This window comes from Garra rufa, chromosome 21 (genome assembly GCF_049309525.1).
Source record: "Garra rufa chromosome 21, GarRuf1.0, whole genome shotgun sequence".
Classification (NCBI taxonomy): domain Eukaryota; kingdom Metazoa; phylum Chordata; class Actinopteri; order Cypriniformes; family Cyprinidae; genus Garra; species Garra rufa.
The window spans coordinates 9,910,593-9,972,113 of record NC_133381.1 but is presented as its reverse complement, the minus strand read 5'-3'; the positions used below and the strand labels follow the sequence as shown (position 1 = coordinate 9,972,113).

At 35.4% G+C, this 61,521-nt stretch overlaps 5 protein-coding genes across 8 annotated transcripts; 2 read left to right on the top strand and 3 right to left on the bottom strand.

Annotated features, from left to right (window-relative positions):
• Nucleotides 1–805: 805 nt before the first annotated feature.
• Nucleotides 806–7,927, bottom strand: pnn (pinin, desmosome associated protein). Its single transcript, XM_073826919.1, has 9 exons — nt 7,785–7,927; nt 6,266–6,337; nt 5,228–5,296; nt 5,042–5,117; nt 4,860–4,954; nt 4,696–4,771; nt 4,296–4,451; nt 4,034–4,172; nt 806–2,438 (listed from the first exon to the last, which is right to left on the bottom strand). Exons 1-9 carry the CDS (start codon nt 7,895–7,897, stop codon nt 1,222–1,224), a joined length of 2,013 nt encoding a protein of 670 aa, XP_073683020.1. The 5' UTR covers nt 7,898–7,927; the 3' UTR covers nt 806–1,221.
• Nucleotides 7,928–10,134: 2,207 nt separating this feature from the next.
• On the bottom strand, nt 10,135–13,700 carry gemin2 (gem (nuclear organelle) associated protein 2). Its single transcript, XM_073827392.1, has 10 exons — nt 13,489–13,700; nt 12,656–12,740; nt 12,484–12,573; nt 12,318–12,377; nt 11,272–11,385; nt 11,089–11,133; nt 10,927–10,995; nt 10,645–10,755; nt 10,436–10,494; nt 10,135–10,355 (listed from the first exon to the last, which is right to left on the bottom strand). Exons 1-10 carry the CDS (start codon nt 13,605–13,607, stop codon nt 10,319–10,321), a joined length of 789 nt encoding a protein of 262 aa, XP_073683493.1. The 5' UTR covers nt 13,608–13,700; the 3' UTR covers nt 10,135–10,318.
• Nucleotides 13,701–16,157: 2,457 nt separating this feature from the next.
• On the top strand, nt 16,158–45,634 carry mia2 (MIA SH3 domain ER export factor 2). 4 transcript variants are annotated; one of them, XM_073827010.1, is made up of 29 exons: nt 16,158–16,365; nt 16,508–16,641; nt 17,642–17,734; nt 18,892–19,099; nt 24,234–24,509; nt 24,700–24,773; nt 26,932–27,063; nt 27,159–27,180; nt 27,263–27,351; nt 28,443–28,514; nt 28,601–28,711; nt 28,832–28,903; nt 29,000–29,104; nt 29,210–29,332; nt 29,661–29,766; nt 29,866–29,912; nt 30,098–30,188; nt 34,170–34,308; nt 34,390–34,491; nt 34,661–34,721; nt 36,187–36,222; nt 36,327–36,394; nt 36,491–36,561; nt 36,641–36,769; nt 39,151–39,276; nt 41,634–41,753; nt 42,109–42,161; nt 42,238–42,430; nt 44,883–45,634. In XM_073827010.1, exons 1-29 carry the CDS (start codon nt 16,257–16,259, stop codon nt 45,065–45,067), a joined length of 3,147 nt encoding a protein of 1,048 aa, XP_073683111.1. In that variant the 5' UTR covers nt 16,158–16,256; the 3' UTR covers nt 45,068–45,634. The 4 variants fall into 4 exon arrangements, with proteins under 4 accessions (XP_073683111.1, XP_073683110.1, XP_073683109.1 ...); XM_073827009.1 differs by lacking the exons at nt 16,158–16,365; nt 16,508–16,641; nt 17,642–17,734; nt 18,892–19,099 and adding an exon at nt 19,128–20,152; XM_073827008.1 differs by lacking the exons at nt 16,158–16,365; nt 16,508–16,641; nt 17,642–17,734; nt 18,892–19,099 and adding an exon at nt 21,396–24,046.
• On the top strand, nt 20,168–21,361 carry LOC141296188 (uncharacterized). The gene is made up of 2 exons (XM_073827467.1): nt 20,168–21,178; nt 21,348–21,361. The coding sequence occupies exons 1-2, from the start codon at nt 20,188–20,190 to the stop codon at nt 21,359–21,361; spliced, it is 1,005 nt and encodes a 334-aa protein (XP_073683568.1). The 5' UTR covers nt 20,168–20,187.
• A 1,197-nt stretch (nt 45,635–46,831) lies between the features above and the next one.
• On the bottom strand, nt 46,832–59,012 carry fbxo33 (F-box protein 33). The gene is made up of 4 exons (XM_073827141.1): nt 58,525–59,012; nt 55,858–55,968; nt 52,535–53,202; nt 46,832–51,246 (listed from the first exon to the last, which is right to left on the bottom strand). The coding sequence occupies exons 1-4, from the start codon at nt 58,932–58,934 to the stop codon at nt 50,981–50,983; spliced, it is 1,455 nt and encodes a 484-aa protein (XP_073683242.1). The 5' UTR covers nt 58,935–59,012; the 3' UTR covers nt 46,832–50,980.
• Between the last annotated feature and the right edge of the window lie 2,509 nt (nt 59,013–61,521).

The following is a 61,521-nucleotide window of genomic DNA, read 5'->3' as shown; positions in this document are numbered from 1 at the left end:
TGTTGTGCTTGCTAAAGCAGCTCTTGACACGACTGTTTGCTTCCTAAGATTTTTTTTTTACTGTGTGCACCAAGTAAACCGTGTACAACTGAGCTGCAGCTTCTACGCTTTATAAAAATAAAAATCACAACTCTGCTACCAGAAGTGGGAATTAAACCCACAAGGACATTTGTTCATCAGATCTTTAATACACCACCTTAACCACTAATTTATCAATGGGTTGATAATCATAGCAATGACAGTTGCATTGATGCAGTGGACAATTCTCATCACATTAAGTTATTAGTTGCTATTATCATCTTTAAAAAAAAAAATGCCAGTAATGTGCTTCAAGTAAATAGGGTTATAAGTCAAAATTTGCTTAGCAGCTCAATTAAACAGTTGCAAATAAAACAATTAGCACAAAAAATAAACATTTTGGAAAACTAAATCTGAAAACCTGAATCTTTTTTTTTTTTTTACATTTAATTTAGTTTCATTTAAATGCAGTAACACTTTGAAATCTGCAGTTTTAAAGAGATCTAATGACACAAAATTTGTTGAAATTCTAAATGTTCAATTAAACAATTTAACACTAAAAGTTTAGCATAAACGTATCACTTGTCGTCATTAAAGTGTTGTCTGCATACACAATTTTAAGTTATACGATTACATTAAATAAATTAAAAAATTAAAAAAAACAACAGACACATGAAGAAAATTTGTCTTTAATGTCTTTTTTCTTATGTTAATGAGTGATTTATACAAAAAAAAAAAAAGCAGACAATTTTGCTCCAACAAGAAAAAGAACTGCATCACTGCAAGATACTGTCAGAAAGGATGCTTTATATTTACTGCATGTTAAAAATCACATTAGTATGGCATCGCGTAACTGAAAACATCAGTGGCTAAGCTACTGTATGACAGGAACTGGCAACACCGTGGTGAAACAGATGAAGGATCAGCACGAGAATCACATTTTAAGCGTTATTTCCGTCAGATAACATGGAAGGTCTGAAGGTCATTTAGAGTGATGGCTCTTAAAAGCAGTTTATAAATCTTAAAAATTCCAAGATACACTGAAATAATCAGTTGCCAGATGAAACTAGAACAACAAAGAGATCAGGAAATGGAGAATTCAAAAGTAAAACCCACTCAAGAAGAATAGCAAGGCAGCCGCACCTCAAAATACTAGATTAACCACACAACGGCCTTGAAGAAACTAAGACTGGCAGCATCTTTTCAACGTCGATCCTTCCGATCAGACTTCCGATCCCTCTCGCTTCTGGACGACCTCCTCCCTGACCTGCTTCCCTCTGAACTTGTCCTCTTCCTGTCAGGTTTAGAGCTCTTGTCTTTAGAGCCCTTGCTTTCTCGTCCGCTGCCTTTTGAGGACTTGTGTCCCCTTTCGCTCCCGCTCTTTCTGCGCTCTCTATCTGAAGGTCTCCGGCGGCGTTTGTGGTCTCGGCCGTCTCTTTCCCTGCCGCGACTGCGAGAGCGTGAACTGGAAGATGACGACGAGGAGCCAGAGGAGCTGCTCCTGCTACTGGAGCCACTGGAAGAGGAGCTGGATCCACTGGATGAGGAACTTGAAGAGGAACTGGATGAGGAACTGCTGCTACTTCGGCTCTTGCTCTTCTTGGCATGGGCTTTGGCCCGTCCACGAGCGTCATCTGTCTCCTCGCTAGCTTCCTTAGTGTCCGTTTTGGCTTCTTCCAGTTGGACAGCCGGTTCTTGGCATTGCTCTTGAGAAGGGACTTCGGGGTCAGGTTCAAGCTGTGGCTGTTGGTTATCAGATGTCGTGTCATCTTGTTTGGTGTCATGTTCTGTCACGCTAGGGGTCGGGACGTCCAGTTGAGGCTGTTTACACTCCTCAGGCTGTGCTTCCATGTGGCTTTCGGGAGTTTGCTGAGAGTCCGTAACAACTTCCTGCTGAGCCTCAGTCTCCGTCTCCTGCTCTTCCTCCTTTTGCACATTACCTACCTCTTCAACTGTGGCTTCTGGACTCTCAACCTGCAACTTACCCTGTGTCTCATCCTCCCTGGCAACTTCTGCAACCTCCATCTGTTCTTCCTCCTCTACCTTAGCCTCACTTGTTCCTACATCCTCCTCATCCTCCTCCTCATCTTCCTCCTCTGCCTTCCTCTCACTCTCCTCATGTTTATCCTTCTCCTCAACCTGCTCTTGCTCCTGATCCCCCTCCCTCTCCCTAATCTCTGAGCTCTCCTCGATTTCCTCCTCGACTACATCTTCCTCCTCGTCCTCCATCTCCACATCATGCCTGTTACCTGTCCGCCCTACTCCAGCCTTACCCTCCTCTTGATCTTCTTTCTTCGTGTCTTCAGCCCGACGGCTATCCTCCATTTCTCTGTCACCTGTCCTCTGGGACTGACGCCTTGGCCGAGCCTCCATTTTGTTGAGTTGCTCTGCAAAGGCTTCACGTCTCTCATCAAGCACACCTAAGAAATTGAGAGAACAAAATAAATTATGAACTTTTAAAATCAATGATGGAAAAATGTTGAATGTTGCTGAGAAGAAAGTCCAAGGAAAAGTATGTTTCAAGCACTATGACACTGACAAGTTTAAAAAAAACAAAATAAATGAAATAACCGGTCTTTTTTTTTGCATGCATGCATTATTTTACAAGTATGAAGTAGTTTAAGATGCAATATAGCATTTAACAAGCCTGTAACCACCAAATCAATGATTTAAAAAAGCATTTTTGGCAAATCCAGGTAATTTACCATAGAAATATGTTTTTTAACATATGGCTGCTACAGTGCCAGCTGTTGTCCGATCTCCTTAGAACTTTGCATGCTTGTTTAGAATCACCTGTCCCATTCGCTCAGCAGGTTTAGTGAAGTTTTGAGTTTTCCTGTAGGCTTTATAGGATTTTGCGTAAATCAAGACAGGCCCCTTTTCTAAATTACCACGTTATCGCTTCCCAAAGGGTAAATTTTAACATTTTTTGGATAATTGACCAAAAGAGTCCAGAGAATTGTACCGTAATGTTTTGTCCAGATGGAGGGAAGAACCTAGGACTTTTTTTTTTTTTTTTGTTTACATATTTTCCATCATTTAACAAACAATCTGATTGACAGTAGTGTTTCTAGAGTTTTATCATAGGATATAAATATTGAATGTATATATGAAAAAAAAAATGAAAAAAAGATCGGCCTCCGTTAACATTTTCTAGTAACCTAAAAAAAAAAATTTGAGATAAGCAAATGTTCTCATAGACACTTGTGGCACTTTGGACCACGACCATGAACAGCAATTTTCAGGTTGATAAGACAAATGGTTACACAGTTATAGTTATTTTTAAGCCATCTTATAGCGCCACCAAGTGCCAAAGCAGTTTTTTTTCTGCAACCTCAGATTGAGCTCTTAAATGGGTGTTTTGAGTTTGGCGAGGATCTCATTCCATTCAGCAGTTATAGGCATTCGACAAAGTGGTCCTGCCCCTCTCAAACGTTTTGGCGTCCCTTTGCAAGTCAAAAGTTCAACTTTGTTTTATAATAATTGATATTCACTAGTTACGATTGGGTGAAAAACCTAGCATGCGTTTTGTCCAGCGTGAGCTAAGGATTCCAACGACATACGACAACTTCAGCCTGCAACTGACGGTTTAGAAGTTAGCGATTTCGTACTTTTGAGTGCCCCGGTCTGGCCGACTGGGGTGAGCCTTGGTGACACTTTAGGCGTTGAGTACTACCATCTCTCAGAGTTTTAAGTCTCTATGACTTGGTCTGCCCAACCAGTTTCACGTGGAGATTGCACCCCAACAAAACAATGTAACCGACATTATACTTACAAAATATTTCTATATCATAAAGTTAGTCACAAAAACAAAAGTTTCCTTAATTTAAACGTGCAGAACTACACCAATGCATTTACACTACAAATGTAATGCAGTCAAATGCCTGTTCTGTTCCACACAAAATGTAAATACCAGTTGTAAACCAAGACTAAAATATCTAAATCTGTACAAAGAGGAAGACAGCAGAAACCAATCAATAACCAGAAAACCTGAACTCATCAAAATTAAACTTACCATTTAATTTTTTCTGAGACTCCTCCAGGAGCTTTTGAGTAGCGGAGCACATTCGACCAGGCAGGTAGAAGATTGGGGGCTTGGTCTTTGTGCGAATAAACTTGATGAGCTTAGCATTATGTGCATTCCACTCTTCTTGCTGGAATACATGAGAACACAATGCATGGAAAAGTCAGACCAAGGACAGTCTATCCAAAAAAAAAAAACCTATTGCAGGTGTACAATAAAAGAGCTGCTGTCTCCCTGCAGCTTTGAGACATACCAGTTGAGCGAGCTCCACTTTGTGCTCCAGAAGACGTAGCTCTGTTTGATTGGCACGTCTTTCTTCAAAGAGCTCTTTCCTTTCACTCTCAACTTTTTTACGCTCCTGTTCTGCCTGCACTTCCAATTTCTGCTCAATTTCTTGCCGTCTTTTTAACTGGAGGGGAGGAAAAAACATGAAGCTTTAAAATTAAAACAGCACTTTGTTTCAGATGCTTAGTGTTGTGTGCAATTCGCTGACTTGATCTCAACTTGAACTGAATACAAATAAAGAGGGTTTGAAATAATCCAGCTTTAAAAGTATATTCTACACATATATTAAAAACATTGCCTCAAAAAAGAACCAGGAAACAGCACAGTGCATTAAAAGAAAAACAAGATAATTCAAAGCACAAGCCTACCCTCTCTGTGGACACAGTAGACTCCTGTTTGAACTTCTGCAATGTTCCCATCAACAGGCCAAACATGCGCCGGTTTCTGAATGAGGAGATAAAACAACAGTTTATGTTTAAGCAAATTTGCAGGTGAAAAACTAAAAAAAGCTTGCCTAAAACAATAGTAGTACCTCTGCTTTCCTCTCTCGTCCATAGTCTGATCTTGAATAAGATCTCGGCGCGTACGTTCTTTGGAGGTAGCAACCACAGATGACTGCAACGCTGGCTGTAGATAAAAATAAGGTTAAATGTTTTTTTTTTTTAAACCCAAGGGGACAAATGTACCTGGCGAACAAAAAATTAGTCAACATACTTTTTTGACATCGTCATCATCCTCAGCGTCGCTGTCATGGCGTGAATCTCTCCTGGCTCGCTGATCCCCTGCCAGCCTAGTTTGGTATAGGCAAGTTGTAAATACATTTGGAAACATGCAAAACACAGATCTGAACTTATTTGATAATATATCCAGAAGTAAGGTAATTGGCAAGAGATGCCTCACCTCAAGAGTGCCCCTTCGATGTCCCTCTGTTTGGCTGGGGGTCCTCCACCACTATCTGAGAGTCCACGCCTGATAGGGGTTGACAGACATTAAGACGTCAGAAGTCATCAGAAAGAGCTTTATTACCAAGCACACTACCAAGATCTTGAACAGCAAGATCTTTTTTTTTTTTTTACACAGAATTCATTTCTGCTCACCAAGCCTGCATTTATTTGATCCAAAATACAGCAAAAGCAGTACAATTGTAAAATATTTTTACCATTTAAAATAACTACTTTCTATTCTAATTTATTTTAAAATGCAATTTATTCCTATAATGAAAAGGTAATTATCAGCACCATTACTCCACTCTTCAATGTCACATGATCCTTCAGAAATCATTCTAATGTGTTGGTTTTCTGTTAAAACAGTTGAGGTTTTTTTTTTTCAGGATTCTTTGATTAATAGAAAGATACAAAGATCAGAATTTTCACTATAATATTCAAAAGCTTGGAGTCAGTATAATTTTTTTTATAAATTAGAAATGATTTTTTTTTTTTTTTTTGGATGATTAATGATGCTTTAAATTGATCAAAAGTGATTATAAAGAGAGACATTTATAATGTTACAAAATATTTCTATTTCAGATAAATGCTGTTCTTCTAAACTTTCTATTCAAAGAAATTTGGAGAAAAAAAATTCTACTCTGTTTATAGCAAATGTTTTTCTGCAAAGCAAATTTAGAATATTAGAATGATTTCTGAAGGATCTTGTCACTGGAGTAATTATGCTAATAATTTAGCTTTGAAATCACAGGAATAAATTAAAATTTTAAATATATTCAAATATAAAACTGTTATTTTAAATAGTAAAAATATTTCACAATATTACTGTTTTTGCTGTACTTTGGCTCAAATAAATGCAGGCAGGTGAGCAGAAGAGACTTTTTTTTTTTTTTTTTTTAATTGACCAGTAGTGTATGTTTTCACACACAAGAAATTTGACAAATCAAACATGAAATTATTACCAGCATTTGCTAACAAGAGTGCACATTCTTACCTCAACAAATTGATTCCACGCCCCCTACCTCCACCTGGGCCTGGGACGGTCAGTCTCCTATTTTGACCCGGTCTGAAAAAGGCAAAAGATAGAAGATGCACAGTTAATAATCATGCTTTATATATAAAAAAAAAACAACAGCATATTTAACCCCAATTATGATTGCACAACTTCTTGCTCAGCTGCATACTCAAGCTTCTCAATCATAGCCTAGGTCAGTGGATATTAATATTAAATATGTGACCCTGGAACACAAAACCAGTCATAAAAAGCATGTGTATATTTGAAGCAATAGCCAACAAATTGTATGGATCAAAATTATTGATTTTTCTTTTATGCCAAAAATCATTGATATTAAGTAAAGATCATGTTCAATGAAGAGATTTAGTAAATTTCCTACTGTAAATATATCAAAACCTAATATTTAATTAGTAATATAACTGCTAAGATCTTCATTTGGACAACTTCAAAGGCATTTTTTCCAATATCTACGTTTCTTTTTTTGCATCCACAGATTCCAGATTTTCAAATAGTTGTATCTCAGCCAAATATTGTCCTATCCTAACAAACCATACATCAATGGAAAGCTTATTTATTCAGTTTTGAGTACAAATCTAAATTTAATAATTTGGTTTTGTGGTACAGAGTCACATATAGTCACAGACGTGAACAACACTAAATATAAAATAATTCAGTACTTCCAGACCTAATTAATTAATAGTATATGCTTCTGTTGAATAACTTCTCTTTTAACAATCATGCTCAAAAGCGAAAATAGATTTTTGCCCAATCCATTTTTGCCCTGCCCCCTTAATACCACCTGACACATAGCAAATCACATCCATTGCTGTGACGTGCTTTAAGCCTATTGGCTAATAAAAAATAAAAAGGACAGGTCTTTCTTGTACTCTCCAAGCAAAATGTTGAGAAATAAACATGCACTTCTAAAGCTACCCAGAAGATCCATAAAATTATTACTTTCGTAAGACAAACAATTGTTGTGTTTGGTCGCTGCTATCCAAAGCAAAGTTTCTAAAGCAAATCCAGTAACGCACCCATTCAAACAAAGCAGGAAGTCCCTGCAGAACTCATGTGTAACCTTTACAATTTGCTAGTTAAACTCTAAAGATCAACCTCCTAAGGGAACCTTGTTTATAATCTGATTAACATGTTTCCGTGGCTAGATTTAAAATCAGCATTCATTATGAAGAATTAAGGTGCAGGATGTGTTTATGAGGCGTGTCATTGTGCTTTCAAACAAACTGAAGACTTGCTACCAGCTCTCCAGCATATTTAACGTTATTTATGACGGTCTGGTTGATTTTCAATAGCTGTGAGATATCGCTGCACAAATCTAAAGACTAGTTAGTGTAACACACCGTTGTTTTAATCGCCGAAATTAAACACATGTGATTCTTTAGCTTGCGAGCTAGCCGCAGTCCTAGCTTGCTAACAGGCCCTGGCTTATTTTCTTTCAAACAGATATTTTATTGATTAAAACGCTTTCGTTGAGCAATACCTCAGTTCGCTCGGATCTCTGCCGGTTAGTTTTCGAATATTTTCGTCCACGCTCTTTAAGCTCTCCTTGGCTTTTTCCAGCTGGTCTTGCAAACTTCGCACGACCACCGCCATCTTGCTCTTCGTCTTCCAGCAGCGCGTGGAGTGTCGTGCGCGCGCTCGGCTCAATGAAGGCGCGGGCAGTGATCACATGGGCGAAACCCCACACACAGGTGGCGCGCAAGAACCGCGGCAACCGCCCCTGTTTGACAGGATCACCGATGTTACAGATAATTATCATAAATTAATTTATTTTTAGTGTCAAACTGCCCGATGCCAATGTTTTTGTGTCCCAAAGTTAATTTTAGTTCACTTAAATTTTACAACACATTGCCACAACATGCAGAAAAAACAGTTTGCACTACAAACCAGTGTGTTCATAATTAAGATAATACATTAAAATAATATGTTAAGACACACCAAATAGCAATATCAAGCAGCAAAAGGAGCTGTTTTGTACAGCCAAATATAGCTGGATGCGGATGAGACCAGAAGCCAGACCCATAAAATTCACAAAACTCTTTCTTCTTCTTCTTCTTCTTCTTATAGAGTGTTTTCAGAAGGCATCATCAATTGGTCATATTAGCAGCACTGAACGTAAACAACCCTGCTGAAAAAACCAGCATATGCTGGTTAGGTATGTTTTGGTGCTGGGATGCTGGTTTTAGCTGGTATATGCTGGTCCTTTGCTGGTTTATGCTGGTCCCTTGCTGGTTTATGCTGGTCCTTAGCTGGTTAATGCTGGTCCTTTGCTGGTTTATGCTGGTCATGTTGCTGGTCAAGGACCAGCATAAACCAGCAAAGGACCAGCATTAACCAGCAACATGACCAGCATAAACCAGCAAAAACCAGCAAGGGACCAGCATAAACCAGCAAAGGACCAGCATATACCAGCTAAAACCAGCATCCCAGCACCAAAACATACCTAACCAGCATATGCTGGTTTTTTCAGCAGGGAATGCCACTGAACCAAACGAAACTTGCATATTTAGCTGATTATTGCTACTGAAAATGATCAATTATTGTCATGTTTTGGGCTGTAGCCTACTAAAACGGGCCTGGAAAAACATTTGGACTACTATAGACTACAAAAAGTTATAACAAATCAAGGAGAAGAGTGCAAAAACTGTCTGAGGAACAAAAGGCGTTTGTGGTTGGCCAAATTTAACCAGGATTTCCAGGGCAAGAATCTTGGCAACATTCGAGTTTGTTCTTATCATTTCCAGTCGGGTAGATGAAATATTAGGCTAATATCTTAAATAATATTGCTCGTACGTATCTTTACCACCTATTAACTTGGTGGTATGTCAAAATATTGTGCCCTTTCCTGTACACTAAGACATAATCTATATGATTTAGCAGCTTCCACGCATTTTTTTCCATGGTTTAGACAGCATAAATTAGCAGAACAATGTATTTAGCAGCACATGAACCGTGCAATTCATGCTGTTGTTTGCATCCGGGTATTGCCAATATGGCCGCACATCTAGGTAACTGACCAAATCATAAGTGCAAACCCTCTCTAAAAATCGTGTCTTCATCTTGCATACCACTTCTGACATTTATTTATTTTTGCTCATTTTAAATAAATACTTTAACCATTTTTTGTGAATGTAATATTAGTCTTGGCATTCAAAGTAATACCATATTTACTACATGTATTTTTATTTATTTTTTACCAATGTGGTACTAGTTAACATTAAATAAGTGACATCAAAAAAGTAAATAAAACTACAGAACTGTCCTTAAAGGATCTTATTGAAAGCATCCATTTTTTATGCAAAAAAAAAATCATTAGGACATTGAGTAAAGACCACGTTCCATTAATTTTGTAAATTTCCTACCATAAATATATCAAAACTTAATTTTTGATTAGCAATATGCATTGATAAGAACTTCATTTGGACAATATCATTTGGAGATAACATTTTTTATGATTACTTAATTTTTACTTAACATTTCATATGTTCTGTTATTTAAAAACTTTGGCCAAAACTATTAATAACATAGTATTTTTTGCGAGGGAATATTTTTCATAATATAAAATGTCTTTCAGATTATGGTACTTCACATTTCTTATGGTGTTACTTTTGAGTTATTTAACAAGTTTGGATGAAACTTTGATTACCATAGTATTTTAGCAAGGGAAATATCATTTTCATTACATTTTTAATAAAAACTAAGATGATTTTCAGTTAGTCCTTTAATAGAATTGACATGGCTTTATTAGGCATAGACAGCACAACAACACCATGACAATGAAATACCAAGAAGACACAGATGTTTGCAATTTATGTCAGAAATTGTTTATTTGACAATACCAATGCTTTAATTGACAGTAATTTTAGCTGTAACAGTTGTACTTCAATATTACATGGAACTCAATGCAATTCAGGTGAGATATTGCATAGAGTCTTTCTATATTTTACAAAATCTCCTGAGTATCCCTCATGATTCCTCTTCACAAAGGCTCTTCCATCTGTTTCCAAATTCTTCTCATTCTTTGTCAGCCAAATCATTTTGCTCAAAATACCTTTAATAGACAGAAGCGTGATTATACTTCATAAGAACACCTGCACATATTTCTGGCTAGAACAGCACCATGTCAGTTACCTGGCAACAATACAAATCATCAAGTTAAGAGCTGACAAACGATCATCATCTTTGCTCTCCTGGAAGAGAAAAATAATATACAGTCTATTTTAGGCAACCTATTTTAGGTTGTCAACAAACAAGCCTTCACCTGTGCGACTGCAACAGAAGCAAGGGAGAAAATAATGATACCCCAGCTTTTAATTCAGAGCGGACCAAAAGGTGTTTACCAGATTGGCACGCACTGCAGAGCACCGTCTTGCCAACTGTCTGATAAGGGAATGTGCTTCAGGAAGCAGCGGTTTCTCAAGGCACGACAGTAATGCATAAAGCCATCTGCCCTGCGAAGATAAATGTGCAATGTACAGCTAAACTGAAAAAATACAGTTCCATAATACCTTTAACATGCAATTTATTAGAGACAAAGATAAGAGATTTTATCTCAAATTTTAGAGTGACCTTTTCATTAAATATATCTATTGGATGAGACACACTGAAGCAACTTGACTTACCAACTGTGGTACAAAGTCTCTCTCGTCAAACCAATTGATTAAATACTCAAGCACAGCAGAGACAGTTGACTGAAAAGAGAATGCAATGAGATGACAATTAAATATTAGAATATGCTATTTATATGTGAATAATAATTACATCTGCTGTCAAATGGCAGTTACCTGGTTTAGTTTGCTGACAATGCTTAGGAAAGGTGGGAAACCAGTCTGATAAAAAAAGATTAAAAAACTTCAAATCATAACTGAATGCTCACATTTTGTAATAATACATTTACTCAATGTACCTCAATGTAATTATTTATATTGACAACAATTATCACAGGGCGTTGATGATTGAATTATTACCTTGACATAATCAAGACCCGGGTTAACGTTGTCTTCTTCTTTCAGCTGGATGTCAAGACAAACATTCTCACCCAAGCAGAACCTCCTCCATCCATCCTCATCCTCCATTTTGGGCTAAAGTGAAGAGAAGACTATGCTTTTAAAGCAACTGAAGGTACTATAGAATTGTAACTTTTAAGTATGTTTAATGTGAATGTAATGTATAATATATAATGTAATGTTTATGCAAGCATAATTATATGTGACCCTGGACCACTAAACCAGTCTTAAGTAGCACAGGTATATTTGTAGCAATAGCCAAAAATACATTGTATGGGTCAAAATTTTGGGTTTTTTTTTTTTATGACAAAAATCATTAGGATATTAAGTAAAGATGTTCATGTTCCATGAAGATATTTTGTAGATTTCGTACTGTACATATATCAAAACTTAACTTTTGATTAGTAATATGCAATGCTAAGAACTTATTTGGACAACTTTAAAGGCGATTTTCTCAGTATTTAGATTTTCTGCACTCTCTGATTCCAGGTTTTCAAATAGTTGTTTCTCGGCCAAATATTGTTCTATCAAAACAAACAATGAAGAGCTTATTTATTCAGATTTAAAAAAATGGACCCTTATGAATGATAAGAACAAACATGAATGATGTCAAGATTCTTGCCCTGGAAATCCTGGTTTAGTTTGACCAACCACAAACACCTTTGTTCCTCAGACAATTTTTTGCACTCTTCTTCTTGATTTGTTATAACTTTTGGCAGTCTAAAGTACTCCAAATGTTTTTCCCGGTCCGACTAATTAGTACCGTCCAAAACACAACAACAATTGATATTTTTCAGCAGCAATAATTAGCCAAATATGCAAGTTTCATTCAGTTCAGTAGCATTGATTATGTTCAGTGCCGCCAATATGACCAATTGATGACGCGTTGTGAAAACACTCTATAATGTGTGAAATTTTGTATTTGTGATTATAAGAAATATTGTATGGATTGAGAGTATGCAGCCAGCTATCATGTTAAATTTCCATCCAGATATCAATTGTCTTACCATAACAACATTATCGTCCAAAAACTGAGATTTCCAATGCTGCCGATGCTTGTTAACACTCTGAAAAAAAAGAAAAAAGTTATATTGACAGTACTTAATTTAAAAGCAAACAAAATGCTAGATACTACTGTAAAATACTTGTACAAGTAATGTTGAAATTTTCCACCTGTCTGACTTCTGAGAATTTGCTGACTTGTTGTTGCTGCCATTTTAAGCTGGGAGAGAAACCCTGAGGTGCAGCCAGACAACATGTGAGCTGTGAAAAAATGAATATGCAAAATTATTACACGCATAAAAAGTTTAACAATTTAATAGCACTGTTCACCTGTTGCACTTACAGACACATTCACAGATTGTTTCTTCTTCAGCTTCTTTGGATCAATTTGTGCCACAACAACATCTGGGCACAGTGACGCTTCCCTCCTGTAAAAAAAAAGACAATGCAACTGTATGAATTTTTACATAGATTATCTTAAAAATCATTAAACAATAAACAAAAGTATTATATTAGAAAAAAATATACAGCCATAAAAAAACAAAGATGTGTGGTAACACTTTACAATAAGGTTCATTAGTTAACTATTTTAGTTAACATGAACTAAGAATGAAAAATACTTCTACAGAATCTAAAAATCGTTAATTTTAACATTCACAAATGCATTATTAAAGTCAAAAGTTGTGCTTGCTAACATTAGTTAATGCACTGTGAATTAACATGAACTAACATTAAGAAAAGATAAATAAAAACTGTAATAAATGTATTGCTCAGTGTTCAAAAATTAGCTAATGAACCCTCATTGTAAAGTGTCACCACTTTTGTAACTAGATTTTCATTAAAAATGCTCCATGCCCGTCTTACAGAATTAATCTCTAGATATTAATAATGAAGTGTCTTTTTACTTTAGCAACTGAATATGAATATGACTAAATACACATAAGCTAAATTCCTATCATACAACTTGCAAACAAAAAAAAACATCTCAAAGCACACTACATCATCTTTTTATATCTATCATATAATTCACTCCTTCAACACGTATAGAACTTCACATTCATGTACTTTGCATTTAATGCATTTGGTAAACAATGGTGCTTATATAAACAAAGTTCAACTTGCGTCAACATTTAAAACGTAAAATGAGTAGATTTAAACGTAAAAAGAATGACTTACTGGACCTGTCTGAGATATTCTTGAGGGTTTCTGGGCGGTTCGGTTGAGTTAAATTCCTCTGTGTCGCAGGACTCCACAGGCAGAAGTCTGGGCATCAACTCCTCCACGTCTGACTTCATGTCTTTGCGTTATTTTCTATTCGCGACCATTAAAATCGAATCAGCATTAAGGACTCGCTGCTACACGTTTTCTCTGCTTGTCAACCTCTTTGAAAACACTGGCCATGATGACGACCAATAGACGCGACGGTTACCGTGGTGACTTTTCTTATTCGTTCGCTATGATACGGATGGAAAGACGGAAAAGAAGTGTAGTGACATCTGTTGTCTAGGAGGAATGTTAAAAAATATGACCAGGATAATACAGAAGTTGAATAATATTTTTTATTTCTTTACATGCAATGTGTAGTGTCAAAATTGTACGTGTCTAAGGGGGAAACCAACATTTGCCACCTGGAGGCGATTTCAGGGGCATCTTGATAACTTCATGAGGTAATAATTTTTTCGGTGTGTGTGTCGGCCATGTTATATTTGGTCAAATAGGGTGAATTCAGGTAAAGTGGGCAATTTAAGCTTAAAGGGATAGTTCACCTAAAAATTCTAATTTGTTGTTTATCTGCTTACCCCCAGGGCATCCAAGATGTAGGTGACTTTGTTTCTTCTGTTCAGTTTCTTGCACAGACCAGTCGTTTTGTGTCTCAAGACCTCAATGTATCGTCACAAGCCGCAGGGTTTAATTTGGTTTTGTCTGTGTATGTTTTTTTTTACTCTTAAAGATTATATGATAATTAGCCATTATATGACTGACAGACTGCAATGGTTTGAGTTAAAAATCTTTGTTTGTGTTCTACTGAAGAAACAAAGTCACCTTTTTTTGGGTGAACTATCCCTTTAATTGTATACTGTGCTCAAAGCGTTTACACTTAAGAGCACAACAATGGTTCTTAATTAAAGGGACACTATTTTTCTAAATAATAAAATAGTTTTGGTTTAGAAAACGCTTTGACCTAAGATTTTCATTTGTAATTTGTAAGCTTGCTCATTAAATGTAAACAAACATTATTGTGACAGTTCCTGTTTTATTTAGTTCTACCATCAACAGGGTATAAAATGCAAATAATATATATTTTTTTATTTGTTAATTTTCTTGTAAGGTGTTTAAATATTGCTGGCCCTGTTTTTAGAAAACAGAAATGAGACTGCAGTCAGGAATTCAAGTCAGAGATGGAAGAAAGTAAACAGAAAGAATATAGAATAAAGAGTATAGATGCAGAATATAAAACTTTAAAATACGGACACAATTAATAATATTAATTCATAATTCATAGTTTAAAGAGAGTATAGACAGAAAAACATTTTTACATATGGGTACCATATGTTTTAATTTAATTTTAGCCTATTTGTTGTTATAATCACATCTTTAATATATTTAATATAATATATATATATATATCAGATTTCATCAAATTTAATGTCAACACAACATGTTTAGTTGTTTGGAAATTTCAAACATGAATTGAGATGTGGATTTACATTATTTATTTAACTCATAACCTGGTTATATTTTTAGGGTCTGTTAAATATGTTTATCTTATATGTGTTAATAAATCAAGTGTTTTTAATTAAGATGCAGAATAATTTTTGATAAATAAGGGTTGACCCACTCTACCTGAAATTTTTTTTTTCTGGAGTACATGACCTTAAAATGTTTATTGCAAATGTATATCTCTTGCAAAAAAAACTTTATATGAACTGTATTCAAATTGAAATATTATAGAACCTTAAAGTTAGCGAAAGTAGTAAAGAAAAGAAAAGGAAAAACATCTAGGAATCTAAATGACATGTTTTACAAAAAGTGGCGCACTTTACCTGAGTTCACCCTACTTAAGCTGAATCAGTGAAATTAAATTAAGCATGGAGATATACCTTATTTATAGACTGATATCTCAAATAAGGTTTGTGCCATGGCAGAACTTCAGACTCTGCAGACCTTTGCTCAGTCTTTCTCTCCTATCAGTAATCTTTCATTTAACAACACTGAAACAGCACTGAGTGAGTTAACATGTTACCCAGATGCATCTCATTTGTCCTGTTTAGTTATTCTTGTACTGGAAAGAGCACTCTGGTTCTTAATTAGCATCTACGGATCCATGAAGAACCTTTACCATCCATGGAAGTTTTATTAAGATGTTCTTCACATAAAGTAAAAAGTGGTTCTTTTAGGAACTGTTCACTGAAAAATTCATTGGGAAACCAAAAATGGTTCTTCTATGGCATCGTTTGGAAAACCTTCTGAAATCTTTATTTCTAAGAGTGTACAGCATGTTTTTTGTATTTATAATATTTTATGCATTCTAAATGCTCTTGTAGTTGCATAGTTAGTTATTATGTAACACAATGATAATTTAATGAGGTAGTATTTCTAATGCCTATAGGTTTACTCACTTTGATATCTTACGTAAAATCCAAACAATGTAAAAATACTACTGCTTCATGTAGTCTAACATTGTGAAACCTTATCTGTTTGTATGTGGCTTTGGTCCAGTGTGAGTTTGTGATGTGGCGTGTGTTGAGATTAATGATTTACTGACAGTAACCTCTAATCCAATCTGTGCCTGTCAGACTGTGATCTCCATGGATTGGCTCATTCTGTGACAAGACCGAGGGAATGACATTTCGCCGGGATTTAGCTTCTCTTTCCCTCTGACTACTGGATTTGGAAAGGAACTGATCTAATGAGATGAAGGGAACTGCTGGATAAATCCAAAAATGGCAGCTGTACATGCATTCATTTTGTTTCATATCATCTTTGGTTTTTTACACCAGGGTTTGGGTTTGATTTCAGACTACAAACTATGTGGAGACCCCGAATGTGAAAGTAAGATCATCATTTATTCTCATATAATATACAAGAAGATATTAGACTAAAACTATGAATAGATGGATGCATGCAAAATATCTAAATGCTGTGATTCATTTGCAAGTCATTGCTTTCTTACCTCTTTTGTCCATTTCTTCAGGTATGATAAGTCGGGTGCAGGCGCAAAGAGACCATAGTGCTAAAGACTGCCGCTTTCTAAACTTTAAAAAAGGGGATATCATTACTGTTTACTACAAACTCACTGGAAAAAGAAATGATCTCTGGGCAGGAAGTGTGAGTATGCATGTCAATCATAATCATAAATCAATAAAGTAATATCAATATACAACTATACACAATTTGTGCTTTAATTAATCTGACATACACAACCAGTCAAAAGTTTTTGAAAGGTAATATTTTTAATGGTTTTTTTTTTTTTTTTTTTTTTTTAAGTCTCTTATGCTCACCAAGCCTGCATTTATTTGATCCAAAGTACAGCAAAAGCAGTAAAATTTTAAAATATTTTTACTATTTAAAATAAACGTGTTCTATTTTAATGTATTTTAAAATATGATTTATTCCTGTGATTTCAAAGCTGAATTTTTACCGTCATTACTGCAGTCGCATGATCCTTCAGAAATCATTCTAATATTCTGATTTGCTGCTCATTTATTAAAACATTTCTTATTATTATTATGTTGAAAACAGCTGAGTAGAATTGTTTTCAGTTCAGAAGAACAGCATTTATCTGAAATAGAAATCTTTTGTAACATTATAAATGTCTTCATTATCACTTTTGATCATTTTAAACCATCCTTGCTAAATAAAAGTATTAGTTTCTATAAAATCCCCAAAATCCCCCCCCCCCAAAAAAAATTATACTCACTCCAGGCTTTTGAATGGTATCGTGTAGAATGTTACAAAAACGTTTTATTTGTTTGATCTTTCTATTTATCAAAGAATCCTGAAAAAAATGTACTCCATACTGTTTTAAATATTGATAATAATAATAAATGTTTTTTTAACAGCAATTCAGCATATTAGAATGATTTCTGAAGGATTGTAATGTAATGATGCTGACAATTTTGCTTTGATCACAGAAATAAATTACATTTTAAAATATATTCAAAAAGCAGTTATTTTAAATAGTAAAAATATTTCTCAATATTATATGCTTTTGCTTTGTGAGCAGAAGAGACTTCTTTAAAAACATTAAAAAAATCTTAATGTTTAAAAACATTTCTGGTATTTGTTAATCTGTTTAATAATATTTAGAATATTTTACATTTTGCAGATGGAAAAGCTGTCTGGATTGTTCCCAAAAGATGCCATCAAAGTCGATCAACTGTTTATTGATGAGAAAAATGAAATCCAGGTGCCAACCCAGGTAATGTACATAAAAAAAAGTTTGTCAGGTTTTGTCAGGTAACCTAAAAATGTGCTTCATGTTATACATCTACATCAACTGATTTAAATATTATTTAAAATGTTCAAATCAACCTCAATACATTCAGTTACAACCAGTGTTGTTTTCGTCAACGATGACGATGACGAAATCATTTCGTTGACGCCACTTTTTGTCATGACGATAATGAGACGATGACGAGATAAAAATGGCTCGTTGATGACTAATGACGAGACGTGTGTGAGTTTTCGTTGACGAGACGAGAATAGACGAAAATGTTAGTGGGTGGTCCGTCAGACGTTTAAAATGCATGACATTTCTGATTATTGTGCATGCCAATTAAAACTGAAAAAGTATCTGCCGCTATGGCAAGCCGTTGTAGCATTAAATACTCTTTGCCATACTAGTATGGCAAGCCGTTTTAGCATTCTATCCTTGTTTTTCCCCTTTTTTTTGACTAAAACTTTTCGTCGACTAAAATTGGACTAAAACTATCACATTTAAAAGTGACTAAAATTTGACTAAAACTAATAAGCATTTTAGTCCAAAAGACTAAGACTAAGACTAAATCTAAGATGGTTGTCAAAAACAACACTGGTTACAACAACTTATTTCTGATAATCCGTTCACAGATGCATGTCATAATACAGAAGAAAAGATCTGTTACTACTTACATTAGATCCATACATTAGATTACATACTTTAAAGCTCAGATCAGGTAAAAAGTAACATTTTTCACTTTTTACAGTGTACAGAATCAAATAAGATGACATAGCATTAAATTAGAATTATCTGACAGAATAAATTCTTTGGTGTACACTCTTAAAAATAAAGGTGCTTTAAAAGTTCTTCACAATGATGCCATAAAATAACCATTTTTGGTTTCACAGAAAACCATTCTTTAAAGAACCATCTCTTTCTTACCTTTTTATAATCTGAAGAACCTTCTTTCGCCACAAAGAACCTTTTGTAAAACAGAATAGTTCTTCGTATGTGAAAGGTTCTTTATGGAACCATTTAGACAAAAAAGGTTCTTCTATGGTATCGTGAAGCATCTATATTTTTAAGAGTGTATGCTGATTTGGTCAAAAGTGTCTACCAAGAACATAAATATTAATCAGTGCAAATTTTCTCCTCAGGAATTTGACTTCATCTGCTTTGATGAAAATGGTTTAGTGTTTGAGCCCAGCACCGAATTTGATGATCCGGAAGATTTGCCACAAGAAACCCAAGAAACTGATCTCAATGAAGGCCAAGATACACCTGCTGAAACAGAAGAGAGTGAACCCAGCCAGCATTCTGTTCAAGATGTTTCTGATCAAAACAACCCAGAGACAACCGAAACAGGTGGGTCTTCCTGGATAGGCTCTGCTGTTAATGGATGGTTTGGCAGGAATGAACAAAGCAATGAAGAAACACAGGAGGAGAGCAGTGAAGAATCCTTCAAAAGCAGAAAAATAATCATGGATATTGAGGAAAACCTCATAGAGGAAAAGACGAACTCTGGAACTCTTGGCTGGATCAGGGGTGAACTCACCAATGCTTTTGGGTTTGGAAAAACTCAGGATACTCAGGAAAATATTGAGAACCCAACAAATGATGAAGATGCCTCATCTCAGCAGTCTAGCTCATGGATGAGTATGGGTAGAGAGGCCTTGGGCTTTAGTGAAGAAAATACTGAAGCTGCTAAGCCTGAAGTTGAGAAAGCAGATGAAAACACAAACATGGAGGAACAGAGCATTCTTAACCCCAGTGAGAACATGGATGGGGTTGACAACAAACAGAGAGATGAAAACAACCCAGATGACATTGTGGAAAATAATGACGGTCCCTTGGAGGACAGGAAAACAGAAAATGAAAAAGAAGAGAAACAGGGAGGGTGGTATGGAAATATGTACAACAGAATCACAAACCTTTACAAAGATGACGGAGGCAAAGAAAGTGTGTCAGAAAGCCCTGGAACTTCTACAGATACTGAGAAAATTGAAACCGAAGAGTCAGAATCAAGTTCACAGTCTATATTTTCAGTCAACGGCCTGACATCAATGCTCAAGCTTCCTTTTCAGGAAGACACAGTAGTAAAGAGAGATGATGAAAAGACAGAAAAGGAAGAAGATGCACGTACGGAAGAGGAACAAAGTAATAAAGAGGATCATGAAGAAGAAAGGTTGACTGATATTGATGAACAGGACTTAGACCCAATAGACACTGATGTACTTGCATCTGATGACGTCAAACAACTAGATGAAGAATCTAGTATGTCAAAAGACAGCACAGATTCACAAGTCCCTGAGAAAGATTCAGCACATCATTTAACTGAATTGTTTAAAGAAAAGGTGGAGCAAGATACGAGAGATGTGCAAAATGATGAGGAAAAGACAGGAAAGGAAGAAGATCCAGGTAAGGAAGACTTTGATGAGGAACAAAATAATAGCATGGATCAAGACAAAAAAATGTCTGATAAAACAATGACTTTAAAGGATAGCATTGCATCTGATAGCACTGAACAACTAGATGTAGAATCTAATATGATGGAAGACAGCATAGATTCACAAATCCTTGAAAAACAGTCTGCAGATAATTTAAATGAAGAAGTTGAAAGTGAAAACATTGTTGAGTTTTTGGAGGAAAAGGTGGAGCAAGATATGAGAGATGTGCAAACTGATGAAGAAAAGACAGGAAGGGAGGAAGATCTAGGCAATGAAGGCTTTGATAAGGAACAAAATAATAACAGGGATCAAGAAGATAAAACGTTTGATATTGATGAACAGGAATCAAAGCCAATATACACTGACGTATTAAGTGAAACTCAGAAGCTCTCTGATATAACCGTGACTTTGAAAGAAAGCATCGCATCTAATAGCAGTGAACAACTAGATGTAGAATCTAATATGACAGGTGACAGCAAAGATTCACAAATACTTGACACCAAGTCAGCAGATAATTTAAATGAAGAAGGTAAAAGTGAAAACAATGCTGATTTTCTTAAGGGAAAGGTGAAACAAGATACAAGAGATGTACAAAGTGATCAGGAAAATACAGGAAAGAAAGAAGATCCAAGTAAGGAATATTTTGACAAGGAGCAAAATATTAACAAGTACCAAGAAGAAAAAAAGTTGATTGATATTCATGAGCAGGACTCAAACACAATAGACACTGACGTGTTTAGTGAAACTCAGATGCTGTCTAATAAAACAATGACTTTAAAAAATCCCATTGCATCTGATAGCATTGAGCAACTAGATGTAGAATCTAATATGATAGTAGACAGCATAAATTCACAAATCCTTGAAAAACAGTCTGCAGATCATTTAAATGAAGAAGTTAAAAGTGAAAACAATGCTGATTTTCTTAAGGGAAAGGTGGAACAAGATACAAGAGATGTGCAAAGTGATGAGGAAAATACAGGAAAGAAAGAAGATCCAAGTAAGGAATATTTTGACAAGGAGCAAAATATTAACAAGTACCAAGAAGAAAAAAAGTTGACTGATATTCATGAGCAGGACTCAAACACAATAGACACTGATGTACTTAGTGAAACTCAGATGCTGTCTAATAAAACAATGACTTTAATAGATACCATTGCATCTGATAGCATTGAGCAACTAGATGTAGAATCTAATATGATAGTAGACAGCATAAATTCACAAATCCTTGAAAAACAGTCTGCAGATAATTTAAATGAAGAAGTTAAAAGTGAAAACAATGCTGATTTTCTTAAGGGAAAGGTGGAACAAGATACAAGAGATGTACAAAGTGATGAGGAAAAGACAGGAAAGGGAGAAGATCCAAGTAAGGAATATTTTGACGAGGAGCAAAATATTAACAAGTACCAAGAAGAAAAAAAGTTGATTGATATTCATGACCAGGACTCAAACACAATAGACACTGACGTGTTTAGTGAAACTCAGAGGCTGTCTGATAAAACAATGACTTTAAAAGAACCCATTGCATCTGATAGCATTGAACAACTAGATGTAGACTCTAATATGAAAGAAGACAGCATAGATTCACAAATCCTTGAAATAAGGTCTGCAGATAATTTAAATAAAGAAGTTAAAAGTGAAAACAATGCTGATTTTCTTAAGGGAAAGGTGGAACAAGATACAAAAGATGTACAGAGTGATGAGGAAAAGACAGGAAAGGGAGAAGATCCAAGTAAGCAATATTTTGACGAGGAACAAAATATTAACAAGGACCAAGAAGAAAAAAAGTTGACTGATATTCATGAGCAGGACTCAAACACAATAGACACTGATGTACTTAGTGAAACTCAGATGCTGTCTGATAAAACAATGACTTTAATAGATACCATTGCATCTGACAGCGTTGAGCAACTAGATGTAGAATCTAATATGATGGATAACAGCATAGATTCACAAATCCTCAAAATCAAGTCAGCAGATAATTTAAATGATGAAGTTAAAAATGAAAACAATGTTGATGTTTTAGATGATGTGCAAAGTGATGAGGAAAAGACAGGAAAGGAGGTCAATTCAGGTAAAGGGGACTTTCTTGAGCAACAGAATGTGATAGACGAAGAAATATCTAAAGTTGTCAAGCAAGAATCAACCACAAAGGATGTTGATTTACTCAGTGAAACTCAGACTTCATCTGATGAAACAATGACTTTAAATGACAGTGTTAAATCTGATGACATTAAAGATATTGATGGCTTTTCTAAAGAATCTAACACCCAAAATGGTGATGAAGTTAAGTCTGCAAATAATACAACTGATGAAGTTCAGAGTGAAAAACACTTGATTGATTCAGTTGATGACATTTTTGAAAGCAAAGTTACGCAAAACCCATCTGATCAAGGACATTTAGATACTATCAAACAAGAAGAAAATGTTTCTAATGAAATCAGCACAGATCCTGTAACTGATGTGAATACATCTGTACTGTCAGAGTCAAATATTCAGACAGATACTGAGTTACATTACGAAAACACACAAGAATCAAATGTTGAGACTGATCAAAGCATGAATGTAGATGTGCATTCTGCACCGACTGAGGATGCATTATCAGAATATACTAATGAAAAACAATTAGCTGAAGGCGACCAAGGTATATCGATAGAAAATGGTGAGTTAGTTATAGACAGAAAAGATGAGTTAGTTCTGGAAAGAAATGTGGCACATTTAGATGAAGCATTTTCAAAGGACATCACATTTCATGAAGAAAAGATATCAGATTCAGAAGCACATAAATTGGACACAAACATAAATCCTCTTGATGAAGGAGCTTCTCATACTCACACTCTTGTAACTAGTGAAGAAAACCTGCATTCAGAGCTTGAGTCAAATTTAGCCCAAAACGTCACAGATTATGAGATGGATAATACCAGAGAATCGCAACATGAATCATTGGTGGTAGAAAACTCCATGGATACTGATTCAATAGTTGAAAATGACAATGAGGTTGTGGTTCATGAAGAGCAAGAGGAATCAGACAGCGTTTCTGAACCGACAGAGAATTATTTTGAAACAAAAGAGAAAGAGGATGATCCACAAATCACAAATGAAACTCAGACACAGGAAGCACATACAAAAAGTCCATCGTTAAACATGTCTGAGGAACCTGGCGATTTCAAAGATGGAGGTCTTGATCTCAGTTCACTAGAAAATGTAGACCCAGATGGCTATACAACTTCCACAGAAACAGAACTGGCAAATGATTTCTTGTCAAAGAATGACTCAGTTCAGGATGGCAATATTAATATCTTGCATGATCAAAATCAAAGTGTTGAACACAAAGAAGAGACTGACACAGCAAATAATGAGGATCGTCAAACCGATTCAGAAAGTGTCAAGCGAAGGGAGGGAAGTGACACAGGTGCCATTTGGAATCAAAGTGATGATGGTGACATAGCAGTGCAGTCAGAAGATAATGGAAAACAACCTGGAAGCCCTGAAATTCAAGACAAAAATACTGTCAATCATCCTACGGAAACCTTTAAAGAATATCCAAACTTATATCCTTATCTGAGCGAAGAGAATATTGAAGATCTTTTAGATTTATTTGGAGACCGGAAGTTATCATGGCTGGATTGCAAAATGGCAAACACTAATGCAGGTCAAGATAATGATGACCTTGATGAACTTGGTGACATTGAACAGCTGCTGGATTACTATATGAAGATCAACTCAAAATTGGGACATATTCAACAAGATAACGGTTTTCCTGGCAAGGATAATACTAAAGAAGCACTACAAAAACTGTTTACCCTCTTATCTTCTCTAAGAAAGAAATATTCAGCAGTGATAACAGATAACAGTGTAGAAAGCCCAGGTACTGATGATTCATAATGATCACTTTTGAAAATAATAAGAGCATGGCAGATAATTATGGTGAAAAAACTTTTGCATATGTGATTGATGGGAAATCTAGGTTTTGTGATAGTCTTTCAGTGATGGTGCTGTAAAAGTTGTAAAAGTGTACATTTTCTATAATGTTCCTTCTCTTTCTGCATGTCTAGATGTGAATAAGAATACACAACAGATGACCTCCACAACAGAGGTTGAAAATAATCAGGTTTCTGAAGACAGAACTGTTATAAATGACTTGGGTGATTCTCAATCTGAGGCAGTCTCTGAAGAAAAGGACCTTTCAGCAAACAGAGATAATGTGGATGATGTTCAGACTGATGAGCGGGAAATAAGAAAGCATATGGATTGGACATCTTCTGAATCCAAGAAAACTACTTTTCAAAATGATGGCCTTGTCTCTGAGGAGCGTGTTGAAGCATTGAACGGTAATCACTTTTTTGGACTTCAAATTATTTTCTTTTTAGTAATAGTTCATCTTAAAATGAAAATTCTGTCATCATTTATTCATCCTCCTGTTGGCCCAAACCTATCATGAGAAAACTACATTTTGAAGGGTTACATTTCACACATACATAGTAAATTGTAAAAACGTATCTTTTTTGTTCTGTTTAACAGGTGTAAGGCAATTTCATCAGATGGCAGTTTTTGTTAAAGTCACAATTAATGAAATTGCATCTATAGTGCACAAGGTAAGTCTTTCATGTGTAATACATGTCGTCAAGTAGCCTGTCCCATGGTTTTTTTAAGTAATAAAGGCACAAATTCTTTTTTGGGAGACCTATTTTTCATAAAATTATTTAAATAAATAAATAAAAGCTAGTTTTAAACACTAAAAATGTCTGTATCCACCTTTTAACGTGACAATTTTGGCCCATCTGTTCTAGACAATTAAAATCACACAATTATGTCAGATTTTATACTTAAAAAGTGCTTTAATATTCAATTAATTCTATCACACTTTAAAGTTATTATTACTACTTTTGTATACTACAACTATTACTACTGACCTTTTAATTATGTTTATTTTGTTTATTTCTAGAAAATTACGCCTGAGTCGTGTTTTTACCTGTATGTACAGTAAATAACTCTAAAATACACATTCCCCAAATTTTACACAGAAAATATATTTAAGCTCCTGAGAATGTGTCAACATTTTCTAAAGCCACTGTCTTGACATTTTGCCAACATTTTTTGCACTCAAGCCAAGCTGATGATATTTAATCATGTTTACACTGTCTCTACAACTAAATAACCCATACAACCTGCTAAATAGGTAATAAATAAATATTAATGTAGACACAAAGATGTAGTAATTTTGAGTTGAGTTGAGTTGAGTTGAGTTGAGTTGAATCCAGACAGACTTGAGCTGCTCAGCCGGTCTCAGGATCAGTGACCTTTGTCTATAGAGATATATTTAACTGGCACACCCACTAATGAAACATACTCACCCACATTTTAAACTATGACGTTTCAAAACTAGCTCATGACAAATATTCTTGCGTTTGCGTTTTTGCTTACTATCGATACGTCTGTCTCTTTAAAACTCGAACTGAACGTTGTGGCATTCAGCAATTGGTGACGTGTGGAAGAAACCATGAATTTTGTAGGGGTGTTCAATTTTGTGTATTTTACATCTTTCCCTTAAAATCAAAATATTATTGTTTTATATAACAAAATACAATTTTATACATAAAAAAAATATTAAAACAAAAATATCACTGATGTTCGGTTTAAATTTTCGAGACACAAGATCATATGCTTTACGAATCCTCCCTAAAACACAAGAGTGCGCTCTTCCTCTCAGCGCAGTGCGCACTAGCAGTCAGAGTAGAGCAGCATCCGGCACCATGGCATAACAACAGATAAATTATCAGATTACAGATTATAGAATAATTTAGTTTGAATATAGTCATGGCGGACGAATTTAAGGCAGAGTCGGTAGTCACAGAAGCGACTGACATGAAAGGAGCAGCGAAGATTTACTACACACTCGCCGTGGAGAAAATCAAAGATGTATGTGGCACTCTCTGTATGTCTGTCTGATGAAACCGCGCTAGTTTGTATGGCAGCTGTCAGCAGGTGTCATATATATTTCTATTAAATCAGCTATTATACTACACATAATTGACTCTAGTGCAGTATTTACTATTGTTTAATTAAATGTATATCGCGTAAACTGTTTTGTATTGAGACATAGCTGGTTAGCATTGAAGCATCTGGTACATGTTGCTCATTTCATCTTATATTGCTATTGATTTGTGTGATTGTGTTAAATTTATTGATTTTATAGATCTACAATGACTTCAGATGTCCTTTACTGACCTTGTTTACCATTTAATGACGGTTTAGCTTTAGTGTATTGAGGTGTTGTAGTGTATGTTGTCTTTTTCATCTTACAGTGACTACTTGCGTTGGTTTTGGTCAGTTTAATTGTAGGTCAGTAACAAAGAAGAATGTCTGAGATTGTATTTTTAATATTTTTTTTAAAACCCATTATAGTTTGTTTAGTAACCTTTATACATTTTAATTTAATAGTTTAGATTTTTGACTGTAAAAATAACAGGTGATGTAACGGTGAAGTAAAAAGTGATCAAATATTCTTTGAAAAAAAAATGTGTGATTATAAATAACCGTTATTATTACTAATACGTTTAATGTGAAAGTACTAAAAGTTGTGTCTGTGTATGATCATGTGAAAGTGGTTTTAGCATCTGTCCACTTTTGTATGTGTGGGTGACAGAGAGAGTGTTAAGAGAAGCCTTATCATGTGAAAGCTTGTACAATTGTTTAATTTGTACTTCTCTTTCTCTTCAGACTTCATATAACTGTTTAAATTCTGTGTCTTAGGTTGTGTCTTCACTTCCTGATGATATCCGGCCTGGCCCTGACTTATATGGGCTGCCATGGGAAGCTGTGGTTTTCACTGGATTTTTAGGTTTATTAACACTGCTTCTGTTCAGCTGCAGGTTCATTCATTCTGTAAGTCAAGCATACTGCTACATAAAACATAAAAATGCACACTTTTATGAGTGTCGGAACTGCACTAATTTAGCTTTTTCTGTTTTGTTCTACAGATCAAAAGTCGCCTATATGCAAGTGAGTGTTTTTCCAATCTATTCCCTTTATATGTTTTAACTGATCAGCTCTCAGCTGATCCTATCTGTTGATTTGTTTGCAGGTAAAGAGAAGCAAATGGCGCAGAAAGTGGCTGAACTGCTTGATGAAAAGTGCAAGGTTCTGGAAACATTCAGTGAGGTTAAACAGAAGGTGAGAAATGCTGTTATATGCTCTAAACATGTAAAGGGATAGTTTACCCAAAAATGAAAATGTGATGTTTATCTGCTTACCCCCAGGGCATCCAAGATGTAGGTGACTTTGTTTCCTCAGAAAAACACAAACGAAGATTTTTAATGAAAATCGGTGCAGTCTGCCAGCCTTATCATGGACGTGGATGGGCACCAAACCTTTAAAAGTAAACAAAAACATGCACAGACAAATTCCAAATTACACCCTGTGGCTCGTGACGATACATTGATGTCCTAAGACACGAAACGATCGGTTTTTGTGAGAAACTGAACAGTATTTATATCATTTTTTATTTTTGATACACAGCCACGTCCATCTCTCCTGAGCACAAGTTTGGCATCAGTCACGTCACATGTGCACGCGCTTCTGGCGTAGTATACGCAAGCGCCGTAAGGGGAAATCAGTGAAAAGTCCCGGATGAGTTTGTGCAAGCAAACATAATCTTTTAGCTTTAAATCGGTTTAAACAATCAGGATACGCGCAAGGAATTAGCATTTTGAATTAGCATTTTGCCGCTATACCCACAATCTCTGTGCACTGTGTAAACAATGAGTATCGTATTCATGCGACAGATCGCTTACGGCGCTTGCGTATACTACGCCAGAAGCGCGTGCACATGTGACGTGACTGATGCCAAACTCGTGCTCAGGAGAGATGGACGTGGCTGTGTATCAAAGGTAAAAAAATGATATAAATACTGTTCAGTTTCTCACAAAAACCGATCGTTTCGTGTCTTAGGACATAAATGTATCGTCACAAGCCGCAGGGTGTAATTTGGATTTGTCTGTGCATGTTTTTGTTTACTTTTAAAGGTTTGGTGCCCATCCACGTCTATGATAAGGCTGGCAGACTGCACCGGTTTTCATTAAAAATCTTCGTTTGTGTTTTTCTGAGGAAACAAAGTCACCTACATCTTGGATGCCCTGGGGGGAAACTAGAAAAACATCAAAATGAATTTTTTGGGTGAACTATCACTTTAATACACATACATGCTTATATAAATGCACTCTCTTGAATCAGTCACTCTAAACAATGTCTGTCTGTCTCAACAGTTCAACAAACTAGAGTCCACACTACAGAACAATGGCATGTCTGCACAAGCTGCGGAAAACGACAGTTTAGAGGTAAAAGTCGTAATTACGGTCTCATGTTTATAAATGTGTCTCCCTTACCCCTCACTAGTTAACTGATCCAATTATACTATCCTTAGGTGGCGTCACAGAAGCTTGAACAATCAAATTCACAAATGAAAAAGGAAATAGAAAGGCTGCAAGAAGAGCTGTCCCAACAAAACAAAGCAAGAAAACAGCAGGAAGATCAGGTAATGTTGTCATACAAACAGATACACTTACTTTACATATCCAAACTACCCTGTTCATCCTTGATATCCCATATGTTTTTTTTAATATCTGTCCTAACGGCTGTTTTATCTGTTTTGCAGCTTGCTGAACTCGAGCAGATTTTAAGAAATTTAGAAGAGGAAGCTAAAGAACGAAAGTCCCAGTTAGAACAGGTATTGATTATGCATATGATGCATGTTTCAGTCATATTTCCATTTAAAGGACAGTAATTTGTAATTCTGTACTGTTACCGGTTTCTCCATCTGTAGGACAACACAACACTGAAGATCCATGAGATCAACACAGAGCGACTGCAGAAAAACCTGCAGGCGGCTAAAGAGGAGCATGCAATGCTGCTCGAGAGTAAAGCACAGGTGAGATCTGTGTTGGTGTTGTTAGTGAACTGATTAATGCAATCACTGTAATCCCAGTCATACATACATTTAACATGAGTACCTATGTGTTCATCACTCATACAGCTGGTGCAGGAGGCAGAGGGCTGGGGTGAACGTCTCGGTGAGCTGGAGGAGGAGATGAAAATGTGTGAAAGATCTCATACTGGCATGCTGGAAGACTGTGCTAATAAAGATGATCGCATCAAGGTGAAAACACAAAGACAGCAGACTCATAGAAAACAAGAAACTTATATTTTCAGTATCAAAAGAACAGTATTTATTTGAGATGGACCTATATAATAACAGTGTAGATGTCTTTACTATCACTTTTGGTCATATTAATGCATCCTTGTTAAATAAAAGCAATAATTTCTTTGACAAAAATAATTCACTGACCCCAATTGGTAGAGTATGTGATTTCTTATGGCCAATATTTAAACTTCTCAAAAGTATTTGAAAACAGAAAACTGTGCAACATGGTAAAACTGCATTTCTAAAAACTTCTTTCTTATTCTTTTTTCTTTTTTTATTTCAGTCACTGACTGAGTGCCTTTTGAAGATGCGAGATTGGAATTCTGAGGACGAGAGCTGTGTTGACGGCAGCACTAATACAGCTGGAGCTGAGAATGGAGACAGTTCAGGTTCAAACTCTTGTGGTTCATCTGGGAATATTGTTGGTTTGATTGGATTTGAAGTCAGGTCTTGAAGTATCGTCTCATGAGTTTTTTTTGTGCTTGCAGATTTCCATCAGAAGCAAAAAGTACAGAAACTTATTGAAGCGGCCAAGGTATTCCTACTCACTTCTAAAACTTTGTGAAACACCTAGATCCCACATATGACTGCCAAACATACTGTCAAGTATGGCAGCTCACTGGGGTTTGAAACACAACCCTTATGTGTCAGATTAAATGAATACATCCAGAATATGCAGATATGATGCTGTAGATAAGTTAGTGTTCCTCTTTGTCACAGATGAGTGCAGACTTGAAGTCCATGGAGGAGGACAAAAACCGAGTATTCGCCAAACTCACAGATGAAATGAAAGCCAAAGAAGATCTCCAAGGTAAAACTTTGGTTCCACAGTTGAAACAGCTGTGGATGCATGAACCTTTTCATTTGATATATTATTTATTACATTTTGGTTGTTTGTAGAAAGACAATAGCTCTATTTTCATCACCCTGTTTTATGCACATTTTGAAGTGTCACATCAGAAAGTGATGGAACATGGCAAATTTAGAAAAAAAAAAAACGTTTTTAAGCTCACTTGAGGTGGTTTTGACTTGTGCAAAAAGGGTTCATGCGAATAATAGGAGATGGAAAGTTGGAAACATATTTGCCAAATAAATTCCTCCATGCGCATCAAAAAAGTCATGCGACTTTGCGCTATGGGACAGCATAGAGGATGGATTTTGTTGCACACCCTCTGAAATGTTGTTATGGGCATTCTGAAATGCCAGAGCAAAGTCTGTTGTCAAAGTATTTTTGTATAATTGCCTCTCAGAACTGTCTCACATGACTGCGTTCCCAAACAGCAGGCGTCTGCCTCTGAAAACAAAGACTGAGTTTATTGTTTTTCACCTGCTCACTCTGAGGCGCAAGTAATTTACTGTTTGTGACCCTGGACCACAAAACCAGTCATAAAGGGCCACATTTTTTGAAATTGAGATTCATACATCATCTGATGTTTTTTAAGCTGATAAATAAGCTTTCTATTGATGTATGGTTTGTTAGGATAGGACAATATTTGGCAGAGATACAATTATTTGAAAATCTGGAATCTGAGGGTGAAAAAGTATTGAGAAAATTACCTTTAAAGTTGTGCAAATGAAGTTTTACATATTAAAAAATTATATTACTAATCAAAAATTAGGTTTTGGTATATTTATGGTAGGAAATGTACAAAATATCTTAATGGAACATGATTTTTACTTAATGTCCTAATGATTTTTTGCATAGAAGAAAAATCTATAATTTTGACCCGTACAATGTATTTTTGCCTATTGCTGCTAATATACCCATGCTACTTACATTCGGTGGCTTTTCATAAATTTCTTAGTGATATTTAGTGCCATTTTATCAGGAAGTAATGATATTGTTCTCTTGTCTCGTTGGATGGAAATGGTGCTTATTCCCAAATGTTTTATGCAATATTCCAATTCTGCGCATAAGTTAAATTCACAACCTTGGATGGAAACCCAGCTAATGTGACCTATTCATTCATAGTGGGAATCTTTATGCCCCTTACGATTTTGTTTTCGATTGATTTATATTTATATATTGCTGAATTAATGGAGTAGTTCACTTCCATAACAAACATGTACAGATTATGTACTCACCCCTTGTCATCCAAGATGTTCATGTCTTTCTTTCTTCAGTCATAAAAAAAATAGTTTTTTGAGGAAAACATTTCAGGATTTCTCTCCATATAATGGATATGTATGGTGCTTCTGAGTTTGAACTTCCAAAATGCAGTTTAAATGCAGCTTCAAAGGGCTCTAAATGATCCCAGCCAAGGAAGAAGGGTCTTATCTTATTCTTATTTTAAAAATTGACAATTTCTATACTTTTTAACCGCAAACACTCATCTTGTCTAGCTTTGTGTGAACTGTGTATTGCTGTTTATGACAGTTAGGGTATGTCAATATCGCCCTACATCGTTGCAGAAGTAACAACCCAATGTTTACAAAGTAAACATGCAAAGAAGGTCAAACGTCTTTACAAAAAAAAGGTAAAACAGGGATGAAGGACGAATTTGAAGTTGGAGGAGAAAATGGGTGGGAGTTTTTCGACATGCCCTAACTGTCATAAACAGGAATACACACGGTTCATGCTAGAGCTAGATCAAGACGAGCATTTGCAGTTAAAAAGTATATAAATTGTCAATTATTATTATTTTTTTTTTTTAGAAAATAACTGATCGTTTTGCTAGGTAAGACCTTTCTTCATCTGCTGGGATCATTTAGAGCCCTTTGAAGCTGCATTTAAACTGCATTTTGGAAGGTCAAACTCGGGGGCACCATAGATATCCATTATATGTAGAGAAATCCTAAAATGTTTTCCTCAAAAAAACATAATTTCTTTACCACTGAAGAAAGAAAGGAAGAAAGACATGAACATATTGGATAACAAGGGGGTGAGTACATTATCTGTAAATGTTTGTTCTGGAAGTGAACTACTCCTTTAATAATAACATCACAACATTAGGGCTGTCCCCGACTATGAATTTTCATAGTCGAATCAGAATTTTCGAATCTTTCTATAGTCGACCGATAGTCGAATCATCTTATGTGCGTGTGTGAATGGGTTGGGAGGGGCACGACACTATAGTCAGCAGGAGGGTAAAACTATTTTTATTTTATTTTATAAGCGACCAAAACTGCCTGCCAACTGACAGACAAACTTATTTAGGTTTAAATAAAAACACAGAACGCGTCTTTTAGTTCTAAAAACGCAAGGCGCACAGCACTGCCTTTTTTGGTGACTTAGGCCCCGATCACACCGAACGCGTCTTTTTGTTCTAAAAACGCGAGGCGCACAGCACTGCCTTTTTTTGGTGACTTTTAAAAAAGAGCAGTGTGCTGCGGTTTTTTTATGTTGCTAAGCAATGACCAAAACAGCTGTCCTGTCAGTCAAATCAAAGGATTATAGCGCGAGCGCTCTAAAATCTTAGTTTTTTTGCTGTTAAGTAAACTGTCATATTAGCAGAAACCCTAAATAAATACAGCTCCGGGTTACCCACGATAGACAACAAAGGTTTCTCCTCCTTTTCTGCAGTCTCCGGACTTTTTAAGCAACGGTAAACTTTCGTCACCAGAACAGAAGGCCCGCCTCTCTATTCATTCGATTGGACAATGGAAAAGAACGCGAATGACGTTGGGCGTTTTTCCGCTCAGAGTTGATTTTTTTTCAACTTCAGGCGCTCAGAGCGCTCCTGCAAAAACGCGAGGCTCAGCAGGCGGCGAAAACGCGAGGCGCCCAGTGCGCATAAGCAGCGCGGAGAACGCTGACTGCCAACAGAAAACCATTCAAAAGAGGCGCCTCCAACTGCTAAAACGCGTTCGGTGTGATCGCGGCCTTAGTGTGCTGCGGTTTTTTTATGTTGCTAAGCAACGACCAAAACAGCTGTCCTGTCAGTCAATTCAAAGGATTATAGCGCGAGCGCTCTAACTTAGTTTTTTGCTGTTAAGTAAACTGTCATATTAGCAGAAACCCTAAATAATACAGCTCCGGGTTACCCACGATAGACACCAAAGGTTTCTCCTCCATTTCTTGCAGTCTCCGGACTTTTTAAGCAACGGTAAACTTTCGCCATCACAACAGAAGACCCGCATCTCCATTCATTCGATTGGACAATGGAAAAGAACGCGAATGACGTTGGGTGTTTTTCCGCTCAGAGTTGATTTTTTTTTTTTCAACTTCAGGCGCTCTGAGCGCTCCTGCAAAACGCGAGGCGCAGCAGCCGGGGGCGCATAAACAGGGCACAGAACGCTCACTGCCAACAGAAAACCATTCAAAAGAGGCGCCTCCAACTGCAAAAACGCGTCAAGATGGTCCTCATCTCGTCATGCATCAGATAAAGTGAAAATTAAATTAGTCACAGGGGTGGTTGGAATTATTCACAAACACGTTAAAAATATTTACTGAACGCTTCTTTCTTTTCACTTTTGTTTTTACTGCATTATCATAATCAAAGGCTGTATATAACTTAATATAACCGTACAAAACCAGTAGTTCTGTGTGCAATTAGACATTGAGCACCCCCATATTGGCAAAATGGTATGATGCTCGTTTCACCCGCGAAGATTCGACTGTGAGATCGGTGGTCGAATCAGGCTCCGCATATCGATGCATCGAATCTTCGACTATTCGGAGACAGCCCTACACAACATATTTGCTTTCCTACAAGACTTTCTAGGAAAACACCTTCTATGCAAATATTATGTGTAATAAAAGTGGAACTGATTTGCGTTGGCCTGATTATATCAAACATGATCATTTAGACTGTAAATGAAGACTTGTTTTCTTGTTTCTCTGCATTCTCAGAGGGGATCAAACAGCTTGAGGACCAGAAAGAGGTGTTGGAATCGGAGAGTGCCAACTATGCTAGTGAAAGCCAGAAACTCCAGCAGAAACTCCAGATCATGACTGAGATGTACCAGGAGAATGAACTCAAACTACACAGGTTTGGACCATGGAAAACCTTCTATTGTACATCTTCAAATACTAATGCTAACAATTGAATTATTTCTTGCACTTTTATCAGGATGTTGACAGTGGAGGAGAAGGAGCGCTTACAAAAGGAGGAGAAGCTCAACAAGGCAGGCAAAAAGATCAGCCTTGCTGCAGAGGAGCTCAACACTTACAGGTCAGAGCAACTTGTTTCACACACATGAGGAAGCTAAGTTAAGTCTGACATAGTATGTGATAAAAATCAAAGGAAATGTGCTCTTAGAATGACAGGAAACATGACGCAAGATGAGTGTTCACCAAAACAGGAAGTTTACATTATAGTCTCTTTCACTATGTTTATATAGACATCGAGCCAAAGACCTAGAGGAAGAACTGGATCGGACTTCACATGCATACAAGAATCAGGTGACACACTAGTAATGCTATATAGAGTTACAACATCTCGACATGATTTATATTGATAAAGGTTCTTCGGTGACACATGCTGATGATACCCACACGGAATATGTTTATTATAGCCATATTGTTATTATTATACAGTATTTACTCAAAATAATCTTATATAAAAATATCTGAAACCACAAAATGTGCATTGTCAGTTGATGAAATTGTTGGTAGGTTTTGGAACTGACATTAGGGGGAGACATTATACATCTTTATATAAGTCTATTATTATGATATACAGTGCCTTGCAAAAGTATTTTTTCACGTTTTGTTGCAGCATTATGTTAAACTGCTTTAAATTACTTTTTTTTTCCCCACATCAATCTACATCTCATACACCATAATGACAAAGCACAAAACATGTTTGTAACAACTTTGCAAATTTATTAGAAATAAAAAACTGAAAAGATCCCGTTGCATAGGGTTGTATTCATACCCTTTTCTGGGACACTCGAAATTTAGCTCAGGAGCATTCATACTGCTTCTAGATGTTACTACACTTCGAGTGGAGTTAAACTGTGGCAAATTCATTTGAATGAGTATGATTTAGAAAGGCACACACCTCTCAGAAAAGGTCTAACAGCTGAAAATGCATATCAGAGCAAAAACCAAGTCCTGAGGTCAAGATAACTGCCTGTAGAGCTCAGTGACAGACTTGCGTGAAGGCAATGATCTAGGGAAGAGTTCAGAAAAAAATCTGCTGCACTGAAGGTTCACAAAAGCATGTAGCCTCCATTATCCATAATGGAAGATGACTGGAATAACGAGGACTCTAGAAAATGTCTGCCAGCCCCCATCCAAGCTGACAGAGCTTGAGAGGTGAAAAGGTGAGGCAAAGAATGGCAGATAATTGCCAAATGCAGATGTGCAAAGCTTGTCACATCATACCCAAAAAGACTTGAGGCTGTAAAGGTGCTTCAACTATGTACTGAGTTAAGGGTATGAATACATTTGCAATGTACTTATTTCAGTGTTTTATTTTTAATAAATTTGAAAATATGCAAATCTGGTTTTTGCTTTGTCGTTATTACGGTGTATGGAGTGTAAATTGATGTAGGGAAAAACTAATTTAAAGCAGTTTAACATAATGCTGCAACAGAACAAAATGTGAAAAAAATGAAAGGGTATGAATTGTAGATATAGACTAATAAGAGGATGTATAATTCATAAATAATTATTAATAATTAATTAAAAAAGTTAACACTATTTATAAGTATTTTCTTACCACAAATAAGACTTATATATGACCAATACAAGGATCTAATAATAAAGAAAATTATATTAAAATATAAAAAAAAAAAATACCACCAAATTCTTTATTTACCACCAGAAATGAGAGTGATGTCTCATAAATACTGATATAATATCAGTTTACAATTTTTATATATAAATATTTATTATATATCTTTGTTCTGTTTTCTACCAGATTGCTTCTCATGAGAAAAAGGCTCATGATAACTGGGTAAGTTTCAGACCACTTGGTTTGATGTTTGATCCATACCAGTCATCAGTAGCTTTATTGTGTCAGATGTTCTTTTCATACTGTTCTTATTGTCTGTGTTATAGCTAGCCGCAAGGGCAGCGGATCGAGACCTAGCTGATGTCAAGAGAGAAAACGCTAATCTCCGCCAGAGGTGGGATTGACTAGAGAGTATTTTACTTCAGTGTTATAGTTTATATACAGCAGAAGCTGTATTTATCTATACATGTCAATGCGTTCACAATTACAGGCTGACTGATGCCCAATTCAAGTTTGAGATTCTTGAAAAGGATGTACGAGAGGGCAGACCTGTATTTAGAGGTCAGATACGTTCCACTTCCCTTTGGCTAGTACGTGTCTATGTTTCAAATATTAACACAGCCATTATTCCATCTCACAGGTGAAAGATCTCCATATGGACCTTCTCCGCTTAGCCGACCATCCTCAGAAACACGGGCCTTCCTGTCTCCTCCTACACTAATGGACGGACCCCCTCGGCTGTCACCACAGTTTATGGGTCCAGGCAGAGGTGATATACATGTCCCTCCCTTTTTTAATTTTGGGAAAAGTCTCCTAGCTAGTATGAAAAATTAGATCAATTCTTCGGATTCTTAGTCTTCAGTTTAGCATGTTTATATAGCAATATTTTGTGTGTGTGTCTGTGTATCACATGCATGAATCCTGTTCAGTTCCCATGAGATTCTTAGAAGATTAGTATGCTTGCATTAGGGGTGTAACAGGTTTGATTTCTCATGGTTTGGTTTGCGACACAGTTTTAGTGTGGTTTGGTAAATACTTAAGATAGGACATTTCATATTTGGTATTAAGATTTGTATGGCTTAATATAATGTAACTGATGCCTCTTACTTAAATATGTAGTCAAAAACCCAAGAAAGATTTACGTTATTTACGTTTATAAGACGCGGGTCTATAGGAAGTTTTATTCATCCATAGACATCTTCCCATTCCTTTCTCCTCTTCATATCGCTAAGAAAGCAGTGAAGACTTGCATCACTTCTCTTGTTGCCCTTCAACTGAAAGTTACAACCAAAAACTGCACAATGTGGCATATCAGTATTTTATTTGGCAAGTTGTGTTGTGGTAAAAATAGCAACAGGTAGTCCCATTAGCGCATCGAGTGCAACCATTTCATGTCATCGAAATAATGGCTCCCCCCGCCCCACCATAGTCCAAAATATGTATAAAACAATGTGGATTTTTTTTAAATAGCTTAGGCTTACATGTCTTTTATGTTTTATAGTTTTTTTTTTTGCTACATATTTCAGTTAAATACATAATTTATGTTATTAGAAGTCTTAATACCCAGAATTCCCTTTAACATTTACCTATACACCACTGTTTAAAAGTTTGGAGTCAGTAATGAATACTTTAATAATAAACTGATCAAACGTGGCAGTAAAGACATTTATAATGCTACATAAAATTTCTATTTTAAATCATGTGACACTGAAGACTAGAGTAAAGGCTGCTGAAAATTCAGCTTTGCCATCACAGGCATAAATAAAACTTTTAAATATATTAAAATGTAACTTTATTTACAGCAGGGGTCACCACACTCGGTCCTGGAGGGCCGGTGTCCTACAGAGTTTAGCTTCAACCCTAATCAAACACACCTGAACCAGCTAATCAAGGTCTTAATAGGTATACTTAAAACTTCCAGGCAGGTGTGTTGAGGCAAGTTGGAGCTAAACTCTGCAGGACACCGGCCCTCCAGGATCAAGTTTGGTGACCCCTGATTTACAGTGTTACTGCTTTTACTGTACTTTTGACCTAAGAGACTTCTTTCAAAAGCACAAAAATCTTACAGACCCCAAACTTATATATCTAAACTAGAAACTATATATAAGAAATGCATATCACTGATAATTAAAGACTTGCAGGTAGGGCTGTCACGATTCCTATTTTAAATGAAAGTACTTGATATTTTAAAATATCCTCGACTGCATTTTGTCCATGTCAAGTAACTGGCAAAATACCGGAAGTGGCGCATTTCATGGACGAGAATCAATGAAACGCATTATTAGACCGTTTTCTAAGGCTGCATGGTATATTAAACCCATTTAAAAATCTAAGTGCTATTGTAACGCTACGATTCAGTTAAATAAATATATGCAATGCAGGCTTAATATATGTGCTTTAATTATTTACATGCGTGTAGGTTACATACGTTCATTTCAGATCGGCTCCGTTCACAGTAAATGCTGCTCCACACAAACTGTTATTATTTACATGTGTGGAGTGGACATTTGGACATTTGTAAATAACATAAATGTTATTTAGTTAATATAAAACAAGGATTAGATCCCGCAGTAAAGTGTAAAAACAATGGTCAGGCTGTTGGTGCCCTCTGCAGTCATTTGTTTTAATGCGTAATATACATTAGTTCTGTTGTTTATAATACATTATGTATTATCATGTATATGAACAGTTTTGTTCAATAAAACCATACAACTTTTTGCTTTTGATACTTTATTTGAAATAGTTATTATTGCCTATATTTGATATTTCGTGTGTATTTTAAATCATTGTAAAGGCTGTTTGCTTAGATCTATTTTTATTATCACAAAATTATTATAATTATCCAATTACCTGATTAATCATCAGAGTAATCAACCAATTACTGTATTACCGAAATAATCGTTTGTGACAGCCCTACTTGCAGGATGTATTATTAGCATTTTTGCAGTTTAAATGCATACCAAACCGTGGGTAGCAAACCATGCCTCACGTTTGCATATAGATGAGTCTTTTTATGTCTCATTACCCTTGTTAATATTTTGTTGGTTGTCCCTTTCCTCCCTTTTCCATTCTTAATTTCCTCAAACATTTTTATGTGCCGTCTCTCTCCACTCCATTCATCTTCCTACACTTTCACTGTCACATAATCAGCATCCCGTGGCGTGGTAGAGCCCACTAGTGGTGGGCCAGACTTTGAGCGGAGTGGCCCTCACTCTGATAGTGGCTCACTGTCTCCCTCCTGGGACAGGGAACGCAGGGGCCCTCCCCCGCCTCCAGGTACAGTGATGTTCCCACTGCTGTGGCTGCTCTGTAGCAGGAGGAAATACTTCTCTAGCTCTCAAAAATCAAAAATTATTAATAGAAAAACCATGAGCACATTAATATGACTTCCTATTTTTACATATCATTAGTTAATAGCCAATCATAACAGGTCGTTTACATAGTCTTAAAGGTACAGTAAGGCCAAAAAACACCTGTTTATTTTTAATGATCAGAGAGAGGGTGGAAACGGTGGTATAAAACTGCTAAAACAATGTAGAATATGCTATTAACAAGGCTTGTTTGCACGATTCAGTATCTGTTTGATATTGATTAATGAATATTAAGCACTAAACTGTCATGTGCCTGTAATTTAGCCAACTGTGTAAATTGAGAGGTGTTTCTGTTACTGAAGCTCAGACTTGGTTATTCAGAGGTGGCTGAGAAGCGCTGACTCAGCCGCACAGCTCATTGAAGAGTCACAGAACTGGGCCTTCTTTGTTCTAGACGTTTCTGTGTTTTTGGCCTGTGCGTCAGGCTTTGTCCCACTGCCCCCCTGCTGCTCCTCACTGTTGGGCTGAATACTGTCAGTTCAGGGACTGTGGACTAAATGTTCAACGCAGTAATTAGTTATTTTGTACTGAGCTGTGAAAGGCACAGAACATCACTGGATTTATTTTTAATGTCATTATCATCATGCCCATACCAGCAGTGGTTGTTTAACGTGTGTAGTGCATCATTCCCATTGCCAATCATTTAAAAAAGTTGTTTTGTTTTTCTTTGTAATGTAAAATGTGTTTCAAAAGGGTCTTGAATTTAGTTATAATAATAGGAATTAGTTATACACTGCCAGCAAAGGTTTTTGGACAGTTAGATTTTTAATGTTTATATATATATATATATATATATATATATATATAAGAAGTCTATTCTGCTCACCAAGCCTGCATTTATTTGATCCAAACTACAGAAAAAAAGTAATATTGTGAAATATTTTTACTTTTTAAAATAACTGCTTTCTATTTGAATATGTTTTAAAATGTAATTTATTCCTGTGGTCAAAGCTAAATTTTCAGCATCATTACTCCAGTCTTCAGTGTCACATGATCTTTCAGAAATTATAGAAATTAATACTTCTATTTAGCAAGGGTGCTTTAAATTGATCAAAAGTGATAATAAAGACATTTTATTTATCTATTTCTGATAAATGCTTTGTGCATTTGAACTGTCTATTTATCAAAGAAACCTGAAAAATTCTACTCAGCTGTTATCAACATAATAATAATAATAAATGATTTTTGAGCAGCAAATGATTTCTGAAGGATCGTGTGACTAGAGTAATGATGCTAAAATTCTTACATTTTTTCTTACATTAAAAACAATACATTTTAAAATATATTTAGATAGAAAACAGTTATTTAAAAAATATGTAGTAATAGTAAAAATATTTCAAAAATGTATTATTATTATTACAAATTTAAATTTGTGCCCTTTTTTTCATTTATTACAAGACATGACTCAGCTACTTTTTATTTACACATGTATTAAATCAATTGTTTCTAAATATATTTATGGGAATTTGAGGTAGCATTTCAGACTTTTCAGACTTTTCTGTCTGATTATTAAAAACTGTCGTATACAAATTGATATTATTATTATTATTATTATTACCTTTTTTTGCCATTTTATTTATTATACTTTTTTTTTCCGTTGATTTACTACAAAACAGGACTCAGCTAGTTTGATTTTTATGTTTACAAAATTATTAAATCATTAATTAAATAAATGTTAAAACAGCTATTTTAAATGGTAAAAATATTTTAAAATGTTACTGTTTTTGCTGTACTTTGGATCAAATGAATACAGGCTTGGTGAGCAGAAGAGACTTATACAAGTCAAGTTTTTTTTGTGTATGTGTAAGTTATTGTATATTTACAATATATTTAATATGTCTCACAAACACACACACACACACATATATGGTAAGAAAAGTGTTTATATATATATATATATATATATATAATTTATTATTTATTTATTATAATTTATTATTATTTTTAATAATAATTATAATTTGTACGTTTTTGTTTTAAATCTGAATGAATTAAACATGTTCTGATGTGTCTAAAAGGCTCTTAAATTTAAAAAAAATCAGAATATTGAGAATGAAAATATAATTAAAAATCTACATTTTTATACATTATAAATATATACATGTAAATATTTTTAAAACATATACTGTATGCATGTCTTTATATATGCATGATAAATATACACTGTTCACACATGTACACAAAAACCAATCATGTTATACTATTATTTTTTTAATAATGTATATTATATTGATGATAATTTTTTTAATATATTTCTGAAAGGTCACCCTCTCCAAGATCCGGGTTTGCCCTTTAGGAGGCCTCCTCCAGGTCCGTATCCTATGGGTCATTTGCCTCCTAGACCTCCACTTCCTCATGAGCCATACTTTGGTGACAAATCAGGCGAGTCTCTCTATGTGACCTCCTCGATGATATGTTTGACTTCTCTGCTTCTCTTCAAGGTCATTTGTACCTGTGGAAATATAAATAGCCCATATGACTCACATATACAAGCCTAATAGTAACTGAATAACTGAGATACATATTCTCATAGTAAATGGAGCAACATAATGTGGCGGAAACTCTCTGCTAATTTGTTTTTATGTAGCTCATGTAATAGCATTACCAAGGCATGAATGAACTTTTTTTTTTTTTTTTTTTTTTAGGAATCCTCAAGAATTAAATTAAAATGAAAATGTGAAAGTGGTAGTTTGGCTCAAAGATCCTAAGAGTATTTTTTCCTCTCTTTTTCCCCCAGATTCATCATTTCTAAGAAACAGCTCATCCATCAGTGAGAATGATAGTAGAGAAGTGAGTAAACCTCTGATTGATGAGAAGAATGTGTAGTTTTTGTACATGGCCATAACTAAAATGTATCTTCTCACAGGGTCCTCACTCGATGCCTGGTGACATGAGATTGCCCCCTGATCCAGATTCAAGAATGGGACCTCCTCCTGGTCCCCCTTTGATGGGAATGCCCCCACTGATGGACCCTAGGGACCCACACTTTCCACCCAGGGGCCCTTATATACCTCCGGAGTTCTTTCCCCCTCGTGGACCTGGTGGTCCCCCCATAGGCAGTAAGTTAACTTTTTCCACTGAAATGTGAAAGTGCATTTGAATCACATTTATCTTCTGCAATGTGACTTTATCACAAATAAAAAGTATGTTTGGTGGGACATGATTTAGGGAAAGACTTTATTTAGTGATTTGATCAATTGATATTTTTAATTATGTATTATATAATTTATTTATTATTATTATTATTATAATAACAGGTTTGTTTATTTGTTTAACTTGTTTATTTGATTTATTTCAAGTTAGTACTCAGCTACTTTGTGTTATTTCCAGTAGTGATGTACAAATATAAAAATTTTGGCCAATATTGATAATGAGTGTAATGTTTTTGCAAATGAAAATCATGTTTAGTGGAACATTATTTAGGGAAAGACTTTATTTTGTGAATATGAATCAAGTATATTATTGGTTAATATTTTTAATTTTTGAATTTATAATAATTTATGATCATCGTTACACATTTTCAAGTTTATTATTATTATATTATTATTATTATAATATAATACACTTTTTTTTTTACAAGATAGGACTCTGCTATCTTTACGAATTTATTAAAGCATTAAATCATTTATTAAATGAATGATTCATTTATGATTATTTGAAACTGTGTCTTAATACAGATGATTATTAATATTATTACAAATGTAAATTTTTGCCATTTTATTTATCATACTTATATTTTTGTTTGATTATTTTTTGGCCATTTGATTAATCAATAAGATAAGATAGGACTCAGCTACTTGGATTTTTATATTTACAAATGTATTAAATCATTTAATAAATGAGTTATTAATTTCTAGATATATTTATGGGAATTTGAGGTAGCATAATTTCAGAGTTTTCTGTTTGATTATTCGAAACTGTGTCTTATACAAATTGATATTATTTATTTTTGTTACTACAAAATATGACTCAGCTATTAGGATTTTTATATTTACAAATTTATTACATCATTTACTAAATTAAGTATTAATTTCTAGATATATTTATGGGAATTTTGAGGTAGCATCATTTCAGAGTTTTCTGTCTGATTATTTGAAACTTAAACTTAAATTATACTTTTTTTCATTTCATTTACTACAAAATAGGACTCAGCTACTTGGATTTGTATATTTACAAATGTATTGATTCTTTCATTAAATAAATGATTCATTTTTTTAGTGCTGTGCATCAATATTCCACTCGTCAGTCAACAGAGAGTCGTTTTTTGTTACCTCCGTGTCGAACTAATCTTATGCAAAGGACAGTGCTGTATAGAGCAATGGTGGCATGGAATTCTCTTCCACAGTTCTTGATTTTGGGAATGAGTGCAATGACTTTTCGTAAAAGATTAAGACTCTATTTATTTACATTAGAATAACTGTTATTATTTATGGGTTGCTTCTTTGTCAAGAATGATTGAAGAGAGGGAATACACTGTGATAATTATGAACCCTATAGCAGTACAGTTGTAACTGTGATAATGAATAATGTGGAGCTGTTGTTTTATTGGTTTATTGTTTATTTGGTTTTATTTTTTAGTACGTTGTTGTATTGTTATGTATGAATGTGTGCACTCCATTTTGTCTGTATAATGTATTGTTTCATGTTATAAGAATATTTTTTCTGTTAAAGTCTATAGACCTCAGGAAGAATAGCTACTGCTTTTGCAGCAGCTAATGGGGGATCTTAATAAACTAAACTAAACTAAACATTTCTAGATATGTTTATTTGAATTTGTGGTAGCATAATTTCAGAGTTTTCTGATTATTTAAAACTGTCTTAATAAATTGTAGTATTATTATTATTATTATTATTATTATTATTACAAATTGAAATTTTTGCCATTTTATTAATCACAAGCTTTTTATATTTACAAATGTATTAAATCATTTATTAAATGATTTAATTTCTAGATAGGACTCAGTTAATCAGTTTTCTGTCTGATTATTTGAAACTGTGCCATAATGATAATAATAATAATAAATCAATTTGTATTAAGACACAGTTTCAAATAATCATAAAATGATGCTACCTCAAAGTCCCATAAACATATCTAAAAATTAATAATTAATTTAATAAATGATTTAATGCAGTAATACATTTGTAAATATACAAATCCAAGTAGCTGAGTCCTATCTTATAATAAATTAAATGGAAAATTAAGTATAATAAATAAAATGGCAAAAAAATAAATGTGTAATAATAATAATAATAATAAATCAATTTGTATTATTATTATTATTATTATTATTACATATTTATTTTTCCATTTTATTTATTACAAGACAGGACTCAGCTATTCAGATTTTTTTTTTTTTTTTTTTACATTTATGCACAGTTTTAAATTATTTAATCTATAAATATATTTATGGGAATTTTAAACAAAAGGCTTCATCACTCAGGGTTTTCAGTCTGATCATTTGATACTGTGTCCTAGTACAAATTGATAACCTTTATTACTATTTCCACTAGTGCGAGGGCCACTTCCCCCGGGAATGTTTCCCAGAGGTCCAATGCCGCTCCCTCAACATATGGGCTATTTACCACTAAGACCTCCTCCATCTGACATCTTCCCCTCGGGACCTCCACCCAGACCCTCCCCACCCGGCAGCGAGCAGCCCCCCGACCAGTCGCCCTCTCCTCATGATGTCATCTGATCTCTCACGCTCTCTTCCTCTCCGGCAAACTGTTTGCTACTTCCTGTTGTGCTCAGGGGGTGTTTCCTTTGATACGTAACCACAGTAGCCTTGTGGTTATCTCTTACTTTTGTCTTAGTTGAAAGCGCAAGCATGGCAAAGGGTGCAGCACATGCCACTGGTTATAATATTATGAAGAGGAAGCTGATATTTGTATTTCAGGTTCAGTGTAAGTGTGCAGCCTTTGTGAACCTGTAGGTAATTTGTAAAAAGTCAATGCCTTTTAACAGGATTATAGGTGCTCAGGTTTGTCATGTTCTGATGCTTTTTTTTTAAATTGAAGGTAGTTGATAAAAGGTCCTCATATTTGTCAAACTGTATATATAGAAAGTCTGCTAAGTATATATTGTGAATAGGATGCTGTTGAAACAAGACTTTGGTAACTAACTTGACAGATCCAACAACTCAGTCCAGAGAACCGTCCATGTAGCTTATATATTTATAGTTTCCTCGAATAACAACTCATGCCTTAAATATAGGTGGGTCTGAAGAAATTATGTACATTAATAATAAAGATGAAAAATAATGGTTTTGTTTCATGTTTTCTTTGCTGAGACTGTCAAAAAACAATTAAAAAATGTCATTTCCAGTAGAGATGCACAAATATTACAATTCTGGTTGATATTAAGAAAAGTTTCAATGTTAAGTTTGATAACTAATTAAATTAACACATTAAAAATGGAAATTGATTGTTTAAGTGCTTCAAATGAATTAGTGTATTATTTATTTTATCCATAAATAATAGATATTTGCCCAAGATTACATTTATTTATTTATCTACAAGTGTGCAAAATTAAATGTAAAAAGTGGACATAAGCGTTCATGATTAAACATAATATCAGATAACAAATATGGTACCAACATATTGTGCATACCTGACAAATATGTAGAATTGTTAAGTCATTATTATGTTTTATGAAATTATGAATATGTACAGTCGCAGCATAATAAAGAAATCCAAAGTGCTTGTTTACGATTACATGAAACAGGATAAGCATTTCGGTGAGTCGTACTCTTTCTTTTAACATACCTTTGGATGCTTTTTCCAAGTTTATTTCGTGCTGAAACTAGTAAGGAGGAAATGATCAGTTCACGTCGCTTCTCCTGATTCTGAACTGAGGCGCTACAGCCAAGTGTCCCAGAGTTTGAACTTCCAAAATGCAGCTTCAAATGGCTCTAAACCATCAAAGCCGAGGAAAGACGGGTCTAGCAAAACGATCAGTTATTTTATCTATATAAAAAAAATAAAAATTATATACTTTTTAACCTCAAATGCTGGTCTTGTCTAGCTCTGTGTGTACTCTGTGAAGAGATTAAAAAGTATATAAATTGTAAATGTTTTTAGAAAATAACCGATTGTTTCGCTAGATAAAACCATTCTTACTCAGCTGGGATCGTTTAGAGCCCTTTGAAGCTGCATTTAAACTGCATTTTGGAAGTTCAAACTCGGGGGCACCATAGAAGTCCATTATATCGAGGGAAATCCTGAAATGTTTTCCTCAAAAAACAATTTCTTTACAACTGAAGAAAGAAAGACATGAACATCTTGGATGACAAGGGGGTGAGTACATTATCTGTAAATGTTTGTTCTGAAAGTGAACTACTCCTTTAGGTGTAATCACTGTAAAAAGGTTAAAAAGCATGAAAACCTACTACTTTTCATTAAGCCTCCCATTGTGAAGCATAAAGGGTGGAAAAAAAAAAAAAAAACCACAGAGAAAAGACTGTTTTTTTATGCTTTTATTTTACCGATTAAAAGAAAATGCATTCGTTCAACATTAATTCAAATCAACATTCGGCTGGTTTACCCAATATCTGTCAGTTAAGTTTTTCAAAGGTTTTCCTTCTTTATCGTGGAACCTCAAGATCACTTTTTCTCATTAAAATCTTCCCACCTGGCATGTTCACACCTGTGCCAGAGTACTTCCTGTTTGCAGATGTACATATAAAATCCAATGCTATGTGCTCACCGGAGACAAAAAAGTAGACAGAACACACCTGCCCAAATATTAAACATTTAAGATGGTAAAACCATTTTTGCAAAACAACAACGCTTATAAACTTCTTTTTTTTTTTTCTCAATGTTCATAAATAGAACCCGGACATGTGTTGCATAAAAGTATATACGTTGATCTATATATACGCATATGCACGTTTGTGTTATTTTATTTAACTCCCCGTAAAGTTTATAAGGTAGCAGCGTGGTCTTCGCACTGCTGGTGCCCCATGATGGCCACTTCTTTATTGCAAACTGTCCTGATTTTAAACAAATGTACAACATTCGTACCACTTATAACTGGGGCCTTCTGGCCAGTCTCATAGAGACCATGTCTGTAACCCACGGTCGCCCCTGAAACTGAGTTGGCTTCCGAAGAATCAAGATCTTAAAACAATAATAATAACAATAATAAGGCCAAGTTTCATTGCAAGTTAGGTTATTTCCATTTGAGTGACAGAAAAAGAAAAGAAAACCTAAAGAAATGAAAAAAAAAAAACAAGAGCCATTGGATCGTATGCATTCCGTTTGCATAGTTTTTTTTGACTTTGCCGTTAACGCAAGCCGACCAGAGAGAGAGAAAGAGAGGTCCGCGTTGAGCTCGGACCTGCTCGGACTGTTCGCTTTTGACCAAAGGCTGGCGTGAGGTCGATAATCAGTAAGGTAGCTGTCAGAAAATAAAAGCTGTAAAACACTGACCGTCTCAGATGGGGTCATAGCAGCCCTCTTTCTCCTCACTACGAGATTGTGAAATGCATATAACGTTTCCGAAAGGAAAAAACTAGGGATCCAACTGAGTTGTAACAACCGACTGGTCGCATCGATCGTGAATAAAAACCTACGCTCGCTCTCAAATGGCTCAAGAATTTCATCGTAGGACCAGTCGAACGCTGATTCCAGGATCCCGCCCCTGCCCGAACCGAAACAGAACAGAATAAAAGAGTAAAAAAATAATCATCTCATGCAGACATTTGGCCATTTTAGTTTGTTTTTAACTCCCCAGTGGAATGTTCCTAACACGTCTCATAGCAGCTTATAGGTCTGATAGAACCAACCTTGATTTTCAATAGTTAAATTACATTCACTCTTCACAGTGAAACAGGTGCATTGTAAGAGAGATCTAACGTATGTTGACCAAAGCCACAGCACAGCTGTGGACCACCGCAACCAAGTCCAACCATTAGTACATTTATCTAATAGTAGTTGTCGTAATACGATAGTAGTAGTACATCTCGGCCCATCAGCCATTGGCCCTGCCCTCTGCCAGCATGCGGGCACTTCGAAAGAAAGAGTCGTATCACCGTTATCTTTGGCAGCTGACGCAGATGATGCGCTGACAGAAGTAGTTAAATCCAGTGACTTTGTTGAGAAGATTCTTCATTAAATGGAAACTTTCATGGTGAGAGGCCTGAGCTATTGGACTCTTTTTAGACTCTTTTTGTTTCCTCCACACGTCTAACAGTAACCCTGAGAATAGCTGTTTCCTGTTCACTGCTGAGGAAGTGGTACGCTTTGTACTGAACACACACCTCCTTCTCTGATGGATGCACTTTTTGAAAGTTTACACGACACACTCACGCACACAGAGAGATTGCAAAGAAAAACGAGACGAAAACACTGATGCTATGTCTTTGTAACGCTTGGTCGACCGGGAACGTACGGTGACGCGGGTTTGAAATGAAAGCTATTCTGGGTTTTAGGCACGGTATGAATGCTTTAGCAGTTTGTAACGTGTCGTACGCTGTCGTTCTCCGTCAAAATCGATGTACAAGCTCCGAATTATTATTGAAACTTATTGAAATCATTTTTTTGGTGCTGTACTAAGTTGAAATGAACTAAAAAACACAGAATCCCACAACTGGCACACGATTAAGAGCATTCCGACATATTCATTACAGCATGTTTGGCACCCATGTCAACGCACCTGAAAACAGCATTTTTAGTATGTGGTTTCTTCAAAAAGGGAGTGAATTGAACAGGTTTTAGACCCTTTTTGCATTCTGTGCCGCCAACCACGAAAATCTGCCGTTTTCACCAATGTTGACGTGGGTACCGCAATAGGTTGTAAACTTGTCAACATGTAGTCAAGCTAGATCTCTGCTTCACATTTATAAAATGTCGAACTACGTCAACCCTTCGTGCACGTGCCTAGAGTTGTTCGACCTCATTGGTTAACTGCTTCAAACCTTTTTTTGGACCACAAACAAGATCATAAGCTAAACTGCCCCTCACTTTGCATATAAAGATCGTTTTCATGCCGCGGAGGTTTGCTTTGGCTCTACGTTGTTTTTGTCATAAGCGCAGATCTTCCAGGAAGATTGGGGCGATGGCTTCCATTTCAAACCTGGTTTGGCTTCGGTAGTCGATACCGCCAAATAACAGGAAGTTCTGAGGCCTGACAGAGTAACGGTTAGCGAGGCAACTTAACGGTTTTAAAAAGTACTCTGCTTGGTTATCCGAGCACGACAAAATAAAGATATGCTCACGAAAGAGGGGATTCTGCAGAGCAAAAACACTGCCGCTTTCAAGAAGGCCTTAGTTTGACATTCACTTTTTTCAGCTATGCAAGCAACCACAACCTCCTTCAACTATGATTTTTTTGTTTAAAAAAAAAAAAGCAAACAGACAATATATGTAAAAGCACATTGCTAAACTAGGGAAAAATAGACACAGGAAGAAAAAATAAAACCAGCAACTTCTTTTGGAAGAGCTCTCTTTCCTCCAAAAACCCTTCGAGCACGCCAAACCTTTGAACGAAGCTTCAACAAAAGCTTTCGACTGGAAAAGTACCGCAAGTGCAGGAATCCTGAGATATGGAACAAGCAAACGTCTGTCTCCCGCCAACTAATGCTTTACAGATGAGATACCACGGCCTGGATGCAATCCGAAGTTGACGCACTTCGGTAGGGAATTACGACGACGTAAACTCCGAAACCGACCGAGCCCGAGGCCATAAACACATTGATTATGAAGAAGTAAGGGGGAGTTCAAGGCAACTGTGACTCGAGAAGAACAATTAAAACTGACGCAACAGCTGATTGTTTTCACTCTTACCAAAATATCATAACCTTCATCTTCATCTTCCTTGTCATATAATGTTTGCCTACCTGAGACAGACGGGAAGGATTTCTTAAAACAAGAACAACAACAACAACACACAAGAAAAAGAACAAAACACCTATGGCTGGGCCCAGATATTGTGCTGCAGGGCGGTCAGCATGCAGGTGTCATACACCAGACTGAGAACCTCTACGATTGGTTTCACCAGCAGAGGTGCGTCTACTTCCAGGTTGAGAAAAACCAGCGGGATCTGCGTCCCGAACACGTCGTTTCCACCAATCCTCGTTTCTGAATCACAATTACATACTGGGGAACAAAGAGGAAGGGTCGTAACTGCTGTGGATCAGTCCTGTCCCTTGGCTGGAAGACTAATCTCCCTATAAAAAGGTCAACGTGAACGTGGGATTTCGTCGTTGCAGAAGCCAAGAAGGATCAACTGATAGTTTGAGGTAACTCCACACTTTCTAGGGGGAAACCAACAAACAGACAAAGCGAGAGAATGAACAACTCACTGTACAACTTGTAAGCTAGCTGTATAAAAGCCCCTCTCTAGCATTCACTCAATTAGCTACTAAACCAATACCCAACTCTACTTTCCTAGTAATAAGCAGGATATATAGATATAGATATAAATATAGAGCTAATACTGATTAAACACAGCACATATAAAGGATTAAATTCACACTACAAGAATAAACAAAAACAAAATCAAAAAGCAAAAGGAAAAAAACAATATGTAAAATGAGAAGGGCCCATTTAGTGAAAGATCACCAAGCACAGGGTTAGAGAGGGCGTTTGGTAATGGGCCCGTGGTGCGTCTACATGCCCGCGCTGAAACTCTGCATCTCGCGGTGGAAGTGCTGAGTGGGTTCGTTCAGGACCACGCTGTTGTCCATGGAGGGATGCCAGACGCGGCCCAAGCCCAGGGACACCTCCTTCACTAGATTGTGGACGGGGTCGCCCTCGATGTACACCGACTGGTCCGGGTCAAAGTCAATGCTCTCTTCGGACACCTCCAGCACCTTGAGGTTGGACCCACGCAGGCGAGAGATGGCCACCAGGTTGTGCGACCACACAGTGTAGCCTGTGGAGCAAGGGAAACGATTAAAGCCAGACAACAAGTATGGCAAAAACATAAAACATTTACATAAAAACAATGTGTACTCCCATCTCAAAAAATGCATTATTAATATTTTAATTTTATTATTCAGATTGATGAATTAATACATTGAGATTACAGGGTAATTTCAAATTAAATTCAGACAGAAAATAGTATGTTGCCCAGCTCAGGTTTTAAATTCAGGAGCCATTTTGTTTTCCTGCTGTTATTACTAATGTCACGGATTTAAAAGGAGGGGAATTATTTAAAAACAGTTAGAAAAATGGTTACAGAGCTGAAACATCATTAAAAAAATAAATTAAAAAAAGTTATAGCTATTAAAAAAAGTTAGTAAACAGTTACTAAAAATAGTTACACATACACTATTAGTCAAAAGTTTTTGAACAGTAAGATTTTTTTAATGGGGGTGATAATTGTTTATCAATTTAGTGCAAAATGGCTAAATAAAAGTATTACATTTTACACAACTGCATTTATATGATCCAAATTACAACAAAAAGTCAAGTTTAGAAATATTTTTACTAATTAAGTAGTTTTCTATTTGAATACATTTAAAAATGTAATTTATTCCCGTGATATCAAAGCTAAATTTTTAGCATCATTACTCCAGTCACATGATCCTTCTTATATTCTGATCTGCTGCTCAAAAAACATTACAAAGTTTTTATTGGTATAGTTTGTAATGCTTTTTATTTAAGATAAATTCTGATCTTTGGATCTATTTATCAAAGAATCCTAAAATAAAATAAATAAATAAAAAAAAGTACTAAACTGTTTTAGACATTGATTTAAAAAAAAAAAAAAAAAAAAAAAAAAAAAAAAAAAGCGTTTCTTGAACAGCAAATCAGCATACTAGAATGACTTCTGACAGATCATGTAACACTGTGGACTGGAGTAATGATGCTGAAAATTGAGCTTTGATCACAGGAATAAATTACATTTTAAAATCAAAGAGAAGTGTTTTCAGACTTTTGACTGGTAGTGTATATTAAAATTTTAAATAGTAAAATATTTCACAATATTACTGCTTTTGCTGTATTTTTATATATAAAACATTTAAACTTGACCTAAAAAAAATAAATAAAAAAATAAAATCTAAAAAGCATTCAAAATCTAAAAAGCACTGTGATACACTCGTTTCTGAATATGATTGTTTTGTCAGTATTTTCAAAAAACTTTAGTCCGTTTTGTCCCACGTTTCAAATCAGTGAATTGCCAAAGGCAACTGAAAAAGTTAAAAATGTCCACCTACCATGAATGATCAAAACAGCAAGGTGCACACAGCGCCAGACGAGGAGAACCAGCGGGTCCTCGTTGCGGTTGACGCTGAGGTCTGGGAATCCAGCGTCGTCTCTCATCAAGATGAAGTGGCTGAGGGTTTTATGGTACTGCTGTGAGATGAGCTCCACAACCCCATCAGTCACCAGTGTGCTGTAGCTATCCAGATGGATCCGCTCCAGGGGCACGCTGGGCTTCAGCACACGCAGAAGGTCCTGGCTGCACACATCCATCCCCATGATGTAGACGCGCAGGTTGGTGCTACGACGGACCAGGGCTTTCCAGTCGTCCTCGGTGGCGGTACCATCCAAAGGCTTGACGTCCAAAGCAGCGCCGTTGAGCAAGAGGGAGAGGCGGTGGAGGGGCGCTCGCTCACCGCAGGCGAGGAGCCGGCACATGTCTGTGGTGAAATCGCAGAAGTCTAGCGACAGAGACCGCAGGTTAGTGAGCCTTTCCACTTCGACGGTGGAAATCAGGCTGGGCAGCTGGTTGTCGATTAGACTGAGGTGCTCGAGGGAGCTGGTGCTGGGGTTGGAGAGCGAGGCTAGAGAGCAGGGGGTCACCACACCAAGCATGAACGCAGATGACAACCACTTCAACTGCCTGCTGTTGGACAGGATCTCCTCAAAGAACTGCTGGATCCTAGAACAACAGGTTTAAGTAGAACACATTTTAAATAATCATACATCTTTCCAATAAGTCATTTTTAAAGTTAAACATAAAACATTCAGAAGTTTGAGGGCAGTCACTTTTACTATTAAATGTTAATACTTTTGGATGCATTAAAGAATTACTCCACTTCCAGAATAAAAATTCCCTAATAATTTACTCACCCCCATGTCATCCTAGATGTTAATGTCTTTTTTTTCTTCAGTCGCTACAAAATTACATTTGAGAAAAACATTCCAGGATTTTTCTTTATATAGTGGACTTCAATGGTGCTCAACAGATTAAAAATGCAGTTTTACTGCAGCTTTAAAGGGCTCTTCAAGATCCCATCCGAGGAATAAGGGTCTTATCTAGCGAAACCATTGGTTATTTTCTAAACAGTTTACAATTTATATACTTTTTAACCACAAATGCTTGTCTTGTCTAGCACTGCGATGCACATTGCGTTTTCTGTGCACTCCAGTTCAATACAGTTAGGGTATCTCAAAAAACTCCCATCTCATTTTGTCCTCCGACTTCAAAAATAGTCCTACAATGCTGCAGAAGTACTGACCTGGTGTTTACAAAAATCTAGAAAAGATGAGCATTTGTAGTTGTAAAACAGCCAATTGTTTCGCTAGATAACAAAGACCATAATTTCTTAGCTGGGATCATTTAGAGTCCTTTGAAGCTGCATTGGAATGGCATTTTTAACCTTCAATCCATTGAAGTCCACTATATGGAGAAAAATCCTGTAATGTTTTCCTCAAAAAACGTAATTTCTTTGTGACTGAAGAAAGAAAGACATGAATATCTTGGACGACATGGGGGTGAGTAAATTATCAGGAATTTTTTATTTATTATTAAAATAATTAAAAATAACAGTAGACATAAATTTGACAAAAAATAAAAAATAAAAATACATTTCAGATAAATGCTTTTCTTTCCAATTTTCTAATCATTAAAGAAACCTAAAAAAAAAAAAAACCACACACATTTCAACATTGATAAAATGTTTCTTAAGTAGCAAATCAGCATAGTAGAATGATTTCTGAAGGATCATGTGACACTGAAAACTGGAGTAATGGCTGCTGAAAATTCAGCTTTGCTAGAATACATTACATTTTAAAATATATTAAAACAAAACTTAATGTGAAATGTTTTTACAATTTAAAGTATGACTGTTTTTACTGTATTTTTATTAAATAAATGCAGCCTTGGTGAGTATAAACCTTTGAAAAAATGCTAAAACATACATTTCTACATAAAATGTAGAAATGACATGTAACATGCCATTGTTTCCAATAGCAATACTATTTTTAAACAGTAAAAAGTACACAGCATATACAGTGTTCAATATGCTAGTATTCAAATCTAAACACAGCCCAAAACAAATGCTTGTTAAGTTCATGCCAGCTTCTGTGGCTATTTTCATAATGAGAAGTGTTTATTGTAAACCTACATTTATGGCTTTTACAGTCCATTTATGCTAAAAACTCTAACTTTATTTGGCTGAACTTTGTTAATTTCTTCAAAAAAAAAAAAAAAAAAAAAGGGGTTAAAACCAGCACGATCTAATGAAACCTGCTTCATGGATCAATCCAAAACAGACTAAGTTCCTATTAAAGCTGTCACTAATGATTATTTTGGCAATCGAGTAATCTGTTGATTATTCTGACGATTAATCGAGTAATCGTATAATTATAATTAATGTTTCTGTGGTAATAAAAAGAGGCTTTAATTAGGTAATGTAATAAGTTTTAAAATGACTTAAAATGCATATAATAGCAATGAGTCAATAATAATCAGTTTAAATAAAGTATCAAAAGCAAGTAATCACATGGTTTAATGGAACAAAGCTGTAAAAATACATAATGCATTATAAAAGATAGAACTGATGTACATTACGCATTATAACAAATGACTGCAATTTTTTCACATTTTTACTGCAGATCTAATCATTGTTTAATATTGACTAAACGACATTTAATTCAACTGTCCACTTAATCTTTAATATTTAGCAATTTCTTTACTACAGTAATGCTACAGTCACTGTCATTTCTTGAATATGTGGACATCAAAATGTGTTATTTTGTAATCGCGACAAACAGTTAGCATATTGAGAAACAATGATATATTTCCATAGGTTTATAAATGGTTTACCCTACAAATCTGATGAAATGGCGTTCCCAGATGAACGTTATAATAAACTCACAATAATATGCAGAGACACTCCACACATAAATGATAACAGTTTGTGCGGAGCAGCATTTACCGTTAACGCAGTCACTCTACATTGCATATATTTATTTAATTAATCATAGCTTTTGTGAATTTACTTTAGCATTATGCTTTTTAAATGGGTTTAATATATCACGCAGCCTTGGAAAGTGGTCTTAAAATGCATTTCATAGATTCTAGTCCGCTTCTGGCATTTTGCCGGTTACCCGACATTGGCAAATTGCAATCAAGGATTTTTTTAAATGGAGTACTCGAATTAAAGGCCTAGTTCTTATACCTAGACCTAACAAGACAGTTAGAATATCTGCAAAGCCAGCTTCCTTGATTAGATTTTTTTCTGCCGAGTTTGCCATTTCAATATCAGATTGCAATCAGTTAACATGAGAGAAAGATAGCTTTAAAACATACTCTTTCATTTTCTTGCCCCCTTGGTCGACTTGGCTGAGGTAAGAGCTGTCCAAAATGCCATCATCCTGAAGAATGCATGTGTCCCCATAGATACTCAGCTTCTGGAGGTTTCTACAGAGGAAAAAGAGGAAGTGTGAGTGTCGCAGCTTGCAAATGTAAACAAACTAGAGCAAACAAACTGACAGACATCGGATAGTCCATTCTCAATTCAAATATGACTTGATATCACATAAGGTCTTAATCATTAAGATACCAAACTGGAATTCACAACACAAAAACACTGTCCCTGAAACTTCAAGATCATCTCATGAAAGTGTCATTTTATTACCACTACAGACTCTGTATTAAACTTACGTTTAAGTGTCTGATACAAAGAATCAACCAATTATTAAACTCTCACTACACCAAAGTATCTATATTCAGCTCTTTTTTCTCTTCTTTGCACATTACAAACTAAATACTGTTGTTTAAATGGCAGGTGCTGGATTAGGAGTCCTTCTAGTTCTTTTCTATTGTGCATAAACAGAATTGTAGGTTACAATCAGCATCAGGAAACATCATGAAACACAAAGCCAGTCTTGTTCAAACATTGTTTTGTAAGATTCTAAAGATTCTGTTAGAATGTTAACAATGCAGTAAGGCTTGTGGGAGTTTAGAAGTTTAGAAGTTTCAACATTTACTCTAACTGGCATGCATTTTATGTTAAGATGCTTATTCTTTCCAAGACTAGTTTCAAAAGTAACTAAAATGTTTTTCAGTTGCAATCACAATCTGTCCAAAACAATTGTTACTAGTCACAACTTGCAAACTTTGACATCAAACAAGGACAAATGCGTAAGATTAGAATGTACTCCACTTGTTCTATTTCAGTTGTATTACAGTTACAGTAATTATTTTATTTATTAGGTACTAGTACTTTAAATATATTATATACTAAAATATATTATGTTAATCTAGTTGCAACTGAATAAATAATATAATATATTTTGGCCAGTTTAATATACATTTAGTATAGTACAAACATTGCTGCAATAGCTAAAATTAAGGATTTTTTTATATTTATACATATGTATATACACACACTGCCATTCAAAAGTTTGGGATCAGTAAGATTCTTAATGTCTTTATTCTTACTCTAATCAAGGCTGCATTTACTTAAATACAGAAAAAAACAGTAATATTGTGAAATATTATTACAGTTTTAAAAAATAGTTTCCTATTCAAATATATTTTTAAATATAATTTATTCCTGTGATGCAAAGCATCATTACTCCAATCTTCAGTGTCACACCACTCTTCGAAAATCATTCTAATTTCATTCTAATCGATTTATTACTTTTATCATCAATGTTGGAAACAGTTGTGCAGCATAATATTTTTGGAACCCTTGATCTTTTTCAGGATTCTTTGATGAATATAAAGTTAAAGAACAGCATTTATTTAAAATAGTAATTTTTCTAACAATATAAGTCTTTGATATGCATTATTTATCAATTCAACACATTCTTAGTGATTCAAAATATGAATTTCTTTCAAAAAAATAAATAAGTTTATTGACCCCAAACTTTTAAATGGTTGTACAGATTGTTACAAACGATTTCCATTTTAAACAAATGCTGTTCTTTTTAACATTTTATTCATCAAAGAATCCTGAATAAAGTATCCTGGGTTCCCAAAAAATATTAAGCAGCACAACCGTTTCCAACATTGATAATAATTCAGCATATTAGAATGATTTCTAAAGGATCATGTGACACTGAAGACTGGAGTAATGTTGCTGAAAATTCAGCATTTAAATCACAAGAATAAATTCTATTTTAAAGTATATTAAAACAGAAAACCACTATTTTAAATTGCAATAATATTTCATAATATTACAGTTTTTTCTGTATTTTTAAATCAAATAACAGCATTTATCAGCAGAATAAGCAGAAATACTTACTGATCCCAAACTTTTGAAAGGCAGTGTATACACACACACACACACACACACACACACACACACACACACACACACACTCTTACTTCATTTTTAATCTAACTATAAATTTGTCATTCTGGCTAATTATTACATGGGACAAGTAAAAAATTATAATCAACAAAAACAAGTCACTTTTAACAACTGGGACAGCTACTAATGTCTAAAAAGAGATACTAGTAAAATCAAGCAAATAAAGATGAACAGGTACCAACTATTTGAACACAGACTAGTTGAAAGAGAAAAATTGGTATCTGAATCACAGATGCCCCCCAGAGCTCAATTGTATTTTAAAATAAAAATATATTTTTATTTGTTTATTTATAAAATACAAAACCATCGGAACAATGACTAGTACTAGGATACATTGAAGATGTACTAGTGAGGCTGAGTAAAAATAGTGAGTCATTATTGGATTACTTACTAGTAAATGAAGTATTTTTAGCAATATACAATACTAGCAACAAAAATTGCTACTAGTTAGTTTAGCTTGTCTTAGGAAGTGATAGCAGTTTGGTTAGGCACAAAGCAGGCAGCCATGCGATGCTTGAGACATGAGCGTTACGTAATGCGCAGGGTTTGTTTATGGCTGGCTGCTGGTGCTCATCAAATGTAAGCAAAGCAATGCAGCCAGAAAGGGGGTGTAATGTCAACACCAACGCATGCAAACCGTGGCCAAATCCATATACCTGTTATTACGCAGACTGCCGAGCACACACAACACCTGATCCAAATATGTCACCATCGCATCTTTCGCGAACTGCGGGTTGCTCTCGACGGCTTCCATTCCATGCTGCAGCGGGCTTAAGTAGCCGTCCAGCGGGGCGAACTCCAGCTGCAGCTCCCGCACGAACGAACCGAACTTGCGCATAAGGAACTCTAATCGCGGGGTTTGTTCTGATCCAGATCCGCCGCCGTTCGATCCGCCACCGACGCGCAGCTTGAGCTCCGTCCACAGCGCAGGGTAAAAGAGACACTCCCTCCAGCGAGAGCATACGGCCGAGGCCCGGAGCTTGTCTCGGTCTGACAGGAAGGAGAATATGTGAACGATAAGCTCGCTGGGTAACGCCAAGGCTCCGACGCTGCTGCACAGAGCCATGGCAAGAGGCTGGAAAGATGCTATGAAGATTAAAAACGTAACCGTTACACAACTCCGTGCCTCTCCTCTCCGCCCTGCTACTGCGCTGACTGAAAACAAACAACTGCGCGATGAGCTTTGCTTTCAATACTACTGGATCGGTCCACTTTTGATTTTCTAATAGGGGCCGCATGACATCTATCAGGCGATGATGTGCACGTCCTGAGCGAAAATGAGATGTAAATATATTATATTGAAACGTACACACTATTAGACACAACTAGTGTTTGGTAATGTTAATTTAACTGTTTATTTCGTGTAATGCATTTTTAGGCAATTAGGTGGCTGCAGTGGTTCCTTCCGAAAATGCCTTATTTTTGCCATACAACGAGTGGCAGAAAGAGGGCGCAGGAATTTTCCTTTTAACCAAGGCACTAATTTCTGATCTTTTTCAGACGCTTTTATCACTGGAATCAAATATCCATGTGCACATGGACCACAAAACCAGTCTTAAGTAGCACGGGTATATGCTCAGTAGCCAACAATACATTGTACGGGTCAAAATGATCGATTTTTCTTTTATGCCAAAAAATCATTAGGGTATTAAGTAAAGGTCATGGACTATTTTAAAGGCGATTTTCTCAGTATTTAGATTTTTTTGCACCCTCGGATTCCAGATTTTCAAATAGTTGTATCTCGGCCAAATATTCTCCTATCCTAATAAACCATACCATCAATGGAAATATTATTTATCAGCTTTCAGATGGTATATAAATCTTAATTTTTAAAATTGACTGCTTTTCTGGTCCATGCAGCTTCACCAAATGGTAGGCTACTTTCCATTGACTTTAGGATTTAATGATTTATTAACTTTTAGTTTTTTTTTCACATATTTCACTGTTGGAATTTCTATTTAAAAATAAAAAAATAATGGAAAAGAACTTTTAGAGACCTGAAAATAAAAAAAATGACATTTTCTAATAATGGAGACTTGTAGATATGACTCCGAATATGAGTTTAGCTGTGAAACACAGGGGTTTTCAAATAATCCGATTCCAGGGACCCTTAAATATGATGACCCCCTCCTAAAATACAAAGGTAGGTAAATATTTTATTGTATAATGATTATGCTAAGTGACAAAAAACGTGATATTATTTCAAAAAAGTTAAACCATTGGCTGTATGTTGTCATTGTGTTTAAAACCAAAAGAAAGAAAGAAAATAATATGATTCTAAAATAATCCAGGAAATATTTACATTGTATACAGTGTATGTTTTTAAAAAGCGAATTAAATATATAACAAAATGCATAATAGAAATACATATGAGACCCTGGACCACAAAATCAGTATTTAAAATTGAGATTTAAACATTTCCATTGATGTATGGTTTGTTAGGATAGGACAATATCTGGCCAAGATATAACTATTTGAAAATCTGGAATCTGAGGGTGCAAAAAATTTAAATATTGAGAAAATTGCCTTTGAAGTTGTACAAATAAAGTTCTTAGCAATGCATATTACTAATCAAAAATTAAGTTTTCATATATTTATGGTAGTAAATTTACAAAGTATCTTCAAGAAATCAACACTTTTGACCCATACAACTTGTTTTTGGCTATTGCTGCAAATATACCTGTGCTACTTAAGAAAAAGAGACATGAAAAGGCACAAAAGTCATGAGTAAGGTGGTGCTAGTTCTCATTTATTAGTCATTTTAAAAACACTACTGACAAGTTTTACTGGCAGTGCAGACAACAGTAAGCCATTCTTTTTTGATTGAACTTGATCTGGGCGAGGAAAGACAAATCAGCTTTGGTAATTATTTTGTGCGAAATTAAAATCTTTTCAAAGATTAATCATGCTGGCCAAAATGAGCCTCATACTTGTGCAAATAATCTGACTTGTAAGGAGCTATGAATTAGGCTATTAGCATTTGTGCTATTATCACATTAAAAGATGAAAGGAAAAACATTAAAGAAAATATTTCAATTAAAGGGTGACGTAAGAAGCGGTGGCACGTAATGATGCCTAAAACATTAAATTACAGAATAAATATAGTGCGCTTATGTAGTTGATTATGTCATGAATACTCCAGAAGAGACTACATTTTATAGGTTTATATAAAGCTAGATATGAATTCATATTTGTGACCCTGGACCACAAAACCAGTCATAACGGTCAATTTTTGAAATCTGAATTAAATATATAACAAAATGCATAATGGAAATACATATGTGTATAAATATAGTGTACTCAAGTTGATTATATCATGAATACTTCAGAAGAGACTACATTTGAAAGATTTGTATAAAGCTAAATATGAATTCATATTTGTGTCCCTGGACCACAAAACCAGTCAAAAGGGTCATTTTTTTTAAATCTGAATTAAATATATATCAAATGCATAATAGAAATACATATGTGTATAAATATAGTGTGCCTATGTAGTTAATTATGTCATAAATACTCCAGAAGAGACTACATTTTATAGGTTTATATAAAGCTAGATATGAATTCATATTTGTGACCCTGGACCACAAAACCAGCCATAAGGGTCAATTTTGGAAATCTGAATTATATAACAAATGCATAATAGAAATACATAT

Bases quoted from the DNA above. Each gene is read 5' to 3' on its own strand.
- pnn (XM_073826919.1), bottom strand. From the start codon at position 7,897: ATGGCGGTGGTCGTGCGAAGTTTGCAAGACCAGCTGGAAAAAGCCAAG. The intron at 4,772-4,859 runs GTACTACTATTG...CTCCTCATTCAG, and splicing joins GACGAGAGAGGAAAGCAGAG to AAACCGGCGCATGTTTGGCC. The intron at 4,173-4,295 runs GTATGTCTCAAA...CATGTATTCCAG, and splicing joins AAGTGGAGCTCGCTCAACTG to CAAGAAGAGTGGAATGCACA.
- gemin2 (XM_073827392.1), bottom strand. From the start codon at position 13,607: ATGAAGTCAGACGTGGAGGAGTTGATGCCCAGACTTCTGCCTGTGGAG. The intron at 12,378-12,483 runs GTGGAAAATTTC...CTTTTTTTTCAG, and splicing joins AATTCTCAGAAGTCAGACAG to AGTGTTAACAAGCATCGGCA. The intron at 10,996-11,088 runs GTAACTGCCATT...TTCTCTTTTCAG, and splicing joins TTGTCAGCAAACTAAACCAG to TCAACTGTCTCTGCTGTGCT.
- LOC141296188 (XM_073827467.1), top strand. From the start codon at position 20,188: ATGGATCAAGACAAAAAAATGTCTGATAAAACAATGACTTTAAAGGAT.
- mia2 (XM_073827008.1), top strand. From the start codon at position 21,682: ATGACTTTAAAAGAACCCATTGCATCTGATAGCATTGAACAACTAGAT. The intron at 27,181-27,262 runs GTGAGTGTTTTT...ATTTGTTTGCAG, and splicing joins CAAAAGTCGCCTATATGCAA to GTAAAGAGAAGCAAATGGCG. The intron at 42,162-42,237 runs GTGAGTAAACCT...ATCTTCTCACAG, and splicing joins GTGAGAATGATAGTAGAGAA to GGTCCTCACTCGATGCCTGG.
- fbxo33 (XM_073827141.1), bottom strand. From the start codon at position 58,934: ATGGCTCTGTGCAGCAGCGTCGGAGCCTTGGCGTTACCCAGCGAGCTT. The intron at 55,969-58,524 runs GTATATGGATTT...TTTCCTCTGTAG, and splicing joins GGCAGTCTGCGTAATAACAG to AAACCTCCAGAAGCTGAGTA. The intron at 53,203-55,857 runs GTATGTTTTAAA...CTGTTGTTCTAG, and splicing joins GGGGGCAAGAAAATGAAAGA to GATCCAGCAGTTCTTTGAGG.